Raw genomic sequence first — 72,089 nt, forward strand, 5'->3', positions numbered from 1 at the left:
GCAGAACAAAACCTGCCTGGTCTTTTTGTGCCATTCTCTCACCTTTTGGGGGCAATCCTCTGCTGCTGTTCATGGGGTTTTCATGGCCAATTGTTTTGGAAGTAGGTGGCCAGGTCCTTCTTGCTAGTCTGTCTTAGCCTGGAAGCTCTGCTAAATCCTGTCCACTGTGGTTGACCCTGCTGGTGTTTGAAATACCGGTGCCATAGCTTTCAGCTTCATAGCAACACACAGCTACTGACAACTGACAGACAGGTTGTGTGGTTCCCTGACCAAGAAATAAACCTGGGCCACAGTGGTAAGAGCACCAAATCTTAACACTAGACCACTAGGGCTGACTATACGTGTAATATGTTTGCCAATCACAGCACAAAGGAGGTGAAGGGGAGCAAAGCTGTACTGCACTTAAGGAGGTACTACAGATGATAAAGCGATAATTTGAACAATGCATTGCTGGTTTTGTAACAGTAATAGACATAATATGCATAACTATATCACAAAAAAGAGGAGATGGAATCTACATAGGAGTAATGTTTCTATACATAACTGCAGGTATGCCAGTGTAAATCTGAAGTTGATACTGATAAGTTGAGATGTATGTAATAAATTCTAGAGTGACCACTGGAAAAAGAATCTCCAAAAATATAGTGTAAAATATCATTTAGAGAAACTAAAATACTATATCAGAAAAGATTCGCTTAATGTAAAATAAAACAGTGAATAATGAATAGAAGAACAAAAAAGATATGAGACGGAACAAAAACTAAAATGGCAGATGTAAATCCAGCTATATTGATAATAGAAACAATGTGAATGGAGTAAATAGTCCAATCAAAAGTCAGAACTTGTCAGACTAGATTTTAAAAAATGACCCAACTATACGCCGTCTACAAGAGACACTCTTTATTTTTTATTTTCATTTGCCCTGAGCTAACATCTATTGCTAATCTTTTTTTTTCTCCCCAAAGCCCCAGTGCATGGTTGTATATCCTAGATGTAAGCCCTTCTGGTTCTTTTATATGAGCTGTGGGCACAGCATGGAAACTCACAGCCGGGTGGTGTGGTTCTGCCACTGAGAAACAGACCTGGGCCCTGAAGTGGTGAGAGCGCCTAAATTTAACCACTCGGCCATCAGAGCTGGCTCCAGGAGACACAGTTTAGATTCAAAGATTAAAATGGATTGAAAAAACTGAGAAAATATACACAAAGATCGAAGAACAGAGTCACCATGTAGGTAATGGGATTAAATATTACATATAAACAGTACTACCTTTTTACCTGCACAAGAGATATCACACTTTAGAAGCACTCAATATCACAGACAAATCAAAATTAGCAAACCTGTGGGTACTTCTGTCACAATACAACCCATCCACCTGGAGATGAACACAGTGCAGGCCCCAGGCAAAGGCTTCTCTGCGTTTCTTGCCTTATGTTCTCAAAACCAAGATGACCGCGCATAAAGACCATGAAGGTTTGTGGGTTGTGCCACTGCCGACGTCCAAGGCAGACCTGGCTTCAGAGCACAGCGGAAGCAATTTTCTCTCAGCAAGCGTGAGGACAGCAACTTCTCGGATAACAAAGCACTATTTCCCAGTGGTGCCAACCATCCATTTTCCTCCTTCTCTCTGTGTTTGAATTTATGTTTCCAGACGTATTCATGAATTTTGATAGTATTTGCAACATTCGCATTTTTTGCTGAAGAACATTTACAATATTAATCGATTCATATCACTTTTAAGTATATATGCATAAAATGTATATACGTGTATATATATGCATACATGTGGATATGTACCTATATATGTATGGACATAACACGTATGACTCTTTACACTTAGGAACTAGATGGACATTGAATGTATCTATTGCAGAAATTGAAAATAACACAAGTGGGTCCAACAAAGTATGCATACGTGATCTGCTTCTTTGCTTAATATGGTCATATGACCATTATCTCTTCCAACATAATATCTAGCTAATCCCCTATTTCTGGACATCTATGTTCTTTCCAATCTTTGCTTCTATAATCAGGGTAAAGACAAACAACAGTACTGTGGAAACTTTGCAAACATACACTGGATGATTTTTGAGAAATTATTGCTGAGTTAAAAGGAATGCAAAATTTTTAACATGGACTATGTTATTTTACAGTGATTAGTAATTATTTTAGTTTAATCAGTTTAATAAGCATTAGATTTATAGTGTCTTAATTATAAAGACTCTTGTGTATAACATTCTATTGTCTTTTTCAGTTTTTCCACATAAATAACCAAATTTAATTCATCACAGAAAAAACCATGAATGTCAGTCAAATTATATCTCAGAAAATGCCTACAGCTTTAGTTGCTCTAAAAATGGGCAAATTGTAGTAAACTTGAGACTTGTAGAAGAGATATCTCACACGCTTAGACAGACTGAGTGTCCATGGGTCACACGTGCATGTATGTGTATGTGCTATTTTATTTATATACTTTATTTATGAATGATTATTGCAATACAAGCGTTTTATAATGACATTTGAGTGGGCAGCAATACCACAGAAATGTGCTACCACTTGGAGCATTTCTCCCATTTGAAGCCTCTGTAGTTCAAAGAGAAATTTTACGCTTTGGGTAAATATTTATTTACAAAAGGAGACTAACAGCAACAAAATTTCTTACCATTTCTTTTTAAAGTCATATTTACTTTAAGTGAAAACACAATAAATATTTGGTAATAGGGAACAGAACCTAAGTTATTGAATAAAAGCTACTTAATACCAGATAACAAAACAGTCACGCAAAGGAAAACTCATCTTAAACTACTTATGGCACAACCATGTCCCATGCAGGCTTTCATGTGCTGTTTGGTTCTCTGGATCACTCCTGCTAACATGTGTATGATCCTTTTGTGTGATTTTGAAGGGAACTATTCAACCAAAGATATATATTGTCCAATTCATCTATTAAGCTTTAAAGTCTATTTACACAAAAATTTCTTGCCAAATACACCAAAATTTGAATTATACTCTATATTTTGCTACCATTTTTTTACAAGAAAACTTTAACATTTATCTTCATGTAACATCACACTAAATAAAACGAATGAGCGTTCACTCATTAATTAGTAGTTTCAAATTGAAGTATACACAAGACTGAACTGCATTGAGTAGAATTCTTGCAAAAACATGCTGATTCACAGGTCATGCAATTTGCATATTTACATACTAATTTAATATTCAGCAGTCTCACTTAAGCACTATAAATATGCAGAAATGATGCACAGCAGACAAAATGAAGAAGTCATTTTCCCTCAGGCCCCCACAGTCCCCTCTCTTACATCTTCTCTTTAATAGTGTCCTGACTGCTACAGTCTGCATGCTTGTGTCTCCCCAAAATTCCTAAATTGAAATCCTGATGCCTGATGTGATGGTATTAGGAGGTGCGGGCTTTGGGAGGTGCTTCAGCCATGAGGATGGAGCCCTCACGAATGTGATTTGTGCCTTGTAAAAGAGGATCTCCTTCCACCACGTGAGGACACAGCGAGAAGGCACCAGCTATGACCCAGGGAGAGGGCCCTCACCAGAACGTGGCAGGGCTGGTGTCTTGATCTTGGGCTTCCCAGACTTCAGAACTGTGAGAAATAAATTTCTGTTGTTTCTAAGCCACCCAGTCATTTCTTATAGCTGCCTCAATGGACTAACTGACCCCATGTCACTCACTGAGATCAAATGAGGCTCTCACAGGTCATTAAAGAGCACTTCCATTTGCCAGACCATGTTGTGACTTTTAGTCTCTTCTTGGACTGTTTTAAAAAATTGGTGGTGGTGAATCTGGTCTGAGTTAGGCATTGCCTGAGGCCAAGAATTGAGGAGAGTCACATATTATGTGACCCATGAGTTATGACTTCAGTCAGGGAACCCTACAACCCAAACCCAAGGACTAAGTTAATGCAGGCCTACTTGGGGTAAACATCGGAGTGCGAGTGAGGATGTGAGGGTGTGCTGGGGCAGGAGTCTTAATTTTAACTAGAAATGCTGTCTGTGAATATTCTGTTCTCAGGTCATTCAGGATTTTCTCTGAATCCTAAGACATTTCTCTGCAAAGGGACCTTAGTTTCCCAAAAGAACTCACGAAGATACACAGTTGCTCCCAATGGTTGTTCTGAAAATTAGGACCCCTTCTAGCCTGGCTCCACCGTGGCCAGAGCTTCCTACACTTGTCCTTGGCCTTCTTTGGGATTTTTTTTTTACCCCAAATTAATTTCAGGCTACACTAAAATCAGAAAAGTACACTAACTCTAGACGCCTCCCACCCCCATTAATGGTAGTTGGACAGAAATGTCACCACCTCAAAGAATTGGCTCTGCCAGAGCATCTAGCAAGGTTTCATGTATTGTTTTAATTAGGCAGAACTGTACAAAAAAGTCTTTTTTTTTTTTAAAGCAGGGCACTAATAGAAAAAGCAATTTGTCAGGAAGTATAATTACTTTTTGATTAACTGCATATTGTTGCATTTGAAGGAAAATGGTCCAATAATTACATCTCTAGACATTTCTAATCTATATTTTTATAAAGCACGCGGGGTTTTTTTCCTTCCAAAAGCAAAGAAATCAGACTGCAAAGAAGACAGACAAAAAAAAAAAAAACCCACAGTTGGACACACTCATGTTTTAACTTGTTACAAACTAAAAGCATTTGAAGCATCATAAACTCGTCTGTTAGAAAGCAAAGGTTTTTATGTCCCTCCTGACATGCTTTGAATTTCTCCTTAGATGTGTCCCTCCCGTAGCTAATAGAAGAAAGCGTGTTTAAAATTTAAATTGTTATTTATTTATCTTAACTAAGATGTGCTGTCCAGACTCTCAGCAAGAGCGACTGACTGGGAATAGGAGCTCGAATGGCGACTTGGTCTCATGGAGTGACTCAACCCACGTTCCTTCGCCTTTCTTTGGAGACTCTGTACAATGTGGAAATCATTACACTGACTGGTGTGAAAACACTGTGAGGTCACATTGTGTCTTTGGAAGCTCAGTGAAATAGGAATGGTAGTAAGAGCCCTGAACCGTCCTTCCTTCCATGTGACTGTAGGTAGATAAGCCACTTTACAGTGAACTGACCCTATTTCTTTCCCAGTAAAATGAAGTGAAACACAAGATTCATTCTCACTCCGCATTTATTCAACTGCTGGAAAAGTGTAGCAATTGTGAGGTGCTGGGACAAGTTCACTTTCTTGTAGTTGACCTTCAGTCCCTTCCAGCCCAATAATTATACGGTGTTTGTGGTAGCGAGACTCTGAGATGGTCCTCAATGACCTTTGCCTCTTGGAATTCATACCCTTGTGTAGTCAGCCTGCTTCCACCTCATCCCAGAGTTGTACTGTGTGGCTGATGCATATGGCAGAAATGATGGTATGTCATTTCTGAGATAAATAAGGTTATAAAGGATTCTCTCTCTCTCTCTCTCTTTCTCTCTTAGATCTCTTGCTCTGGGAGAAGTGAGCTGCCATTTTGTAAGGAGCCCTATGGAGAGACCTATGAAACGAGATGCTGAAGCCTCTGGCTAACAACCAGCAAATGAACGCAGCCTGCCAAAAGCATGTGCGTGAGCTTAGAAGTGGATTCTCCCACCCCAGTCAAGCCTTGAGATGATTGCAGCCCTGGTTGACAGCTCGAATGCAATCTCTTGAGAGACTCTGACTCAGAACTACCCAGCTAAACTACTCCCAGGTTTCTGATTCTCAGAAACTATGTAAGATAATAAATATTGTTTCAAGTTGCTCAGTTTTTGGGTAATTTGTTATGAAGCAATAGACAATTAATACAATGGTCTCACTAAGGGATTCCACAGTCCAATTGAAAAAGCAATAGTGAGGATATCTGAAGACCTGGGTTCTCCTTTCTGACATGATGCTGGACAGTAATTTAAATTTTTTTGAAAAATTTTCGTAATCTACAACATGAGGAATTATGTTTCTAATTGAATACTTTATGGAAAACTGGGTCATAACTGGTTACAAACAAAATGACATGATTGTAATTAATCCAAAACAAAGGAGAATTACTCTTAAAAATTTTGAGAGAATGGACTGAGGCAAAAGAGACTGGCTAAAAAGTAGCAAAACTAGAGGTGGGCACAGAAGAAGAGGTGGTGCAGTGACGTGCTGGAGCAAGACTGTCCCAGCTCGTGGAAGAAGGTCATTCCATCTCAGGAATTTCACGACCTGGTAGTTAAACACAGTTATCATTAAAAATTAGATTCTGTAAACTTATGAGTAAATAAAATAAATTAAAAACAAAGGTAATAAATACTCAAAACTCATCCTTCTCAATTATTTTATTAAATTGTACTATTATCTATGCTTTGGGGGTTATTTATAACCATTGTATCTTTATGGTGGAAAAATGATATAATGGTATGCCACTGTATATCTCTACCCAATTTTGGCTTTAGTCACATCACAATGGTAGCATGAAACTAGCAATAGTAAGAGTATTTACACCATGGCAAATGGCAAATACCAAAATCGAGGCTTCCTCATCCCTCCCCAGAGCCAGCTGTTAAAGGTTTGCCAGCATGGCAGTGGAATAAGTGGAGACTCCAGTGGAAAGTAAAGAGAATGCACAAGCTACTTGCCCCAGCAACGGTGCAGTGAGACTCACATACAGAATTGGTGTGAGAGTACAGAAAAGAAAATAAAGGCCCTAAAAGGCTCTGTAGCACAAGAGGCTATCCAGCTCACCAAAAAAGAAAAGAAAAGTCAAAAGCTGTCCTAGGAGGAGTCTACCGTTTCCTTTGAAACCTGAGGAGGAGACAAGGAAGACGATCTCCAAGAGGGCTCTGAAAGAAAGACCGCTTACTGATTAGAGAGTCCAAGAGTGGTTTATTGGCAGTAAAGAGCTAAAGACACATCAACAAATGCCTGGAAGGAGATTATGTTGAGGAAACTTTGAAGTCTCAACCCCTGGAGATGATTTGGAGAAGCAAGTCAAGAATGAGAAAACATGAACTAAGCTTTAGGGTTGAGGCATTAGATATTTTTTATCCTCACTTACTCACCTCCAATGGTGTGCTGATGAATTTTTAAAACTGGCTCCCTGGGGGTGAGAAAGGGATAGGGTAGAAGCCCCAATTTATAGTTTTTTGCTGATTTCCAGGCTAAAGAAAAAGACTATTTCCATATTTCGGCACAACCTCACTCAGCTCTGTCCACCTCTCCAGTCTGTTTTTGTGTGAGTGTTAGCTTATACAAGCAGATGTCTCTACCCCTCTGTAAGGACTGAGTATTTAAAACTCTGGCAAGTTGACAAAGTGTTATAGCATCAGTTTCCACAAGAGACAATGAGAAATATTATCACATAAAGAAAGTATATTGTGTAGGATTATTCCAATATCATCACTATTCAGGTGAATAGTCTTGAAAATACTCTGCATTATCTGGGTTTTCATTTATTAAGATCAAAACTTGTCCTGCACACGGGCCTGGCCTGGTGGCACAGCGGTTAAGTTCACACGTTCCACTTCGGTGGCCTGGGGTTACTGGTTTGGATCCCAGGTGCGGACATAGCACCACTTGGCAAGCCATGCTGTGGTAGGTGTCCCACGTATAAAGTAGAGAAAGATGGACACGGATGGTAGCCAGTCTTCCTCAGCAAAAAGAGGAGGATTGGTGGCAGATGTTAGTTCAGAGCTAATCTTCCTCAAAAAAAAAAAGGGAAGACTTGTCTTGCACAGTCAGTATATAAAGGAAATTTTTTCTTCATCCTGAAGAAGAATCCTATCATAATGGATTAAAATGGATATAGAGTCATCCAGATCTTGGTTCAAATCCTAGTTCTGTCATTTACTACCTGTGTGACCTTAGGCAAGTCACCAACTTCTCTGTGCCTTAGCTTTTTCACCTATAAAATGGAGATAATAATTGTACCCACCTCAAATGGATATTGTAAGGATCCAATAAGGTGATTCCTACATAATAATTAAGAAAAACACTTGACTCCTAATAGATGCTCAATGGATGTTGCCTGCAATTCCACCTTCCTTTTCTCTCCTGCTTTATCTTGGCCTCTCTCTCAAGTTCCATCTCCCTCCTTGCACTTGTTCTTCACACTCTAGCTCAAATCTCCTTCCCTTTGTCAATCTCTTCCCTACTATGTGACCCATTGTGATGAGTGACTCTTCATTGAAGGTCAAATAACTTCCAATATCTTCTTTCTCCCTTGGACCTTGTTCTTTAAGTTTCTTTCTCCCCAAAATTTGACCTCAAGTTTCCAAAGCAAGGGACAATGCCTGATGCTTTCTGGTGTTTGCAAGGGACAATTCCTCGTGTATATAATGCACCAGGCACATATGTATATATGTTACATGCACTACGTACGTAACAATTGCTCATAAAATAGTTTAACTTAGATGTGAGATGGCCACTGAAGTTGATACAAAAATAGAGTGAATGACATTAAAGCGTGACAAAAGTAATCAAATCAGATACTGAATAGATTAATGAATGGGCAGAAAATAATGCATGTATATCAGAACTTTAGCAAATGGACAAGGAAATATACATACATATATATATATATATATATCTTTATATATATATACACACACACCCCAATCAACAAGTAGTAGAAAAGCCAAAAAAATTCTATTAGTTGATATAAAAATAGGAGTAACAATTGATAATATGGAATTTAGAATTCTACACATAGTAACTTCAAAGACTGTTGAATGGTCCCGAGAGTCTGTAATTATGAACTATAATTTATCACTTGGTTTGGAAGTTGACACTCCATCTTAGCAACAAGTAAAAAGCTAAACACATTTAAAAATCAACAGCTCTTCTTGGATCTATGACAGAGGGGAAGACATAGGGCAAACCACTGCCCTAAGCGTGGAAAGACAAGCAGGAGTATACAGGGAGTCACAGCTTACAAGAGCAGAGACTCATGAGCAGAAACCACTGTGGGAACCAGTAACGGGAAAGGAAAACCTAGTCTGTAACTGAAGATTTGTTGGAGGCTCAGTGCAGAAAACACTGAGAGTTAAAACTCCAGGGACACAGTCATAGGGGAGGACCCAACATATTGTAAGATTTGCCTCCAGGAGCTTGACCAGAGAAAAATCCCCTGTTATTCTGGCAAAAAGAGGGGAACAAACCATTTTGTAGTATGCCAAAACTCCCTGTTCTTCTTAAAAACTCCCTGTTCTCCTGTCCTCAGGAGAAACTTGTTAACTAGATCTTAACCTGGGGTATTATCAGAGCCTAACTTACCGAGGGAAGGGAAATACTTAACTCCAGTCCACTCTAGTCATCCTGTCCCACCTAACAGAGAAGGAAAATCCCTGAAAAACACTTGTGAAATTCACAGTCCAGAGGCACAGGCTTACTAAAAACCTGAGACCTAATCATAGGACTATAAAATGTCTCCCCTCCCCCTACGCTTTACGACCACATTACCAAAGGCCTATTTACCACAGTTCCTTTTACCTGGTATACCATGTCTGGCCATCAAGAAAAAAATTACAAGGCAATCCAAAAGGCAAAAACACAATTTGAAGAGACAGAGCAAGTATTGGAACTAGACATGTGATGGATGTTGGAATTAGAAAGGAATTTAAAACAACTATGATTAATATGCTAAGGGCTCTAATAGATAGAGTAGACAGCATGCAAGAACAGATGGGAAATGTAGGCAGAGAGATGGAAAGCCTAAGAAAGAAGCAAAAATAAATGATAGAGATTAAAAAATGTAACAGCAAAAAGAATGCCTTTGATAGGCTTATCAGTAGACTGAACACAGTTGAGGAAAGAATCTCTGAGCTTCAGGATATATCAATACAAACTGTGAAGACTCAAAAGCAAAGAGAACAAAGACTGGAAAAAACAGAAAAGAATATCCAAGGACTGTGGGACAACTGCAAATGGTATAACATATCAGAAGGAGAAGAAAGAGAGAAAGAAACCGAAGAAATATTTGAAGCAATAATGACTGAGAATTTCCCACAAATTAGTGTCAGAAACCAAACCAGAGATTCAGAGAGCTCAGAGAACACCAAGTATGCCAACTCCCTCCCCAAAAGAAACCTCCTAGGCACATCATTTTCAAACTGCAGAAAACCAAAAGTAAAGAAAAAATTCTGAAAGAAGCCAGGGGAAAAAAACCTCTTCACTATAGAGGAACAAAGATAAGAATTACATTCAACTTTTCCTGAGAAACAAGGTAAGAAGAGACTGGAGTAAAATACTTAAAGTATTGAGAGAAAAAAAACACCAACTTCAAATTCTGTACCAGAAATTCTGGAGATGAAAAGTACAATAATAGAAATTAAAAAACCCACTAGCAGATTTTATTAGATGATTTGAGCTGGCAGAAGAAAGAATCTGTAAACTTGAAGATAGATCAGTTGAAATTATCCGGTCTGAGAGGAAAAAGAAAAAAGAATGAAGAAAAACGAACAGAGTCTAAGAGACTTGTGGGACACTGTCACGTATACAACACAGGCATGATGAAAATCATAGATAGAGATGAGAAAGGAGAAGAGAGAATATTTGAAGAAATAAGGGCCAGAAACTTTCCAAATTTGATAAAAGACATTAATCTACACATTCAAAAAGCTCAGTGAAACTCAAGAATTATAAATGCAAAGAGATCCACACCAGTCAGATTATAACCAATTTATCAAGAGCAAGGGACAAAGAAAAATATCTTGAAAGTAGCAAGATAAAAGTAACATCACATAAAAGAGATCCTCAATCAGATAATCAATAGATTTTTCATCAGAAATCATGGCAACCAGAAGGGAGCGTGATGATATATTTAAAGTACAGAAGGAAGCAAAACCTGTCAACCAAGAATTCTGTATCTGGAAAAACTATCCTTCAAAAGTGAAGGAGAAATTAAGACATTCCCAGGAAAACAAAGGCTGAGGGAGTTTTTGCTAGGAGATCTGACCTAAAAGCAATGGTGAAAGGAGTTCCTTGGCTGAAATAAAAGACACTTGGCAGTGACGTGAAGCAGTATGAAAAGATAAAGAACAATATTATTGTAGTTTTGGTGTTTAACTCTTCTTTTTATTTCCTACATGATTTAAAAGACCAATGTGTAAAAATAATTATAAATATGTTAATAGGCACACAATACATAGAGATATAATTTGTGACAATGGCAACAGAAAAGGTAGAGGATTGAGCTGTTTAGGAGCAGGATTTGTGTATGCTGTTAAAAGTAAGTTGGTATCAACTCAAATTCAATTATTATAACTTCAGATTGTTAATTGTAAACCCATTGTAGGCATTAAGAAAAGGAAATAAGAGAACCAAATGGTACACTGCAAAAAAAAAAAAAAAAATCAGTTAAACACAAAAGAAGGCAATAATGGTGAAAGTGAGTAACAAAAAAGACATAAGACATACAGAAAACAAATAGAAAAATGACAGAAGTAAGTTCTTCCTTATTAGTAATGACTTTACATGTAAATGGATTAAACGGTCCGAATAAAAGACAGAGCTTGGCAGAATGGATAAAAAAAACATGAACCAACAATATGTTGTCTTCAAGAGATTCACTTTAGATCCCAAGACACCAATAGTTTGAAAGTGAAAGGATAGAAAAAAGATACTTCATGCAAGTAGTTACCAAAAGACAGCCAGGGCCGCTATACTAACAGCAAACAAATTAGACTTTAAGTCAAAATTTGTTACAAGTGAAAAAGAAAGATATATAGTGATAAAAGGATCAATTCATCAAGGATGTAAGACAATTATAAACATACATGCATAAACAACAGGACTCAAAATAAACAAAGCAAACATTGACAGAATAGTAGGGAGATAGACTGCTCTGCAATAATGATTTAGCACATCAACACCCCACTTTGAGGAATGGATAGAACATCTAGACAGAAGATTAGTGAGCAAGCAAAGAACTTAAACAACCTTATAAACCAACTGGACCTACTATACATATAAAAACACTCCACCCAACAATAGAAGAACATGTTCTTCTCAAGTGTACACGAAATATTTTCCAGATCATATGTTATGCCACAGAATAAGACTCAATAAATTTAAAGGACTGAAATCCTATAGAGTATCTTTTCTACATATAATGTAATGAAGCTAGAAATCAACAACAGAAGGAAAACTGGAAAATTCACAAATATGTGGAGATTAAAAAACACAATATTAATCAATCAATGGGCCAAAGAATAAATCACAAGGACAATTAGAAAATACTTTAAGATAAATGAAAACAAAACACAACATACCAAAACTTATAGGATGCAGCTAAAGCAGTGCTAAGAGGGGCATGTATTGCAGTAAATGCCTACACTAAAAAGAAAAAAAGGTCTTGAATCAGTAACTAAATTTTCACTTTAAGAAACTAGAAAGAGAAGAGCAAACTAAACTCAGAGCTAGTAGAATGAAGGAAATAATACATATTAGTGGAGATAAATTAAACAGAAAATAGAGAAATAGCAGAGAGAATTGATGAAACCAAAGGTTGGTTCTTTGAAAAGATCAACAAAATTGACAAACCTTAAGCTAGATTGACAAAGAAGAAAAAGAGAAGAGCAAATAACTGAAATATAAAGTGAAAGATTGGGTATTACTACTGATCTTGTAGAAATAAAAGGGATTATAAGAGAATTCTGTGAACAATTGTACACTAACAAATTAGATAACCTAGATGAAATGGACAAATTACTAGAAATACACAGATGACCAAAACTGACTCAAAAAGCAATAGAAAATCTGAGTGAACAGACAAATAAAGAGATTGAATCAGTATTTAAAAAGAAAAAAAAAACTGCTAACAAAGAAAAGTCAAGGACCAGATGGCTTCACTGGTGAGTTTTATCAAACATTTAAAGAAGAATTAATACTAATCCTTCTCAAACTCCTCTAAAAACTAGAATTTAAAGAAGACCTAAATAAATAAACAAAAAACATCTTGTGTTTGTGAATTGAAAGACTTAATTTTAAGATGGCAATTCGCAAACTGATCTACAGATCCAATGTAATCCCTATCAAAATTTCACTGGCCTCTCTTGGAGAAATAGAAAAGCCAATCCTCAAATTCATGTGGAATTGAAAGATACCCCAAATAGCCAAAACAATTTTGGAAAAGGAGAACAAAGTTGGAGGATACACATTTCAATTTCTAAAGTTACTATAAAGCTACAGTAATCAAGACAATGTGGTACTGACATAAGGATAGACACAAAGATCAATGGAATAGAATCTAGAATCTGGAAATAAACCCATATATCTACGGCCAATTGATTTTTGACAAGAGTGCCAAGACCAATTGACAGGGAAAGAATAGTCTCTTCAACAAATGGTGCTGAGACAACAGGATAGCCATATGCGTAAAATAAAGTTGGACTTTGTCTCAGTCTGTTTGAGATGCTATAATAAAATATCACAGAATGGATGGCTTATAAACAACAGAAATTTATTTCTGACAGTTCTGAAGCCTGGAAGTCTGAGATTGAGGTGCCAGCCTGATGGGGAAGGGCCCTCTTCCAGGTCACAGACTTTTTCTTGTATTCTCACGTAGTGGAAGAGACAGGAAGCTCTCCCAGGCCTCTTTAAAATGGCATCAATCTGATTTATGAGGACTCTCCCCTCATGACCTAATCACCTCCTAAAGGCTCCATCTCCTATTACCATCAGCTTGTGCATTAGGTTTTCAACATATGAATTTTTGGGGGACACAAACATTCAGATAATATCAGACCTCTACTTCACATCATATATAAAAATGGACTCAAAATGGATCAACATTCTAAGCATATAAAAGAAAACATAGGGGTAAATCTTTATGACCTTGGATTTGGCAATGGATTCTTAGAAATAACACTGCAAGCACAGGTGACAAAAGAAAAAAATAGATAAATTGGACTACTTCAAAATTAAAAATTTTTGTGTATCAAAAGACATTATCAAGAAAGTGAAAAGACAACCTGCAGAATGGAAGAAATATTTGCAAATCATATATCTGATAAGGGTCTAGTATCTAGAATATACAAAGAACTCTTACAACTCAACAACCAAAAGACAAACAACCCAATTTAAAAATGGGTAAAGGACTTGTCTATTCAATAGACCTTTCTCCAAAGTAGATATATAAATGGACAATAAGCACATGAAAAGATACTCAACATTATTGGTCACTAGAGAAATGCAAATCAAAACCACAATAAAATACCACTCCACTCTCACTAGGATGGAAATAATAATAATAATCAGAAAATAACAAGGTTTTATTAGGATATGGAGAAAGTCGATCCCTCATACACTGCTGGTAGGAACGTAAAACAGTTCAGGCAAGAAAGCGTAACAATTCCTCAAAAAGTCAAATGTGGAATTACCATCAATTCCGCTTATAGGTACAAACCCAAAATAATTGAAAACAAGTAGTCAAGGAAATATTGTACATTTATGTTCACAGAAGCAGTATTCACAATAGCTAAAAGGTAGAAATAGCCCAAATGTCCATTAATGGATGAATGTACAAACACATTGTGGTATATACATACTATGGAGTATTATTCGGCTATAAAAAAGAATGAAGTACTGATACATGACACAACGTGGATGAACCTTGGAAACATTATGCTAAGTGAAAAATGACAGATATAAAAGATTACGTATTGTATGATCCCGTTTATATGAAATATCCGGAATAGGTAAATCCATAGAGACAGAAGGCAGATTGGTGGGGCTGGGGGTGGGAGAAATGGTGAACAATTGCTTCGTGGGCATGGATTTTTCTTTCAAAGTGATGAAATATTTTGGAACTGGATAGACTAGGTGGTTGTTGCACAGCATTGTGAATGTACGAATGCCACTGAAATGCTCATTTAAAAATGGAAATTGTTGCTTTTACGATATGTCAATTTCCTCACGATTTACAAAGAGTATCCAAAGGGAAGCTAGTACGTAGATGTCTGCAGACTGCAAAAATAAAGCTGGAACATTAGAACTAGGGACTAATTTTGGTTCTGTGCTTCCTGGTAACAAAAGCGAAAATAATTAGCTTATCCTCATTCTGCTGATTTGTCTGTGTACATGTTTGCATAGTTTCCTATATCATGAAATGATAACTGAATGAAAGCGTCACTTATCCTTTGCAAAAGTGCCATTATCTTCACCTGACCAATACATCAAAATCTCAACAGCAGTTTTTTGTAGAAATTTACAAACTGATTCTAAAATTCATTTGGAAATACAAAGGACCCAGAGTAGCCAAAATAACTTTGAAAGGAAGAAAATGGTTGGAGGACTAAAACTCGTTGATTTTATTAAAAAGCTACCATAACCAAGATACTGTAGTTAGTGAAAAGACAGACAAATAGATCAATGAAACAGAATAGACAATCCAGAGGTAGACACCCAAATATACAGACAACTGATTTTCCACAAAGGTGCAAAAGCAATTCAATGGAGAAAGAATAGTCTTTTCAACAAATGGTTCTGGAGCAACTGGATATCTATAAACAGAAAAAAAAAAAAAAAAAAAACAAAGAACTTCAATCCATACTTCAGATCACACGCAAAAATGAATTCAAAATGGATTGTAAATCTAAATGTAAAACCTAAAACTCTAAAACTTCTAGAAGAAAACAAAGGATAAAGCCTTTGTGGCTTTGAGTTAGGCAAAGATTTCTTAGCTATGACAGCAAAAGCATGTTTCTTGAGGAACAAATTGGTAAATTGTATTTCATCAAAATTAAAACTTTTGCTTTAGGACCTACACTGTTCCATTTATAAAAGAATGAAAAAGCAATCCACAGACTGGGAAAAATATTTGCAAAGTATTTATCTGATAAAGTAGTTGTACAGAATGCAGAACTCTCAAAACTCAATAACAAAAAAATTTAACAAGGGCAACAGACACTTCACTGAAGAAGATACATGAATGGTAAATAATCACACAAAAAGATTATCAACATCATTAGTCACCAGCGAAGTGCAAATTAAAACCACAGTGATATACTGCTACACATCTCTTAGAACAGCTAAAATTAAAAAGATTGACCATATCAAGTGTTGGCAAGAATGTGGGGCAAGTGTGACTCTCTCTCATGTATGGCTGGTGGGAATGTAAATGGTGTGACCACTTTGGAAAACAGTTTGGCAGTTTCTTAAAAAGTTAAATATACACCTCCATTTCATCCAGCAAAAATGAAACCATATGCATAAAAAGACTTGTACAGGGATGCTTATAGCCACTTTGTGTCTAATAGCCTAAAACTGAAACAAACCAAATGTCCACCAACACGTGAATGCATAAACGAATTGAATGCATAAAAAAATCCATACAATAGAATATTACTCAGAAATAAAAAGGAATAAAATATTGATACACGCAATAACATGGATGAATCTCAGAATAATTATGGTGAGTGAAAGAAATGAACAAAACAAGAGTATACCCCATGTGATTCTATTTATATAAAATCCTGGAAAATGCAAATTTATCCATAGATCTATCGTGCCAGAAAGAAAATAAGTGGTAGTCTCTGGCAGAGCAGTGGGGTGGCAGCTGCAGGAAGGGCAAGAGTTACAAAGGTGCACAAAGAAACTTCTGGGGGTGACAGATTTGTTCATTATCTTGATTGTGCTGATGGCTTCTTATGACAAAGTGTACCAAATTATACCCTCTAAATAAATATGCTTTATTATATGTCTACTACAGCTCAAAAAAGTTCTTAAAAATGTGTCAGAAAGCAGAATGCCTGCATTCATTACTCATCAAACATTTACTAAATTTCTCTTCATTTGTTTCTTGTCCAACTCTTCTCTCTGTTTTTTATTCATACCTTAAGTGAAGCAGATTTAACACTTTTAATTTTAATTCCTCATTTTGATAATTAGTTATACTCAGTTTTATTTATAAATTTAGGTTCAAATATAATATGCAGCAACAATTAGACATATCCAAGCCTCCAGAGATGGTTAGGGATCCAGTTCCAATTGTCATCAAGGCCAATACTCTTGATGCCTAGGACTGTGTGCTCAAAGCATTACTGAAACTGCTGGGCCTCAGCTTGACCTGCTAAATCAGAATCTCCAGGGGTAGGCTTCAAGGTGGGTGTTTTTAAATAAGCATCCTGGGAGAGTCTCAGGTACCTGAACTTGAGAGCAGCTGGACTTTCTTTGTCTTTTACTGTGAATAATTCTTAATCCAGATACCTTTCCATCCTCTACACTATAGGTTGGCAAACTTTCTCTGTAAAGGGCCAGATAATTATTTTAGGTTTTGTCCCAACTACCCAACTATACCCCAGTAGCAAGAAAGCAGTCATAGATAACAGGTAAACAAATATCGTGGCTGTGTCCAATAAAACATTTACCAAACAGGTGGGGCTGTGGGCCATTTGGCCACAAGTATAGTTTGTGGACTCCTACTCTAGACAGTAAATTATTCAAGATCTCACAGAGTTGAGTGGAGTTTGATGTTCCCTTCAGGCAAGAACGAGAACAGATCTTCTGAAGTTCAGATTTAGAACAGTTAAATCTGTTAAATCACCAATGAACAATTTTGAATAGACATTTCGGGGCCCTCCTCTCATTTACGGCATAGAAGCTCAAGTACCAGAGCTCCGGAGCTTCTTAGGCCCACCAGTGACCCAGATGCACACCCAGGGGTGGAGATTCTGGAAGAGCATACAGTGTGGCTTCACCTGGGTCCCATGAAGTCGTCTGCAGCTCCTTTCAGGGAAGTCCTAGTGCTGCTGCCAGAGGCAACCGCTGCTCCCCCATACTCGGGCTGCATCCGCAGTTGCTGCACGGGGGATTTCTTTACAAATGTTTGTTAAATGAAACCCGGGAGAATGGGAAAACACATCTAGAGCCGACCTGGACTCCAGCCCTTGGGGAAAATAGAGGCTGAAGGGGCCTCAAGAAACTCCAGTGGCCCTGGAAGCCAGACCCAGAGCTGCTGAATTCCCCGGGGCCTGCTCCCCAATTCCCACCCACAGCTCGTTCCCTTCCCATCTTCCCCAACCTCTGCCCCATCTCTTGAGGCCATGATTCTGGGGACCAAGAAGGGAAGTGAAAAAAGCATGTGCTTTGGAGTCAGACAAGCAAGAGTTCAAATCGCCGCTGAGTTCAAATCGCCGCTCTGCCACTTTTAAGCCAGGAGATTTCAATCAACAGGGAAGAGACTAAGCTTTCTGAACTTTGGGTTCACAGTTTTCAAAGCTGTGATGTGGGGATAATAATAAATATTTCGGGGGCCGGCCCCATGGCAGAGAGGTTAAGTTCGCGTGCTCCGCTTCAGCGGCCTGGGGTTTCACTGGTTCGGATCCTGGGCGCAGACGTGGCACCGCTCCTCAGGCCACGGTGAGGTGGCGTCCCACATAGCACAACCAGAGGCACTCACAACTAGAATGTACAACCATGTACTGGGGGGCTTTGGGGAGAAGAAGGAAAAAAAAAAAGCAGGTTTGCAACAGATATGAGCTCAAGTGCCAATTAAAAAAAATAAAAATAAAATAAAATAAATATTTCATAGAGTTGTTCTGAGAATTAATGAAACAATGGAAGCAAAAGCCTGACACAACACAGCCCTTGCCTGCTGTCAGCTCATGTAGTTCTATTTCAATGGTGGCTGATGGACGTGATGTCTAAGTATTACTTCTAATACATTTTTTATATCAGAATAGTTTTGGATTCATAGATAACTGGTAAAGATAGTATAGAAAGTTCACATATACCCAAACCCAGTTTCCTTATTGTCAAGATCTCACGTTAATGTGGCTAATTTGTCACAACTCATGAGGCAATACTGATACATTGTTACTAACCAAAGTCCACACTTCATTCAAGTTTCCTTAGTTTTCCTCTCATGTCCTTTTTCTGTCCCAGGATCCCATCCAGGCACCACATTGCGTTCAGTTGTCATGTCTTCTTCGCCTCCTCTAGACTATGACCATTTTGCAGGCTCTCCTCGTTTTTCGTGACCTGACAGTCTTGAAGAGCACTGGCCAGGAATTTGGTTGGCATGCCCTTCAGTTTGGATTTGTTGCATGTTTTTCTTATGGTTAGGTTGGGGTGATGGGTAGTACTTTATGCGTCTTCTCTCTGTAATTTCCATCCACTGTCATTCAGGTCTTCAGTGATGGGCCTTGCTGATTTGCGTGGCTGCCTTGAGTTTCTCAGGAAAACAGGACTAGGAGGGGCAAATGCCAATATTTATAGAACCAGAGAAGGGACAAGAAGACCTGAGGGGAACAGGGTAATACTGCTATACAGACCTTGGGTTTGAAAGCAAAAATGTGGCTCTTACTTGTTACATATGTGCTTGTAGTAAAGTTAATATGGGATTTTTGTCCCAGGAATGGGTACATGTAACAGTTCTTACTAATTCCTTATCTCTAGACAATCAATATTAATAAAAAGCTCTAACTCATTGCTCATCACCATTGTCTTGCATAATTTGCAAGCAGTTTACATCTCTGTGTCATAAAATTTAAACAACAAGCTACTCCTTCAAGGTCAGTGAGCACAAACTTGAAAGATCTGAGCCAGTGCATCAATAAAATGTGGCAAAATGAAATCCAGGTGGACAATCTGTCACATTCAAAAGTCTGAAATGAAATATGATCACCAAATGATACAGAAAATTTCAGCAGCTAAAATCCAGCTACATTACTTAGAAAAAGTTGCCTGCACGAGAATAACATCTGTTCTAAATGCCAGAGATGCAGTCGCTATTAAACTGTATAAAATGTCCTTTAAGTAAAAACATCGCGCTTCTTTTCCAACTAGAGTCAGGAGCCAAGATATTTGCATATTATTGCAAAATGCATGCTGTCCAGAGGGTGTATATGACAGACTTTGAAGAATCGAAAGCCAAGATCAAGGATAACTGAATAGGAGGGATCTGTTCTTGGCTGCCTTCACCCACACACATAACTCCCTACGTAGGAACAGCAACTATTCGTGCATATCAAAAGCTACACATTTGCTCAAGTTCTTAAGAGTGAAAAATACAGTTTCCTCATCTGTAAAGCGAGCAGGCAGCACTAAATGATCTCCAGGGTCCCTTCCAGGTTGAAAATCCTAATGTCCTGTAATTCTGTTATCCTGCCCTTTGATATGGAATACTCAATGAGAAATAAGCTCAAATCAGGCCTGACAGCCAAAATATAATTCGGGGAATCAGTCTTCCTATTTTTAATGCACTAACTGAGTTAATGTCTTAGTAGTAATACACGACTTGCCCTGACAAATTCCATTCTGTATCTGGCATCAGTACTGGGCCAGGGGAGGGGAGACCCCCTGGAAAGTACAGCAATGTGTGTCCATGATGATAACGCCTGCTGAGCACAGTTTAGAGGGTGCTAAGTTTAAAATCGGCCCAGATTTTTAAAGAAAAATACACACCAGGAGATTTTCTAGGAGATTAGTTGGCTTTTTCCACACTTGAACTTTGGGAACTTGGAAATCAGCCCAAGAGCTCATGACATGCCAACAAGAGGCAGCAGGGAGCTGGGGGCTGGGGGCGGGAGTGGAGGAGGTTTGGACTGACTTGACTTCCCTCTTTCTAACGCTTTCCCAATATCCAACATGGTTCCTCTTCCTTTAGCCAATCGTAACACCAAAAGCAACAAACTCTGGAAAACATACCAAGCAGTCTGTGACTGGCTCTGGCCTGCTGCAGTTACTACAACTTAACGATGGCATTAAGTGGGCCCTGACTCCTCCTGCTCTGCTGGGCTCTGAGATTTCAAATCTTACAAAGCTGTGCAGCTCCCTGGAGCCTACAGCCCTGGGAGTCTGACCTGGGCCTGAGAGATACATCACCCTTGACTCAGAAGATGCCTGAGGAGGGTCGCTTAGCTTCCTTGCCCCTCGCCACTGAAAATGTAGTCAGGCATCAGCAGTGTCAGCATCTCTTGGGAGCACACAAAAAATGCAGACTCTTGAGCTCCACCTCACACCGCTGACTCAGGATCTGCATATGAACAGGCTCCCCAGGTGCTTCCTAAACATAATGAGAAGCTGCCTACAAAAGGAGACTGGAACTTTTCTCTGGATTCTTCTCCATGCGGACAGGTTGACTTGAGGTAGCCCTTTATCATTCGTTTCTCAGCCATACACAAGCAGATGTAGAGACATCATTTGGGGGATGTAAAGACAAGGGACTCCCCCTTCCTCCGGGAGAGCAGGGCTTCCCGCCTGTGCCCCATGTACCGTGAGGTCCTGGGAATGATTCTGGGTCGTCAGGCTGGGTCAGGGCAGCAGAGCATCACGCTCTCTCCACTGCCAGCATCCAACCTACCGCAGTCCTGACCCTGCACATCGGGGAGAGTCCAGTAGATCTCAAGGGCCTGAGGCAGAGACAGGTTCAACGTCAGAGGCAGCCCCAGGAGAGGGTCCTGGCCTGCTTGTTCCTGGGGGAGCTGGTCCCATGTCCCGGCTACCTTACCTAGGCATCACAGCATCTGATCACCAACTTTTCAGTTTCTTGAACAGATGGACCCTTGCTTTTACACTGCCCCTTCTAACATCTTCCTACCATATTCTAAACTCTTGCTACTCTGTGTGTGGTCTGAGGATGCAGGCATAGGCATGGCTGGGGACTTGTTGGCCACCAAGAAGCTCAGGTCCACCTGGACCCACGGAATCTGAGTGAATTTCCAGTGTTTTCAGATGATTCATGGGCACAGTAGAGTGTGAGAAGCATTAGTATAAACAGTTGCTACATACCTTGAAAAACCTGTTGGAAATGTGCTCAGAGAAGCCCTCCTCATCCTTTCTCGAGCTGCTCCACAACTCAGAGTTGGTCAAGGAAAGACATCAGTACATGGGTGTGTCTGTGTGATGACTTGTTTCTCAAATTTCCATTTCTCAGAAATTATTTAGAGGAGTATTTTTGGTTTGGGCCTCTTTTTAATCAGAGGGCCACAAGTTATGTAGATGTACGTATTATAGCCCATACTCAGCTTAGTTTTGGAACATTTTTACAATATATCAGTGCTAATAACATATATAACATTGTATATAACTTGATAGCCTCTAGTAATATATCAAATTTGGTCCAAATCAGGTTGTTCCTTCGAAAGTTCTGGAGCTGAAAGCAAAAGGCTAAAGAATATTAAAACAGAAACCTCACTTCTCTGGTTAGTCATACCCAGAAAGTGACACACTCAATGCCTGCTGAATTCTGAAATCTGAAAATGCAGAATGGATGTGCCTGAACCGTAGGCACAGGCCTTAGCCAAGGCCACAATGACTTACCAAGGCTACCTTTTATTATTAGGAATCTTTGTATGTGGATTTCAGCCTTCCAACAATATGACTTGTCTCTTGAGGGCAGAAATCATGATTGAAAGTGATTTGCCTCCCCAGGGCCAAGGAGTGCCCAGTAATAAGCAGAATGATGGTTATGTTGGAAATAATGGTGGCCATGATCACCACAATGGAGGTTTTGTTGTTTCCAAGACTGGTTAAACTCTTCCAGGATGTAGATTTGTAGATTTTTTCTAGCAGTTATTCTGTTTTCCAGGAAGAATTAAGTTTAGAGACAACTATGAGGATAGAGAGTGTACCAAAAAAGGCTTCTAGGTCCTTCAGGAATGGTTACTCTACTGCAAAAAGATTCATCCCCCTTATTGAGGAGGGAAACTGAGGACCTAAAACTTGACCTAATATAATTCCATCAACCATCATTTAGAAGAGGATCCAGGTACTCCAAAAATAGAAAAAACAATTCTTCAGCCTGTAGCAAACTCCTGATTTCTCCCTTCCCCTTCTCCTTTAAAAATTGTGATTCTCTAGAGACATTAGTCATATTTATTTTATCTACTTGAAAAATGAATTTATACCTAGAAGAAAGAGGCTATACCTTTACTTTGAAGTGTTGGTTTTGAAGTAAAGCCAGAAGAGAAGGGATTAGGGATGGAGGTCATGAAGTGTCCATGCCTAGGAAGTGAGGCAAAGCTTCATAAAAGAATGTAAGCAAGATAGAGGAGAGAAATAAGTCAACAGGAAAGAGAGAGGACTTTGAACCTACCCAGTTACAAAAAGACATAAGTTAATTCCATGATCCACCATCCCGTGTCACCAATAAAAATCAAACCTTTTGGGCACTGGAACCAGTTCTGAGCGAGTGTGTCAAAAGAAACTCAACAGGTACCTCTGCTGTCACTTCCAGCTTCAATCCTAGCCACCAGTCATGCTAAACTATTGAAGTTTCATGAACTCATCTCTTCGAGCCTGTGTCTGCTGCTAAGTCTGAATAGAATATCTTTTTCCTGTCTGATCCAACATCCACTCATACTTGAGTCTATTACTCTCCATCAAGAGTCTTTGCTGATACTCCCACCCTGCAAGACAGCCTCACTCATGGTACCCCATCTCATTCCTATTGGAACTCACCAAAGTGCCAGTTTACTTGTCATCTTCCCATCTAGACTGGAAGACTCTTAAACATAGAGACAATCTTGTTATGGTTTGATTTCCTGGTGACTCATGCTGCTGGATATATTAGCCACCCAACACATATCTATTGAATTAATTAATAAATATTCTATCTTACTCATTGTTCAGCATCCTCAAATACCATTACATTGACATAAACTGGCTCTTAGGTGAAAATAAATTTTTCCTAAATAATCTCTTATATTTTTCTTTACTCCATCACTTATTCTTCCTCAAAAATAAAGAGGCGGAAAAGAAACCTTGTTATAGCTACAGTTTCCTGTTCACACTCTTAAAATGGCCATCCTATGTTGTTGGTGGGTTGCAGGTGGTTTGTGCAAGCAATTTGAGTGAGAGAGAAAAGCTAGACTTGATGGGTTTTCTCTCCTTTCCACTTCAGAAGATCCCTTCAGATATTTCATTTTCTCTCTTTCTTTTCAAGTTTAGGAGGGATCTCCTAGATGCTGCCACAATCCATCTCTTGTCTAACGACTCTGGTTGGGCTCTGGACATGAGCTTTCAAACCTTCTCTTGGCTGCACACCCTAAGGATCTGCTGGGGAAGTGCAGGACTTAACAGGAGGAGGTCTGGAAAAGCACTCTTCTTGTGCTAACTGATTCTTTTTTGTTCCCCCAAAACTCTTACTGTCCCCTCTACTGTGTTTCCCTAGCACCATCTCCCCTTCTCTGGGATTGAGAAAGTACTCAGCTGGTGTTGCCGCAATTTTAGGAAGAGTGCCTGATTAATGAACAAATCATCATAAAACTGTACAACCTTCAGATGAAAAATATTGCTTAATTGCAGAGTAATTTGTCATAGCCTTAGAATTCATAGCATCTAATATTTACCTTATTCTATTGCTGCTCTATGACCATCTCCACCATTTCTGCAGAAATTAGATTTTGTCTTTTTACGTAATAGCTATCTTAAAGGGGGACAGAAAAGAAGCCCAGTAATAAGAGTATAGTCTTCCAAATATAATTTCAATATCTATTGGTGGACTTAGAGCATCTTAAAGGAAATTTAAAGATCAGCTAGATCAAATCTCCCTTTTTATTGGTGGGTAAAGTGAGGCCCACAGAGGCTTGGTGAGTTGCCTAAGGGGTCAAGATTTGATTAGATTTTAGTCTAATCAGATATTCATTACAGCAGTGGTTCTCAAAGCGTGGTCCACAGATCAAGAGCCTCACTATAAACTAGGAACTTACTAGAAATGCAGACTCCTCACCCCAATCAGATCTATTGGATCAGAATTTCTGGCAATTGGGCCCAGTGATCTGTGTTTTCACAAGCTCTCCAGGGGGTTCAAATGCACCCTAAGTTTGAGAACCACTCAGATGTACTCCACACCATCCAAAGGTTGCTCAAACTAATGGGCAAGTCTTGTGGCTCCAAGATTGTGTTGATCAGGAAGAAGGGTAGAAAGGAACGTTCTGGTAGCCAAGGAACCCCTGTCAGGATGCCTGTTAAACCACAGCCAGCCCCCTACTCAGACCCTGGATATAAAGTTGAAAGACTTTTCTCATTCAGAAAATAAAACTGGAGAAGGCAGAGGAAGTTACAGGACCACTGTCCCTCCTCAATCCATTTCTTCCTCAACTTGAGACAGTTTGGCTCTTAAGGGATGTTGCCAAGAAATCAGATGTAGGAACTGGAGTAAATTCTGCTCTTCTAGAGCTACCCTAACAGTTTCCAAAGCCGTTAACTAGACTTCCTGTCAATGCTGTTCCTCCCCATGTGTGCACCTCAGTCTCGCCTTCCTTCATGAGGTGGACAGCATGGCATCCTTCTTGTGATGGAAAATCTCCTGGCTTATATCTTCATGGCTCATCTCCTAGGAAATGAGAAAAGCTTGTCTCACGAGTTTTGCCTATCAAAGCTTGTGGAAGAATGCTTGGTCCAGCTTGGTCACACAGACACAACGACAGCAACAATATCTTCTGTTGACAGACAAAAGAGATATCATGATTGGCCAGGCCTAATTCACTGTAAGTAAATTTGGGAGGCCCATCAGTGTCACATGATTAAAATAAGTATAACAATGGTGCCCCCAAAGGAAATAATGGGGAGATGACTACCTTGCTCCTGCTCACAAAAATGGTGCCATGGGGTTTCACAGTCAATATATCCTGATCAACTATGAATGGATGATGAATTAACTTTTGTCATTAAATATTTTTCCCTCGTAGGATCCATCTTTGTGACTAGCAGATTACAGAAGGTATGACATTGGGGGATGGGGGCGCGGTAGATCCAGTGCTTCATTAAATTAAAACAGCAAATTATGGTGACACAACGTCCAAAGACAGACATAGTTCATGCTGATTCAGAATAGAGATTTCAGAAACGGAAGGGCCACTGTATCCAGTAATGCTTGTATTTTATTCTACGTTAGAAACTTTAAGATGATGACAGAAAGACTATTATCATTCCCCTTTTTGCAGAGAAAGCTAACACTCAGAGAACTTTACCAACACTATTAATGGTAACAGAGCTGGAACTTGACCCCAGGGCCCCCAGACCCTAGTTCAATGCCCTAGTTTCAACTATATCATGTTGCTTTTATGAAAGAAAAGAGAAACATAATCAAGCTATCAGGGAAAGGCCATCCTGAAGGCAAATGTGTTCTGATCACCATAGAAAAAAGAAAGGAAGATGGTCACAAGTAGCAACATTATCCTTCATACAATGGAAGACCAGAGGTAGATGTATGTCACACACTCAGCTTTCTTCCTCCAAGTGAATTTCCTAAGAGTTCAAGCATGGTTCGATTGGGGGTGGAGGGGCTCAAGTAGGGAACTTTTATGGATTTGTTGCTGTGTCTTATTTTATATCAAATTCTTGACTATTCTCACAATTTTGGATCTGATTTATGATGACTTCGGAAATTGCATATAGATCTATCACTGCTAAAATATGAGAGCATGTGAAAACCAAGGTGGGGAAAGAGCCTGAATTCACTCAAGGAGGTCATTTAAAATTTGAGGGGGTAAAATAGATAAAACATGGAGGAGACCAGCAGCAAAATGAAACCCAGCAATGAGGGTCCTGAGCGGGAAAGGAGGGGCAGAGAAGCAGCAGCTGTGCACAGTTGAAAAATTCAGTGAGTGCGCATTTCGGTGGCCAGTTTTTGAACATGTCAGTTTAATTATGATGCATCACAGTTGACAGCGATACATATGGAACCAATTACGGCGCATGTTAAAATCAATTATTGCATATTTCAGCTATCCTAAACACTGTAGCGAGCGATCTGTGTGTTGCTGCAGATTTCAACTCCACTAATCATTTTTACTATCATGGTTCAACAAGAAACGAAATATGTGTATTATATACGTATGTGTGTATCCACATAAACATTCATAACCAACATCTAATGCGAAGCCCAGAAGCAGTAGCAGCAGATAACAAAGCCTCAAATGTTTGCTCAAAGTCTAACCTTATATCATACCTTTTTTGAAGAGAAATAACAAAAAGTAAAATTCCTTGCTATCTCCAAACCTTGTTTTGGTCAATTTAATCCACTTTAGCCTCCTTACCGTCAGTGAGGTCCATGTTCCAGCTGCAGTATACTGGTTATTTTGGTCTAAAATATTTGCCTTAACTATTTACCCTGTTTTTGTGGCCTTTTTCCCCCCTCAGATTTCTAGCTTAAAAAATACTCCTTCGAATTCCTCAGCTTATTCATTTCCCGTTTACTTTTTTATGCATCAGAAAATAACTGCTTTATTGGAAAAAAAAAAGAAAGAAAGAGATGAAGGAGAAAAAGAAGGCAAGAAAGTGAATGTGGCAGCCTTGGCTCTCCTCGGAGATTTGCACGTTTTCTGGCTATATTAAATCCACAGTGACCTGTGTGCCTTGGTTAACTCTAAAAGAAGTTTACTATGAAGAAGGGTTATTTTCTGCAAACTTGGGCTTCTCCTTCCTGTCAACTGTGAACAGCATAAAGCAGCTGCAGAAAACCCACAGTCTTTGGCCCGACTGAGGGCTTAGGGACTCACACTGGTCCCTCGTGGTGGGAATTTGTCTACGCAAATCCTCCTACCCTGGGATGCGGGGCCAGAGCTCCGAGGTGACTGAGCATTCCAAGAAAAGCCACACGCCTTACAAAACTTGGCCCCGGGGAGCAGGTGGGTGTGGATCCAGGGAAAGTGATCAGTGGCGTCTGAGTCAAGAAGAGCCTAGTGGTCCAAGGCAGAGCAGAGGAAAACAGCCCATGCGGTTCAGTTAAGAGAGCATTGGGCTGGATGTCGGGAAACCTGACTTCTCTGCTCAGCAGCTTGCCCAGCTTGGGTGAAGGCGCTCAATGCCTCATTGTCCTGCAAACACGGCACAGAGGGAAGCAGACCAAAGAGAGGAGCAGGCCTCTGAATCTGCTGCAGTATACCACTGGGACCATGGGAAGAAGAGTTGTTCCATTTTAAAGCTTTGAGGATCCGGATGGGGACCCATTATCTTTGTTGGTTCTGTGGCTGCAAGATGGACCCCAACTCTTGTCAGCCGTCTTTCATTCATTCACGCACCCATGCATTCATTCAAGAAGCATTTACTTTGAACTAGTCCTAAAGATACCCATCCTCCCCTAGCGGAGCTAATAGACTTCCAGGAAAGACAAGCACATCAACAATCACACAAACATTAATGGAAGAAAAATAACCCAATGACCCCTGGGTTGTGTTCTGGATAATATGCATTGTACTGTAACGTGTACCTGCAACCTACTACTAAGAGAGTGTGGTAGGAAAGGGGAGTAGAAGGAATCCACACCATACCTTTCTAAAAATTTGGTGGGCTTTTGAGTGTACATTGTAATTCCCATGCTTTTAAGGATGTCTTGTATTTCTATAAGTGGGGACCTCGGCTATGTGGGGGCGGGGGGGGGGGGGACCTGCTTGTCACCATCTGTGAGTTGGAAGACAAGGCCCAGACATACTTTGGGAGGATGTAGTTGCAGGGGTCAGGGTCCCAGCAAGAGACAGACTTCACCTTTATGGTTCAAACATACAGGTTTTGATGAAGAAGCAGCAGGCAGCACTGTGGGCAGAGTGATTCAACAAGGGCAGGGAAGGGCCCCAGAAACCAAGCACGGCTTTTACTGTCCCTCGGAGACCTGGAGCCAAGGAAGAGGGCTTCCAGGTGAAGCTTTAGCTCCGGAGGAAAGGATGAGCTGCCGCCACAACTGTGGTCCCAAGTCAGGGAGGGAGTGGAGGAAGAGACACCCCCATCTCTTGCCCTTGCTCTCTGATCTCCTTGAAGGGAGCCTGGGTGTGGAAATCTATATAAATCAGTTCCTTGGGTACAGAGAAGCTCGGAGAAAGGCAAAGAAAAAAAGTAATATTTATACGGCACTTTGAAATAAACAGGTAGGGCTGGAAATGACCAGACAATGGGCTCCGGCAGCCCCGGGCCATGCCCAGTTGCTCTGATCATTCAGGGACCATTATCTCAACATATCTGCAAACAGATGTGACACTCAAATTGGGAATCTCTGGAGGGAATTTGCCTGAGTTAAAGGTGTGCAAATGGGACAAGGGGAGGAAGCCCATTCCAGAGCGAAGAAACGTTAGAAGCAAAAGTATGGAGTATTAGAGGCCCCTGGCACGCTTCGGGTAGTCCTATGTGGTTGGGAAAGGAGGCTGTGGAGGATGCTTAGAAAGCCATGCTGAAGAGTTTGGACTTGAATCTAAAACAATGGGAAGAAGTGAGAGGCTCTTGAGAAGGGCACCCTCGCCTCACCTCTCTGTCCAGAAGCACACACGTGCTTTTGATTTGAGAGGGTTCAGTAACAAGCTTGCAGCGGCTTCTGCCAATCGCATCTCATTAGCAAAACAATCAGTACTTTTGTGTAGTAGTTTAGAGGATAGTCTGATGTTTGAATACCTGGGTTCTAGGCCTGGCTAGCTACCACGCAAGTAGCTTTATGACCTTGGACAAGTTACTGACTGTGCCTCAGTTTCCTCATCTGTAAAATGGGGATAGAAATGGCACTGACTTCATTAGATTGATTTGAGTTAATGAGTTAATATTCGAAAAGATCTTCGAATAATTATTAGTATTCATCTTCAGAACAGCCACATGTAATGAATACTAGTTACACATTCAAAAGGGATATTATCATAACACTTAGCAACTTCCTTCAAAGAACATTGAAAAGACACCCCTGGAGAGCACTTATAAAGAGCTTTGAGCTACAAAAAATCATCGTGGGTAAATATATTCTCCAAATTTTTGGAAAAGAAATACAATACAAGGAAGCATTGCTGAGCTTGGGCTGCAGGCTCATCAAAATTATCCTGTCCTGGGGCCCGCCCCATGGCATAGTGGCTAAGTTCAGCACGCTCCACTTCAGCAGCCCAGGTTTGGTTCCCAGGCATGGACCTACACCACTTGTTGGCAACCATGCTGTAGCAGTGACCCACATACAAAATAGAGGAAGATTGGCACAGATGTTAGCTCAGGGTAAAACTCCCTCAACAGGAAAAAAAAAATTATCCAGCCCTGACAACAGAGCAGAACAAAGACATCTGAGGGGTTTGCCCAGATCTCCAATCTGAAAAAGAGAATGGCTGTGTGCTCTCTACTGGTGAACACACACATACTGTGACTGTTCCCACACCTACCAAGCTTCCTGGTGGCATGTCACAGCATTCTAGAAGCAAACTCTCAATGTCATGACACAGCTATTGCCCCGAGGACAGCTCAGACCAGGAGGAGTAGACAGCTGAGACCAGCTCTGGGTTGCGTGTAACCCCCGCTGTCATGAGTCACCAACAGCTTCTTTCATAGTGTCGCTGACATACATTCATTCCAATAAATTATGCTTTCCCTCCAATCTGACTCACTTGGCAAAAACAGCAAGTGTAAACACTGTGTGGTCTGATACCTTGAAAAAAGTACATAAAGTATGTCATAGTGTTTTCATGACCCTCTGCCAAAAATGCAAACTCTTCCCTTTTTTCCATTTTCCTAGTGACATCCACACCCCTAGAGTTGACATTTGTCTTCTCGAATGTCTTACCTGAAGGCGTGGGGGGCAGGAGACAGCAGAGGCTGTGGAGGATTAGGAGAGGCATTTGCAGTTTCTCAAACTCAACACTTCTTCAGTTCGAGGCGAGGCAGCCATTTTCCTCTGGTAATCTTGACAATGCAAGCCCCACCACTCACCACTCACCACAGGTGTTAATGGCAAAGGAATTTTGAGGTTTCTGGATGGAGTAAACATTTCAAGTCTGTAGAACAAACATTGAGCCGGGATCCGACGTCGATGTTTCCTAAGGATTGTTATTTAATGGCTCAACTGCCTGGACTGGCCCGGGTGCTCTGAGAAGAGGGGCATCACTTCCGAGGCCCCGTGCCAACTGTGTCTAAGGCACCTGCAACCGTCCTCTCTCTGCTCTACACTCTGGTGATAACATCTTCCCTCCACAAGCTGTCCGAAAATCAACATAGCAGAAGAGGAGCCACAAGATGCCGGGACGTACCGGAGAGGTCCCCATAGCACAACAAAAGCATGAAGGCTTTATTAGGGCAAGAGCGCTCTAGAAGAGTTGTTCTCAAAGTGTGATCCCGCAGTCCACTCAAGAACTTGTTAGAAATGCACTTTCTCAGGTGCCATCCTAGACCTGCAGAAACCCTGGGGGAGGCGCCCTGTGCATTAACAGCTCCATCCATTCAAAACATAACCACTGGAGTCAGCAAACGAAAGTGGCACACATCAAAATGTGGCTTTGAGTAAGCAAGGGTAATAAATTATCCACACTGAGGAACCCCATAAAACGTAAGTCACATAGGTTGCTCACACTAGAGGAGAAGGGGCTGCGAGTCGAAATGGCAGTAGAAATTTCCTGGCAGGCCGGTGAGGAGCTGCCCCCACCAACATAAGGAGACAGAGAGAAGAGGACTGACTCCGCTCCCTTGTCTGGCAAAAGCAAAAGAGCGTTTCAAAGGTATCACCGGCCTATGATTTAAGTGGAGCAATTTAAGAATCAGAAAGAAGTTTCTCTCACGGGGAAGAAGGAAGGAGGAAGAATAAAGAGGCACACTCTTATGGAGGAGAGAAGAGAGCCATTTTGGCAGGTTGGTGTGAGGCCAGATACGGTATGGTTGGGGAGACTCTGGACGGCAGCTCTGGGCCCCCTGGCTTTGGAATGGTGGGGCACCCCCTCAGCAGCCTGGCAGACCACAAGGACAGGGATGATGATGATAGATGATACCGGATCGATTACTTGGGTTCCACCACTTGAATGGGAGGATTTAGATATGAGCTGGAACTCCAGCCACCATCTTGTGCAGGAGAAGCCATGGAAAACCACTCCATTACGATTTTCGCTTCCTGGCTGGGGAGGTGTCTGACTCACCCGGTTTGACAGTATGTAAACAAAACTTAGCCTATGTATCATCTTGAGGATTTTATACAACCCTAGAATTTTAAAAAGGGGACCCACATGAGAACAAGAGGTTTGGAATCTATCAAACAGATCAACATTCTGTGTGGAAGAAATAAAGTCCTCTGTCTGTGGTAGCCCACCGCTTGCCCTCACACCTCCAGGGCCTCTGCCTTCCACTCCTCGCAGCAGCTCTCAGATCTGCCAGGCCAACTGCCCACCGCCATGGTCCTCTGTGTTTCAGGTTGCTCCTCTCTGTGCCTTTGCCTGTGACCCTCCCAGTGGAGGCCTGTCCTCCCCACCTCTCGGGTGCTTGCTCCCCAGGACTCTCTGACTCTTCGATGTCTTCAAGGGCCAGCCTCCTTGTCTCTGACTCTTCCCTTGTGTTGGCGCGGTGTTCCTAGTGCTCTAATCTGTGCTGTTCACTTGAATTTGCACACAGAGTAAGCTTCGCGGGGTCCACGCAGACCACCGGATGCTCAGATCTGACCCCAAAGGAGATCAATTTTTACACAACCAGTTATTTACATTTCAACTCCCAAATCTTATCAAAGTAAATTGCTGGAATAAAGCAAACATCTCTACAGTGCCTTTAAAAGACTTTTCTTCAACTAGCCGCTGGGTTAGGAACTTACATCTATGTTTCAGGAATACTGAGAAACTACAGCGATGCCAAGAGCCCAGCAGTGCTCTGTGCTAACCCGGATTGAGAAGTGAGCTGGGCTGTTCCTGTACAGGGGCAGAGGATGGGAGAAGGAAAGAAAAGGCAGCAGAATGGGGTCTACCCACTATATAATATTATTATTGATGATAAAGTTATGCTAATATACTGTACTATTATTAATTAGGACACTGATTCAGTTGCTATAACAACAAAAAAATCCCACAAATGGCCACCTAAACAAGATAAAAGATGGTTTCTCTCTTGCTTAAATGCTCATGCATAGGCAATTCAGGGCTAACATGGAAATTCAGCAGCATGAAGGAGCCAACCTCCCTATTCTTGATGCATGGATTGCATCTCATGGTCTAAGACGCTGCTTCAGCTCCCACTACCACACACAGAACCCAAGGGACAGAAGGAAGACAAGGGTATGACTCAGGTGGTGCTCACCACGCCGTTCACCTACCTGACCAGAATTTCCTCCTATGGCCGTGTCTCACCTCAAGGGTGGCTGGAAGCCTAGTCCTGCAGATGAGAGGACACTTTACATAAACACAGAGAAACTATTACTCAAGGAAAAGGGAGAGGAGGGGTAGGGGGTTACTAACGTCTCTGCTTCTGTGACCGCTCTAATTTCACAACTTGAGAATCTCTAAATGAGAAAAGATATTTGAACATACGTGCAAAATTCCTTCCCAAAAAAGGTGCTAAGTGTATGTTGGTTATTTGCCCTTTTGTGTCATCTGTGTCATTCTAGCCTTCCACTGTCTTGGTTGCCTTGATGTGCCCTCCCCTAACAATCAATTTTGGGGTGTAAATTAAATTTGTACAATGTTAGACTTTTGTTTATGTTTTTAATCTTGCCTTATAAGGTGTGTTTTACTGCAAATGTAACACAATAATTTAAAAATCCAGTTAAGCAGACAGAAGGAGAGGGAGAGGCAGAAGGAAGAAGGGAAAGAAAGAAAAACATTCTCTAAGTCCATCCCACAGAGACAATGACTGTGAATTATTTGGGGTATATCATTTTATTCATGGATTCATTTCTTATCTTTTTGCCAGAATAAATATGACTTTGTAACTTAGCCATATCTATCCTTGTTTAGTAGTATAGTATAGATTTGGTTCCATTTGAATATAACATTTCTACGGGAATATTGCTAATATCTATTATAATAAACCATTATAAGGATCTTTTTTTTTGTTTTTTACTTAACCTCCTTTCATTGAACATGACAGTTTTACCATTGAAAACAATAAGCTTTGTTTACATCCATAACTGTTTCTTAAGCATAAAGTTTTGGAGGCGGAACAGCGACCTAGAGCTAAAGAAACAGAAAAACTATAAAACTATATTATCAACACATGCTTAGATTTACGCTTTGAAATTTTAGATTCTTTTGGTATTCAGTGAACAAAAGTAGGAAGAGAGGACTGGAATAAATCTTTTATCAACATGCTCATGTTCACAAAACTGGTTTTAAAGGAACTGGAAAATAGCTGTATATGGGGTTCATTCCATTCCAGAGGAAGGATTCTCGAATACATTCCACTACTGATATTTGGCCTTATGTGAAGATGATCAGAAATACGTGAATTAAAAAAAGAAGGAGAGAGAGAAGATTGCATGGTGTCCCAACCAGGGCAGACAGCTCTATTGTAGCTGATGTTTTCCCTTCTCCTATAATCGAGCTTCAAAGGCCCTAACAGACAATGGCTAAGTTGTCCCAGATGGCGGCACACACATGGGGAAGGAACGACCGGCTTGAGACTGCGCTGATGTGAAGAGGAAGCCTTTTCTAAATGTCCATCCAGGAGGCAGGGCAGGCCTGGCCAGACTGGGGCTGCAGACACGTAGAAGGTACTGGAAACCTGACAATGAACCAACTAAGCAAGCTAGTTCGGGCACCAGTCGTGCAACCGGCATGTGCAGGTTGCCTCTTGTCTGCAGCTGCATCTCATATTCATTAGCCACTGGAGCCCGGTGCTGCAAGGGCACAATGTGAAATAAATTAAACCTATGGGGCCCTGCTTTTCAAGAATTTATGTTGTTGTTTTTTTTTTCCTTCATGGTCATGTCGGGCCCCTAAAGGGTTTGCATTGGAGTTTCCCCCTAGGCTGCATCATGGCCAGGTAAACTAACATTTACGAAATACCTCACTGCCCGTGTCTAGCTGGAGAGAGAGATCATTGAGAGCATTCGAGGTATGTTTTTCTTCAAAGCAAATCCTGATATATACGATGTAAGCTGGGTGAGCACTCATTCTACAAAATATTCTGAACTTTACAGAAGAATTTCTCGGAGAATGTTGTTTAATAGCGAGCTTTCTGAGGAAGCAGTTTGTAAAACTGTTCTTGCTGAACTTTTTTTCTGAGAATTCATCTATTGAGTACAATTAAGTAGAACCACGGTGTTAGAGTCAATCTAATTATATCAGCTAGTTAATGTAAGGAAACTGCCGTTATGTTGCGCCTTGTGGTTGACAAAGAATTTCCTCCAGTGAGGCAGCAGTTGCCGAGCTCTCCAACACACTAATGAAGAAAACTGAAGCTCAGATCAGAGAGGTTGAGTCACTTGTTGAGGATCCCACAGCTGGCAGATGATAGAAATGGGGCTAGAACCCACGTGTTCTGACTTCACTGTACTGTCTTCTCCTTTCAACTCTTACCATATAGAACCAGACTGACCATGTGTGTCCCAGTTTTGCCTCGGATTATCCCTGTTTAAGCCTTCTTCCCCAGAATAAATTTATTATGGATGTCCTCTGTTTTCTAAAGTGACCCAGTCCGGCTGATAAATTGTAGTGCAGTGTTTTCCACTCTGCGTTTGACAGGGCAGAGGAGCAGGAGAGGCTGGCCCGAGAATGCCTGACTGCACTTCAACTGCAGAACCTCTAGCCATATCTGGTTTTGTATTTTTGTTGTTTTTAAACAAAAGGAAAAATAGATAGTACTCTTTAAAAAAAGTTTGTGAAACCTTTTTCTATAAAAATAGTCGAATGAGCCCCTATGGTGGACACATTATTATACACTCTATAACCGCTCACCGTGGACAGTAATGGACTCTCATACTATCCCTGAGAGACTCACGCTGCCAAGGAAAGCTAGTGAAGCCGAGGCCATGACAGCACTTAAGACTCTGGTGATTTCTAACTGCAAGTGCAATTCAAAGTGGGGAAAGAAAGAGAGAGAGATCGAAGGAAGGAAGGGAGGGAGGGAGGAAGGAAGAAAGAAAGAAAAAGAGAAAAGAGAAACAAGGAAGTGCTGTATTGACTCCTGGAGCTGAGCAGTGGGGGAATAGATCCAGACGCTCTAAGTGGGCGTGAGGAGGTGGTGTCTCTGTCTTTCTTCTCTGCCTACGCTGTGTGGGACTCATTCCAGGGATCTGGGCTGCCACTCGGCAGTGCAGGGCTCAGATCCTGCCAACCGCCCCCAAAGACATTTCTTAGAGTCTCCCTGACTCTGACCTGCCTTCCCCACTCGGCTCAAAGGGGTCACCACAGCCAGGTGAAAGTAACGCTCCGAGTGGCCCAACCTGGGTTGCAGCCCATGTTCTGCACCTGGAGGTGGGATCCACCCAAAGCCTGTGTCAGGAGAGCCGAGGAAGACTGGTTACCCACAGGGACTCTGGAATATGGGTGCAAAAGAAGAGGTTGGAATCTCCGCATCCAGGACCTCAGCTCGCCCTGTTCTACCTAAGTTGTCTGATTTATGTGCCTAGAGTTATTCATAGTATCCATGTATTTTCCTTTCAATGTCTGTGTGGTCTGTAATGACATCCCCTCTTTAATTCCCAACGTTACTGATTTGTTTTTTCTCTTTTTCAATTTGTCCCTCTTGCTAGAAGTTTATCAATTTATCAGTATTTTTAAAGAACCAGCTTTTGTTTTCATTGATTTTTCTCTATTGCATTCTCTCTTCAATTTCCTTGAGTTCCAGCCTTAGTTTATTTTCTCTGCTTATTGATTTGAGACTTTTTTCTAATTTAAACATTTAATAATATAAATTTTACTCTAACACTGATTTATCTGCATCCTACAAATTTTGTTGTTTCATATTCATTTTTTGTTCAGTTCAAAAGAGCTTTTACATTATCCTGAAACTTTCTTTTTAACACGTGGATTAGAGTGTGCTGTTTAATTCCAAGGTTTGGGATATTTTCCTCTTCTCTTTATATTGTTGATTTTTTTTTTTTTTTTTGAGGAAGATGAGCCCTGAGCTAACATCTGCTGCCAATCCTCTTTTTTGCTGAGGAAGACTGGCCCTGAGCTAACATTTGTGCCTATCTTCCTCTACTTTATCTGTGGGATGGATGCCTGCCACAGCATGGCTTGACAAGTGGTGTATAGGTCTGCACCCAGGATCCGAACTGGCGAGCCCCAGGCTGCCAAAGTGGAAGGTGCGAACTTAACCGCTGCGCCACCTGTCCAGCCTCTATATTGCTGATTTTTCATTTAATTTCATTGTGGCCACAGAACATACTTTGTATGACTTAAATCCTTTTGAATTTGTTGAGACTTGTTTTCTGGCCCAGAATGTCATCTAGCTTGGTAAATGTTCCACGCTGTGTCCATTTAATAAGAACATTTATTCTGCTGTTGTTGGCAGAGTGTTCTATAAATATCAATCAGATTAATAACTGGTTAATAGTGTCGTTCAAGCCAGCTGTATCCTTGCTGCTTTGTGTCTACTTGTTCTGTCAATTATTGAGAGGGGAGTGTTGAAATCTCAGACCATAGCTGTGGGTTTGTCTATTTATCCTTTCAATTCTATCAATAGTGCTTCACACATTTTGCAGCTGTTGTTCTCAGGTGCACACGCAGCTAACATTTTTACATCTTCTTGTGAATCAAGTTTTATTTTACTTTTATTTTTATCATTATGTAATGTCTCTCTTAATCCTTGGTAATTTTCTTTGCTCTGAAGTGTACTTTTCCAGACATTAATATGGTCTTTTCAGTTTTCTTTTGATTGGTATCATGTTTTTTATTGATTAGGTCACATTTTTATTGATTAGGTTTGTTGATTCGGTCACATTTTTTATCTGTTCTAACGATAGCTCATTTATTGGTGTGTTTTAAACCATTTAGATTTAATGTAATTACTGATATATTTTATTTATTTTCTGTTCATCCCATTTTTCATTCTTCTGGTTCTCCTTTCTTGCCTATTTTTGGGTTGTTTGAATTTTTTGTGTTTCATTTTAATTTTTCTATTTTCTTTTACTATATCTCTTTGCGTAAATTTTATCGGTTGCTCTAGAAATTGCAATATGCATACATAAGTTTTCACAGTCAACTTAGAACCAAACTTTTAACACTTCGTGTGAAACATAGAAAGCTTATCAGTATATCACTTTCTTTACATGACAGCTGTCTTATATAGCACACACACACTCACTGAAAACCCAATTAGGCAATATTTATAGTTTTGCTTTATGCCATGATATTTGAAGAATTCAAGAGGAGAAGAATAGCCTCGTATATTTAACTAGCTATTTACCATTTCTGTCACTCCTCTTTTATTCCTGAAGTGACGAATTCTGTTTCTTATTTCCCTTCTGTATGAAGAATATTTTTAGCAATTCTTTTAGTGCAGATATGATAGCAATGAATTCTCCAATGATAATTTTCCTTCATCCAAGTATATCTTATTTACTTTCATTCCTGAAAGATATTTTCACTGGATATAAAATGCTGATTTCGTAGTATTTTTCTCTTAACATTTGAATAATGTTGTATCACTTTCTTCTGGCCTTCATGGTTTCTCCAGTATGCCAATACTCAATGCATCATTTTTCTCTGGCTATTTTGAGATTTTCCTTCACCTTTAGTATTTAGGAGTTTAAACGAAGTTTCTGGACATAGGTTTTTTTCAGGTTTATCATGTCTTGGGTTTGCTCAGCTTCTTTAAGTTTTTTCTTTCACCAAATGTGGAAAGTTTTCAGCCATTATTTCTTCAAATATGTTTCTCTACTACACTATTTCTCCTCTCTTTCTGGACTCTGATGACATGAATGTTAGACCTTTTGTTATTGTCCCACAGTCCGTGAGGCTCTTTTTTTTCTTTTTTATCTTAAACTTTCTCTCTCTTGTTCAGATTGGGTAATTTCTTTTGACCTATCTTCAATTTTACTGACTCTTTTCTCTTCCATCTCCTCAGTGTTACTAACTCTGTCTATTGAGGTGGCGTCTTCTTTATAACTTCTATGTGTCTGCTGAGACTTCTGTTTCTGCATTCATTTGATGAGTGTTCACAATTACTGTTTGAAGCAATTTTATATTCGCTGCTTTAAAATCTTTGTCAGACAATCCCAGCATCTGTGTAATGTCATCTCTGGATTGTCTTTACTCATTCAACCAGAGGTTTTTCAGGTTCTTCATATACTGAGTAATTTTGAAGTGTATCATCTTAGACATTTTATTTATTTTGCTGCAAAACTCCAGATCTTGCTTTAAACCCAGAGAGAATGCTGATGTTTTCATTTTAGCAGCATTTGACCTGGTTAGATTCGTCCATATAGTCTAATTCACCTCTTGTGGGCTGAGATTCTAATGTTAGTTCAATTTTCAAAGCTTTTGTTGGGTAGTTCAATGGAGAATAGTTTTTCAGCAAACGGTGCTGGTACAACTGGAAACCCACATGCAAAAAAGAAAAAAGAAGAATCTAGACACAAAACTTATGGCTTTCTCAAAATTAACTCAAGATGGATCATAGACCTAAATGTAAGATGCAAAACTATGAAATTTCTAGAAGATAACATAGTATAAAATGTAGGTGACCTTGAATTTGTCAATGAGCTTTTAGATATAATACCAAAAGTACAATGAAAGAAAGAAATTGATGAATTGGATTTTATTAAAATTAAAAACTTTTGCTCTGAAAAAAAACTATTAAGAAAATAGAAAGACAAGCCACAGACTGGGAGAAAATTTTTGTAAAACACATATCTGATAAAAGTCTTATATCCAAAATGCACAGAGAACTCTGAAAATTCAACAATACGAAAACAATCAACCAATTAAAAAATGGGTAAAATATCTGAACAGACATCTCACCAAAGAAGATATACAGATGGCAAATAAACATATGAAAAGATGCTGGACATCATAAGTCATTAAGGAATTGCAAATTAAAAAAGCAAGGAAATACCATTAGAATGACTAAAATTTTTAAAAAATACCATCAACTCAGACACGGATGTAAAGCAACAGGAACGCTCATTCACTGCTGGTGGGAATGCAAAATGGTGCAGCCACTTTGGAAGACAGTTTAGCAGTTTCTTACAAAACTAAACATAGTGTCACCACACTGTCCAGCAGTCACGCTCCGTGGTATTTACCCAAATGAACTGAAAATTTATATTCACACAAAAACCTGCACATAAATGTTTATAGCAGCTTTATTTATTATTGCTAAAATCTTGAAGCAACCGAGATGTCCTTCAAAAGATGAATGGATAACTAAACTGTGGTACATCCACATAATAGAATATTGTTCAGCCATAAAAAGAAATGAGCTATAAAGCCAAGAAAAGACTGGAAAAATTTTAAATGAATATTGCTAAGTGAAACGAGCCAATCTGAAAGGCTATATACTGTAAGATTCCAACCATATGACATTCTGGAAAAGGCAAAACTATGGAAACAGTGAAAAGATCAGTTGCCGAGGGGATGAAGAGGTAGAGAGTAGAGGATTTTTAGGGTAGTGAAACTATTCTGTGTGATACTGTAATAGTGGATATCTATCATGTCACATTTGTCAAAACCCATAGAATGCACAAAACCAAGAATAAATCCTAATGTAAACTATAGAATTTAGTGAAAAATAATGTATTAATATTGGCTTATCACGTGTAACAAATGTACTACACTAATGCAAGATGTGAATCATAGCGGAAATTATGGGGTGGCAGCAAAGAAGGGGCATATGGCAACTCTCTGTACCATCGGCTCAAATTTCTATAAACCTAAAACCAAAGTCTATTAATTAAAAAATAAACTCAAAAAACAACCAAAAGCCTTGGCAGCGCTGTTGGCTCCATCACACATGTGCCGCCTGGTGGTTAGTCCAGGACCTGAGCAACGGTCCGTCTCCTAGTTGGGTTCTCAGCGTCTGAGTGCGCTTATTACAGGAGACCCACGTCAGCTGTAAGAGTCGCTTCCCTCAGCTCCTCCCTTTCCACCATCTCCAGCATTTTCCGGTTCCCTGGAGCTCCCCATTTTGGCCTCCTGAACACAGAGCTGAGACTTCAGTGACTGCTCTGACGTGCTCTTCTGCCACTGCTCCTGCAGCCTGGGCCAAGGGAAGAAGGAGCGGAGATGGAAAGTGGTGGTAAGCTCACCTCCGGTCAGTGGTGCTTTCCACTCTGGTCTCTACCGTTTACTTCCCAGAGTCCTCGGACGGCTGCCCTGTGCGTTGGTGCAGGTTTACAGCCACATTCAGTGGGAGAGTCAGTGCAGTGGGCTCGCTCCATCTTGCTGGGACCAGAACCGCTCGCTGTTTAGATACTCAAATGATCAAAGCCAAATGGATAAACATTCTATAAAATGAACTGGCCTGTACTCCTCAAAAACGCCAAGGTCAAGACTCACTAAAAAAAGATGAGGAGCTGTCCAAACTTAAAGAAGGCTAAAGAGACAGAGCAGAGCTATAAAGGGCATTCCTTTGTGGGGGGGATTGACGAGATTTAGACATGGTCTGTGGATTGAGTAATAGTATTGTATCGATGTTAAATTTGCAGATTTTGGTAACTGTGTTATGGTTGTGTAAAGCACTATCCTTTTTCTTAGGAAATATACACAGAAGTATTTAGCAAGCAAAAGCACACGCTCTCTCCAACTCACTTTCAAATGGCTCAAATATGCACATAAACACACACACTCTCGCACACACTCTCTCTCCTACAGACACGCTCCCTCTCTCACACACTCGCACACTGTCTTAGCTCAGGTGTGACAGAAGATAAGAAAACCATGGGCCAGGTTGCCTAAACGGCAGATGTTTATTCCAGTCCCGGAGGCTGGGAAGCCCAGGATCAAGGTGCCGGCACATTCCGTCCCTGGCGAGGGCTCTCCTCCTGGACGAAGACAGCAGCCTCCTCTCCGGGGCCTCACATGGCAGAGAGAGAGCTCTGGTGTCTTTCTCTTCCCATAAGGGCACTGATCCCATCAAGGGGGCTCCACCCTCACGACTCATCCAAACCCAGTGACCTCCCAAAGGCCCCTCCAGACACCATCATGTTGAAGGTGAGGGCTTCATGTCAGTCCCGGGGGACACAAACTGTCAACTCATAATGGTCTCACGCACACTCTCTCTCTCACACAGACACACTTCATCTCACACGTCCACACACTCAAACATATACTCTTTCATGCTCTCACACATACACTCCTGCACACTCTCTCCCACACACACTTGTGCACACACGCCTGCACATGCACGCAGGCTGAAGGGTGTAGAGGAGTGAGTACTGACGGGAGGATCAGGGGACCCGAGTTCTGGTCCAGGCTCCTCTGTTAACCCGCACCAGGGCCAGGCATTTGACTCTGTGGTGCCTCATTTTCCTCTTGAAAATGTGCGAGTGGGGAAGCGGCTTCTACGGCCGCCTCTGCCTCCGACGCCCTGAACAGCGTCCGTGGCGTGTGACGGAGCCTCTCTGCCATGGTGCTCGACACGCACTGAGGACTGTGACGGGGAAACAGCAGTTCCTTTGGGAAGAGGCTCTGTTAACACCGGGCGTGCAGAAAAGGTGGAGGCGACGACCTCACCAGACTGTGGCCTTCGGCCTCGGTTTCTCCATCTCTCCCTCATCCGCCTGTGGGGAAGGCTGTGAAGGGCTGGGCGGATGTGGTTTGAGTAGTGCGGTCGTCTCTGCTGCTGCTGTTTTCATGTTAAAGGCAGAAGTAAAGCTGAGCCATCTGAAGTTCCAGAACCTAAGCGTTAAAGAAATTAGATATTCTTGAAATCCGTTCATCATCATTAACTTCAAAGACTAAGAAATGGAAAGTTAACACTGGGAATAGCGTAGAAATATGCTTAGACTCTGGGCAGTCTCTCCGACCTCATGGGAAAATAGGAGCGGACGCTCCTCAGTGGGGCTCACAAGCCAGCGCCTTGGTAGACAGTCCACAGAACTCACTCGCTCGTTCCTCAGAGCTGCAGTTACTATTAGGCCTTTTTTAAGATGAGGCAACTCAAAATTAGAAAGGCTAAACAATGTTCTAGAACACAGCAGAGCTGGGATTTGAACCCAACTTGGTCGTACCCCAAACCTCAGGTCTTAAGGGCAAAGGTGAAAGTGAAATGAAAGAGACGGACATCCAGGCCTAGAACCAGAGTGGGCAGGTGTCTTGATCCATCTCCGTCCTTCAAAGGGATCCTTCCTCCAACAGAAGTGGGAAAAGGAAGGACTTGGGTTTGACAAACTTCATTCAAATATGGCTTTGAGTCCGGACAACCGACTGAACCTATCTGACCCTCAGTTTCCCTTTCCGTAAAACGGGTCATCATAGAACCTATCTTGTCGGGCTGACTGCTGAGAGGATGCAATGCTATGTGGAGCCTAAAACATGCGGCGCGATGCCCAGCTGTGTTTGTCAGGTTTCCCCAGTGAAACAACCAACAGGATACATATAAATAGATAGACGGAGCTATACACGTGAGGGGATTTATCATAGGAATTGCTCACGTGGTTGCGGAGGCTGAGAAGTCCCACAGTCTGCTGTCCGCCAGCTGCAGAGCCAGAGAACCAGCGGTGTAACTCGATCTGAATCCAAAGGCCTGAGAACCAGGGCAGCTGCTGGTGCAAGTCCCGGAGGCCGCAGGCCCAAGAAGCAGGAGCTCAGAGGTCCGAGGGCGGGAGAAGGTGGACAGCTCAGCTCCAGAAGAGAGAGAATTGCCCTTCCTTCACCGTTTTGTTCCATTTGGGCCCCCATACGACTGGATGATGCCGCCCACACTGGGGAGGGCGTTTCTCTACTCAGTGTACTGAACCAAATGCTAATCTCTTCCAGAAAAAGCCTCACAGACACGCCCAGAAATAATGTCTTACTAGGTGTCTGGGCATCCCTAGGCCAGTCAGGTTGACACACGAAATTAGCCATCACACTGGCCCTTTGTAAATGCTTAGTCTGTGGTAATGACCTTGAGACCGTGAATGTCACACTTCACAGCAGATGCGCGGGTTTACCAGCACACCAGTTCTCATTTAACACACAAACAAAAAGCAAACAGACGCAGTCCATGGAGGAAACTTCCTGCTTCAATTCAGAGCAGACTTTTAACTAAAGATGCTCTGTGGCGGGGCCAAGGCCGGTCCTCAGGCTCTGCTGGGGCCTCACAGCCGGGCAGCCTCACGCGAGTCCTGGAACAGCGCCGTCTCACAGGGATACAACGCGAGCCACAAAGGCCGTGTCAGATTTTCCAGTAGCCATATTTTAAAAAAGGAAAAAGGTAACCTTAATGGATAATATATGATATGTAATCCAATACACCCCAAATATTATCATTTGAACATGTAATCAACCCCTCAAATTATTTTCTATTCTTACATTCTTGTTTTCCTACTGTCTCAGAAATTTGGTAAGTCTTTTACACTTACAGTATATTTCAATTAGCATGATAAAGTTTCGTCAGAAATATTTTGTCTTTATTGAGATTTCTTAAAATGTACAGTTGAAAAGGTAGATTCATATACCCAAGTTATTCTAAAAGTACTTAAAAGTTTTCCAATAACTGAACTGAGTATCCATTTTTAAACTTAAATTTAAAAATAATTAAAATTAAGTCAAATTTAGTTCCTGAGTCACACTGCCACATTTCAACTGTCTAAGCCACATGTGACCAGTGGGTAGTGTGTTAGGCAGTGCAATCTTTGACATGCAGACCTCAGGGCCGTCAAAACCTTCTGTGTGGATTCCATTGATCTTCCTCTGAAGTACCTTTAAGGGTCCATGTATGATAAACAAAAAGTCAAATGTCTCTTTCATTTCTGAATGATGGACAGCAAACCACAGTGGAAATGTATCTCCCCTAAGACAAAATCGTCAAGCCTTCGTTTATTCAATCATCAACTACTCACTAACTTATTATACATTAAAATGATGACTAAGAGCCACTCTGTTCCCAGCACTTCACTTCAGAGAGGACGCCTGAGGTTTGTCTTTCAAAGTGAGAAAGAAGCTGTCAACCCAACAATGGGAGGGGAGCAGGAGTTGAAATGGTGCATCCTTGAGGTTGTCTGTGATAAGTGTCTAGGTCACCAATCTGGGTGCCATCATTTCATATGGGAACCCTCACCCATGAATTTCTACCTCCTAAAGGTATTGCCATTCCTCACCCTGACCCCTGTCCTAGGCCGATAGCCAACAACACCCAACCAGCATTCAACCTTTAAATGGAGTATGGAAGCACTCTGGTGGCCCCAGTGACTCAGGCTATGTACATACGACTGGCTGGACCTGCCTGAAGGAAAGTCATCTATTTGGTGAACTTCCTCATGGAAAAGGAGGGCAGGCTCACAAGCATGGTCCATGTACCACACACAGATGCAAACACGCACACACGCACATACTTATACACCCACAAACACACACACACACACACTCCTCACTCTAGGAGTCATTGTGAGGGAGAAGCGCATCTTTGAAATCTGTAAAACAGGGCAGAGAACAATAGAGAAGCTTCATGGTGGACTCAGCATCGTGTGTCTGTGGCATTCATTCATTTGTTCATTCATTCATTCAACAAGTGTTTACTGTGCCAATAATTGCAAGGAAGCCTGACAATATTCCCAGGAAAAAGACGCAAGCTCTGCTCTCCTGAAAATCACAATCAATTAGGGGAGAATGGTTAGCAGGGCATAACAGACACCACCTGGGACTCTCAGGCAGAAATAGAGGAAACTTTGCAGAGGACTGGAAAGGGTTGCACAGAGGAGGAAGCCAGAGAACTTCTGCTGAATACTGTCAGGCTGCCGTAGGCTTGTCTCTCGGATGGAGTGGTTTGGGCTAACACAGGCTGCCCTGAGCAGGAGGCAGGAGTTTGGTTGTAGCTCAATGTAAAAATCAGGGGAACTGAGAGGGGAAGAGAGGCTATCAGATCTTCAAGGACTCCTTACACCTGCTAAGGAGTTTGGACTTTTAATTAGGAAATCTGGTGTGTTTAAGACAATAGAGAGCGGTGACTCTCAACTCTGGCTGCACAATAGAATCTTCTGGGAAGTGATGAACAGCCCCCATGTCCAGCTGCGCCCTCAGATTCATAGATAGGAACCCTGAGGGTAAGAGCCAAGCAACGGTCTTTTTTGAAGATATGATGGCCTTCACTGCATGGGTCATGGGCCACTCTTACATGTGCTGATAAGGCGCCATGGCCATAAGTGATATGCAGTGTCATACATGTATAAGCCAACATGCATCTCCTTTTAGTAATACCTCAGAGGAGACAGGACCTGTAAATCTCGGTCTGGTATTAAGGAGAGAGGACATCAGTGGAAGTTTCTATTTGGGCACCATTAGCAGGCAGGAAAGGAGAGTTCCCAGCAAACTTCAGAGAGAAGAGAGCCTGTGGGTGGGTAAGTCATCTGAAGAAGGAAAAGGAAAATGGTAGAGGAAAGAGGACCCGAGGGAAATAGGAAGAAGCTGAATGATCTCCCAGAGCAATCTTCTGAGAGCAGAACAAAGACCCCCAGCCAGTTTAACTGCTTCCCCTTCATCAAGGATTACTTTCTCGGTGACTTTAAGGCGCTTCACATTGTCACATTCATTCAGCTGCAGATTCCCAGACTGGGCGCTATGACAGAATGGAACTGCTGCTGCTGCATTAAGCATCCTTTACTCAGGGCATCCAAGAATTTTAGTGGGAACTATATGCTTGGGGAAGCCACATGAGCAGCAGGACCTGACTTAGGATCAAATCCACATTTTATTTCTTTTATAACCATCAGTGAAGCGCAATTGTGTAGCTTTATGGAGAGAATAAAAATCACATTCTCAATTTTAATAAGGTAATCAAATGTAAATAAAACAAGGATCTACAAGGGCATTTTATTACTTCCAATCAATTCTTCAGAAGCAGATGCACAAAAAAAGTTCAGAAATTATTCTGATTGTAATGGCCACCAGAGCATGTTCCAAAAATATAAACCTATGATCATATACTCATTCCTTTATAATGTTAAATAAGAAGGAGGGCATATGTTTATGATTAAATTTGAATTTGGAATTAAGGTATTTGGAGACTGAATTGAGTACCAAATCATTAACACAGAATTACCTTTCAAAACCATCACATAATAACATGAAACATAATACCAGCCATACCACATGGCTCAAAACTCTGTATATTCATGTAGGTAAGACGGAACTAACATTTCCTGAGTGTCTACTGGGATCCAGGCAAATTGCCCTGGTCCTTATAGAAACTACCATGGATAGCTTTCATGTTTCATTGTATCCGAACGAAGATATTGGTATGACCATTTAAAATTATAATTATCATCTATATAAGAAAACTGTGTTCACGTGTAAAGAGAGGCAGTGGGATTAAAATCCACATCATGGTCTTCTATACTTTAGAAAAAGTGGGACTAAGGAAAGATATTTCTGTGGGTAAACTGACATTAAGATTTTAAGGTCAGTTTTTCCTCATTTATTTTCTCTGAAATTGCCAGAGATGGTCACTGAATGACTTTGAAATTCATAAATTGTCCTCATATGCCAATAATTAATTGTCATCTCCAAGAATGAACCAGGGCTCATTAAATCCTACTATCATGTGATATTTGGAAAACTTTCCCATAATTCTACTCAGAAGAGCATTAGAAATGAAAAGAGAGAGGCCCATGATTGTCTTCTTCAAGTTTTCAAAATTTTCCTAGATTGGGCCCGTATTTCTCCAAGCAGCCTTGAGGCAAAGGGACATGTTGGTGTGGGTTCTTCGATTTCTAGTTCTCTGCCCAACTCATGCTTCCATCAACCTAGATTTATACTAGATTTTTAGAGATAATACGGCCTTCCGCATAGGCTTGGCAAGTTTCTCTGGTACCTAACACAGGGAGCCAACAATATCAAAACAAGTTGCTTTGACTAAACCCATTAAAGAGTTCCCATCACCACCAGGAAAAAAATGCAATTAAGCTAGTATTTACTATGAAGACTGAAGGAGAGTTCACAGACGGTGTTCATTTTAGAGATCTCAACTGTCATCTTGTGGCCTCTGATGGGACCCTGGCTGCCAGCTACTGCTACCTGCCTTAAAAGTAAACTGTAGTGCCATAGGTCCTTGTTAAAGAGCTCCCTAAGACCCCCTACCCTGTCCTGTTGCATATGAAGTACAAACAAAACTTGCCTGCGATTCTCTCTCCTGCTAGTTGACTCTTGGAACCCCTCAAGGGAGCTCTTCTCAAAGAGCTTGTCCCACCAATATTTGAAATGTATCTCTAGCAAGAGGGGGCCGGCCTAGGGGGTGGGTCTGCAGTAATTACTCATGGGAATTAGGTTGGCTGCTATTGTTCAGCAGTCTCCACCCTCACAAAGAAGCTGCCCAAAAAGGGAAGCTCAGCACATTCTGTTTCTCCTGCTAGTTATAAATCAAAAACTCAAGCAAAGCAAAGCTTTACATCTTTGCTTTCAGAAACTGAAGAAACTTCTCTCACCACACACTGACCTCATCAGGAGTTGTGAACACATTTTGACTTGGAGCCTTATAATAATTATCATATATTAGAAACACAAACATTGAAAACTAATCCCCTTTTCTTCCATATTTCAGATTAAAATTTTATCATTTCCAATCTTTAATCTAATTAAAGTACTTTTCTTTCTCATCCCAGAAATTGAGTGTGAAATTATAACTAATCCCATCCACTGTGTTTCTTTACAAATTAAATTAATTATGTGAAATTGCCAGCTTTCCCTCATCCCTTCTTTCCCAGGGTTTCTCTTGCTTAGCAAGGTCTCTAGACTCTTCTTATGGAACAATGCAAATCATGCAAACCATAATGTCTATCAGCTTTCTATCAATACCTTCATTTACACGCTTGAGATATATATGCATATATATCCATCCCCTAAGGAAAACTAAAGCTAAGGGTCAACTCATTCTATGTCAAGTATAACAGGTCACTGAGGAACCCATTATTAAAATGGTAGAGTAGAGGGAGGAATCACTAGCCACGTGGTACCCTTGATCAGCAGTGCTTAGCACAATAACATGCACAGCCCCCTGAAAGATGGGGGGCCTAATCTTAGGAAGGAACTACTTTCCCCTACCTCTGTTTATAAGTCCTGTTTAGGGCTGGCCAAACAGGACTACTTAGCTAAGAGACATTTTTTTCAAGCCTTCAAGAATCTTCTTAAAGGGACTTATAATATTTTCTGGATATGACAATGAAATAATTCTGTCAAAATAACATTTTGATGAGTTGAGTGTAAATGAATTAGAAACGCACGGATTAAATTTCCCTTGAAAAACTCATGGGTTTCAAAATTAAGGGGAATTAACTTCTCCAAATGTGTTTTCAATTTTGCCTGACCTTAAAAGTCGGATGCATGGTTGAGATGGTTGGCCTAATGCCAGTTTTGCCTACTCTCACCAAGGATTTTACCTGAGAAATATTTTATTTCCAGCTCCCCATGGCCTTCTGATGGTTAATAGTATCACTAATCTTATCTGTAGGATCTAGCCCATTGTAATAAATGTCATCATGGTGAAACATGGCATTTTTGAAATGATCTCCAAGCCTAGCCCAAAGCCCTCTGATTTTTATCCAGCATTGGGTGTACACAATTTCAGGGGGACCAAGCACTAGCCTAGGAAACCTCTGAACATGTTTTGGCATTTCTAATCTTTGATAACTATTGATTCATATTCTTTTGAGAATGATACTAGAAATGCTAAAAATTTAAGAAGGTCTTTATTGGAGTTAGAATTAGAAACTGGAAATCGGAATTGGAAATTGAATTGGAATGCAATTGGAAATTTTGAAAATTTCTAATCAGTTTTCACTCAATATCTTTAAAAGTCTTGTACTGTGATTATTAGACAGATGTTAACTGATTTTTTCTCTACCTGACAGGAAACTTTAAGTGTACGTAATGTACCGGAAGGTCATTAGCATGAGTATTATAATGACCACCTTCCTTTGTCCTTAAAGGGATTTTCTTCTTGTGCTATAGTTCTTGTAGTATAGAACACCAACGGCAAACACTCTTGGGCCCAATAAGTTTCTTAAGCATTGACTTCAAAGAACAGCTTGCTGTTGGAACAACTCTGAGTTCCAGAAAGATAATCTGGTCTTAGTTCATGGCATTGTTGCCTCTGCTATCAAGACAGAAAATGATAGTAATCAAGTAGCCAGCAACAACAAAGTTGTTTGGGCCCTCTTGTTTCTGATTCTAAGCTCAGCCTCGCTGGGAACAGAGAGCAGAAAGAAAGGGGTACAGAACATTGATGACGGTGTAAGAAAGGGAAACAGAAAAGATAAGACAGCCAGCAAGCAATGAGAACGTAATCTCATGGGGAAACTCTGGGCAGAGTTTTTGCTCAGTGTTGATTCTCTCCCCAAGGTGAGGGAGCTGAGGTATGTACACGCCAGCTCCTGCCAGTCATCGGAGTGAAGGGCAGAGCTGGTATTTCCTTGCTCTCCCAGCTCACCACACCTGGCTCCGTCAGTGAGAGAGAGCACTCGGGCCAAGACAAGGTGGTGCTGGAAGTTTCACATTGTAACTGAGTGGACTGACATGGTCACTGCTCTTGAAATAAATTTCTAAGCCCAAGATGGAGCCACTCTTGCCCTGGGTACCACATCAGCAGATCAAAACTTAGATAACTTTTGTGTCTCTATGAATGGTCTGCTTGACCAGAAGCTCAGTATATCTAGTCAGCCAATCCCCAAACGCCACACCAACTCTGGGCTCTATACTTACTTCTTTGTTCCTTATTCTTTATTCTATAACAACTTCCTGGCTTCTACACCATTTTGCTGTTCTCTGGACCCTTGGGAACAGACTGCCCGCTTCATGAAGTGTTAAATAAAGTTTGTTTGTATCATCTAAATTGTCCTGTTTTATCATTTTTAAAACTGCTGGTGAGTTATGAGTAGAACTCTGACAGTGTTTGCTATAGAAGTCCTTTCGGAATTCACCACTCATGTCCAAGCTTTTCCTAGCAGAGCCCGTTGGCCACTCTGAACTTGTGAAAAGCAGTCAGGAGAAACCATGTGACTCTTCTACTCCTACCGATCTTAGCTCTCTTGTATCATTGAAGAGATGTCACTCTCGTCCTTTCAAGTTTTTCTGTATTAGTAGGCTTTTTTTTTTTTTTGGACCCATTTTGAATTGATTATTCAAAAGATAGTTTGACTTTGCCAGGAGTTTTAAGACCTTATGCTACACTAGTTCCTAAGTTATCTTGTAAATTCTCTCAGCCACACCCCTCATCCCAATTTGCTAAATTAATACAGATGCTCCAGAGGTGGGAGGTTACAGTGCATAGTTTTTGGGTTGACCTTTGTGAAGTGTGACCCATCACTCCGCAGCATGTCATGCCTTAGCTTAGAGTCCTAGACTAGAAACCAGACTCAGTGGAAAACCCCAACTGTTTCAGAGATAGAAACACCTCATTTGTTTTCCCAGCTCAACTCTTCTAGAAGGTACAGGGCAAACCAAAAAAATACTCATGAGACCAGGCTTCAAGAGCAGAAGTATTTTATTTGGGGTAGACCAGGAAAGAAACAGAGCATCTTTACTCTTTTCCCATCTCTGAATCGCAGGTCACTCTCATGTCTCTGTATCCCTTAAGATGGATGTGGATTGTGCTGATACACATCCGTTGCCTCTCCTGGACCACACCTCAGTTTGGCTGTGCAGGATCACATATGGCAAGAAGGTCTTGTAAATTAGAACCAGAAGTTAAATGACTACAGAGAGAGACTGAGGGAAGCTGCACTCCCCTGGTCCCACCCTCATCTGTGGGCTTCCAGAGGCCTTACAACTAGAGAAGACAACCAACAAGTGAAGCCCAGACAAGTGCAGGAGAAAAACCAATGACAAATTTTTAAAAAGAGAGAGAGACAAATACTTTGCCCAGTACCAACACTAGGTACCAGTTTGCTAATTTTTAGGACAGTGGGCCTCAAAGGGTCATCCTGAATCAGCAGCATCTGCTCCATCTGGGATTTTGTTCAAAATGCACATTCTTGGGCCCCACCCCAGACCTACTGATCAGAATCTCTAGGGATGGAGTCTGGGAATCCGTGTCTTAACAAGTCTTCCCAGGGAATTCTGATGCTTGCTCAGGCTTGAGAATCACTGCTTAAAGGAGAAAAGACACATGATAAAATAAAATCAAGGCTAGATGTTGTATTTAGTGATATAAGTACTTAAATTAACAAGTACAGAAAGTTCATCTACAGTATCACAATGGTTCTTCTAAATTAATTCCTCTGTTTCCAGAGATATGAGTTATATTCAGATAATACAAACCACATGTGGCTCAACTCAGATGGCCCCATCAATCACTCGGAAGCTTGGGCAAGGGTTATACTGGGGGAGTCTACCCAGCCACCAGTTACCCATTATCACGCCACTGGAGGCTGGATAACAACTTCTCCCATTTCAGGATTTGCACAAATTACTTTCCTGTATTTTCAAATGGGGACTCAGTGCCAGTCTTTGGAACTGCCCAAAAGAGATCTTGCCCCTAGTAACTAAATGGGAATTGACCAAGAAAAGAAAAAATTAGCCTGAATGAGGATTCCATATTGATGGTCGATACCTGTTTCAGTGAAAACTTCTGAAAATATAGGTACTATCTGCTTTTCGAAGATTGCTTCCTCATCTTGTTGCAAGTTAATCAACTATTTATACAATTATGATTCGTGTGGAAAACTACAAAGAAAAATGAGTCCCCACTCTCTGGGATTATATATCCCAGCTAACATAGAGCTCCTCAAAATGCAGTGTGCACAGGAATCCCCTGGACATCCTGTAAAACACAGATTCTGATTCAGTAGGACTGGGGTGGGGCCCAAGTTTCGGCACTTCTAACCAGCTCCCAAGAATGCTGATGCTCCTGGTCCAGAGCCCATACTATGGGTACTGAGGATCTAACAGAACCATCTAGATGGTGCAAGCGCAAACTCCTTCACTCCTCATACTTGAATAAAATAGGATGTTGTGACTCTTAGCAGGTTGGAAGTGAAGCGGTTAGAAATACATCCAGGGGTCGGCCCCTCGGCTGAGTGGTCAAGTTCCATGTGCTCTACTTTGGTCAGCCCGGGTTTGCAGGTTCAGATTCGGGCACGGACCTACTCCATTCATCAGCCATGCTGTGGAGGCATCCCACATGCAAAATAGAGGAAATTGGCAAAGATGTTAGCTCAGAGAAAATCTTCCTCACCATAAAAACAAACAAACAAAAAAGGGGGTAAGTGGAGCTTACTAAGGAAAACCTGGAAACTTTAACTTTATTGAGACAGATCAAGAGGCAACAAAGGGTAATTTTTCAGTAGTGTAATGATGCAAAGCTGAATAAATGATCACTAGAACTGAGATTAAAAGTCCAGGGCCCATCCCTGAGAGTCCCCACTGCCTCTTGCCACCTATCTTCATCATTATGACAGGAAAATCTCAACACAGGTCCTAAGGATATTCTTTTCTCAAATTCTTGTGCCAAAGCTCTTTATTTGTTTATATGTTTCTGCCAAAGCTCTTTGTTTATGAAGCTTTGCCATTCTTTAAGAATCTCAAAAGTTTAATTTTTACTTTTCATAACATAATCAGTCACAATCTTCTTTTTAAGCTTTCCAAAGTTCTTTGCTTTCCTAAGCGATTCCCCGTCATAACTTCTTTTGCCCACCTTTCAGTCTGTCTCCACGTCTCCACGCCTCCCCGCCTCCCCACAGAATCCGCCCTTTGGAAATTGCACTCGAGTTACTTTGGCCTGGAGCTCTGGTCAACTCTTTCTTTTTCATGGCTGGAGGATCTTGGGCAAATTTGCTGACCTCTCTAACCCTCCACCTGATCATCTATAAGATGAGGCTAATGATAGTACCTCTCTCAAAGTGATCTTGGTTGGCACCAACACACACATGTGTAAAGCACTAACACAAGGCAGGTACCTGGTAAGTACCCAATAAATTTAATATTATTCCTATCGTCATTGCATCAACCATCTCTCTATGCACAAGGAAGTGACAGCTACTCTTTAGACATGGAGGAGATTGTTTCCAACTTTATCTGGACAAGAGACATTTGTCACAAGCGCAAACTGGTTTATGAGAGTGGAAGTGGTGACTGATGACAAAGATGCTTCCCCAATATAAACTGTTCATCCTTCTTTCTAACCTTCCAAAGCTGCCAACAAATTCATTAGATTAGCTCAGCAACTAGAGCTCTCTTAACCACTAACCTATTGGTGCCACGGTTGGATGCTTGGAAATAGATGTGAGCACATGTGTAAGGTAGGGTTGAGTTGATAAAACAGGTCATGTTGTAACGTTAACATTTGCAGTCAAGACTATAGCATCCTTCACTTATGCTTGATTACAAGAACAGTTAAAATATTTATTTCTCTTATCTGTGGCTATTTCTCAAGGTTATTTATATCAAATGTTGTAGTCCTCAACCAGAAAGATGGGCCTGCCCTGCACACACGCAGTTTTGGCATTCACATCTCGACTGATAACCTTTAGAATGTGAATAGTTGGTGGTCCTTATCTTCCTGTGTCTTTGATAGTTTAGTTGAAAATAAGCAAGGACATAATAAATAGCTCTACTTTTCCAATTAAACGCACTAGTGTTTTTACTCACCATATACTGTATGCTGGAACTGGAATAAGATATAAAATCAGTTGACTACATCTTAACATATAAGATTAACTTCATGCCTCAAGGAGTCTATTATTAGAATCAGGCTTAGCAATATTGATGCCAACACAGGGCTACACCTGCTTCTTTGAAATAATTATCTCTGTTGGTTTTCACTTCTTTGTAAAATGTGGACATTTCATCAGAGTTCAACTGAGAGAAATTTGCTCTGTATTGTCCGTGAATTACCAGTTTGCCAAACTATGGGAGTAAAATTTATCCAAAACATTTTGAAAAACTGTTTGTCAATATTAAAGCAAAACATACACATACCCTCTGACTTGGCAATTCCATTCCTAGATACTTATCCAGCAAAAATATGTACATGTTTCAACAAAAGACATGTATAAGAGGATTTATTTCAGCATTATTTGAGGTAGCCTCAAACTATAAAATACCCAAAAGTGATCAACAGTAAATGAATAAATACATTGTGGTACAGTAATATAATTGATACTACAAAGCCATGACCAAGAATGAGCTCCAACTATGTACTTCAAAGTGGTACAAACAGCACAAAACAAATCCATGTTGTTATAATTCAGGAGAGTAGTTACCATTTGGAGGGCTCTGCCTGGAAGATGGAAGGGGCAAGGCTGCTCCTGGGGGCTGGTAATGTCTGTTTCTTAATCTGGGACTGGTTACACAATAGTATTCATTTTTTAAAAAATCCATTGAGCTTTAAGCTTGTGATTTATACACTTTTCCCAAAAAATTCCTTTTGAAAATTTCACCAATGGTATCTACCAGTATCGTAGCCTCAGGGTTGGTCTGCTTTTCTTTGTTGGCAGCACTAGTCAATTAACCCAGTCATGTAGCATTACTCACCAGTCTTCCCAGTGATCAACACTGTCACCCTGACTTTTGACCATCTTCCATGCCAGCCTAATCGGCCACCAAAGCATCAAAGCAGCTACCTCAGCAGGAAATAGTCATGTAGTCTATTTGATATTAGAAAAATCTAGAGGCGCAAAATTTTTGAAAGCTGTATAAACCATTTAATGGCTCTGCAATAAATAATTTTTTCTTGTTTGCTCTTTGCAGTTCTCACTGTTATTTTTCTATTGGTATCTTGGAGACAGCATAGAATTTATGCAGGTGTCAGTCAAATGCCAGTTGGCAACTTAATGGGGTGTTACAAATGGTAAAAAGCAATGCCCTTGCTGGGGCTGGCCCCGTGGCCGAGTGGTTGAGTTCGCGTGCTCTGCTGCAGGCGGCCCAGTGTTTCGTTGGTTCGAATCCTGGGCGCGGACATGGCACTGCTCATCAAGCCACGCTGAGGCGGCGTCCCACATACCACAACTAGAAGAATCCACAACGAAGAATATACAACTATGTACCAGGGGGCTTTGGGGAGAAAAAGGAAATAATAAAATCTTTAAAAAAAAAAAAAAAAGCAATGCCCTTGCAAAGCTCTACACATGCTTTTCTAATTTTGTTATTGTTGTTGTTTTTTCTGTTGCTGCCGCTGCTCAAACACCTCTTGAAACAGAAACACAAGATTTTGTTCATCTTTTAGCAAGATTGTCTGACACGCACAGCTATCATGAGCAGCAACAAAGTCACCAGTATCCAAATGCTCTTTTTCTTGATATTTTGCTTTCTGAATGTTCTGTAGCATCGTATGGAGAGATTATGGGACACTCTTATCTTGGCTGAGTCAACAAAGCCTTGCTCCACCATCTCTCATGGGTTTCTGATCTTTTTCTTTTCTTTTCTTCTTGTCATTGTTTCATTTCCCTTAGTCTTATAAGAGTCTCTTGCTACCCTTCATCATTGCAACCATGAATGGCAGCCAAAATCCATGGAGCCAGTTGGATGTGGTAATAGAAAGGAAGAAAGTTGAGAGAATTTAAATCTGAATCCATGTACATGCAGATCATAAACAACAGCCATTGACCATAGTAGACAATTTCACCTATATTATTCACAATCCAATAGAAGACACTGATTTGGGCCTACAGGTGCAAGATTTATACATGAAAAACTCTACGCTTATTTTCCTTTGTTACTGGTTTTATGACAATTTTTTCTACACTGTCAGATGCTTAATATATTCGAATGTCAATTGCAGAATACTCCTACAAAACAATCTAGAAGTGGAATTAATATTATTATTATCATCTATTCAACAAATATTTGTTAAGTGCCTAGTACGTATCAGGCAGTGTTTCCTATAAATACAAGAAAAAAAGAAAGAATGAAAAAGCATTATCCCCTGGTTCCAATACATGTCTCTCAAGAAGAGCATGAAGCCTTCTTTCTGATAGTGTCACCATCTTGGACTCAATTTGCAAATCAATGGGGAAACTCATGGGTCATTAGTCTGGCCGGCTGGCCCAGGCAAAACAATTCTGACAATCAGATTGGAGCTGATAGTACGATCAGATGACCGCACATCTTGTGCCCTAAGTACTCGAAACAAAGGGTGGCGGTGCCCAAATGCCAGGGAGGTTTCTGGATCATGTGGCTGCAAAGCCAGAAACACACACTGCTCAGGAGAGAAGAGAATCTGAGTAGCAGAAACACCTGGCTGGAGAAAAATTATCAGTCAATTAATCTGTGGAACCCTTCCTCAGAGAGAATGAGCGCGATGGTGCAAGCATCTGTTTCCTTGCTTCTCTTTGCCTTCCAACCACTGGTTCCAGAGATGCATGGGAGTTAAGCAGTCATCTTAAAAGTTGCATGTGGCAGCTGAGGAATGTTTTGCAATGTTGAAAACAATGATATGACACTTAAAGTTGTACGTACAAAGATAGTATTAGGTGAGCATTGTGTTGGATGCTAGAATTGTGAGTAGGTATATTTTATAAAAATATTTTCAAAGGATTTGGCTAAATTCTTATAAAATTAAATTTTAAATGTCAGCTTTATTCAAACAATTTAAAAGATTGCACAGGGCAAATCTGTGATAATAGTACTGACGTGGTTGGTAAAGAAAAAGATGTAAGGCCATAAATTTGGCTGAAAACCAGAAATGTTCCTTATGCCATGCATGGCACGTGTTTTGAATTTGTTACTATGAGACATGGTCTCCCCTGGGCCAACAGCAATGACATTCTTTGGAATGATTCAAAATTGTATATGACATTTTCTGGACTTGCCCCAAAATAGAACATCTTGATGAAACACTATCAATTTTGACTTTATGACTTCTTTTGGTCACAAAAGGGGTATGCTGACTGAATGCTGATGAAGTAATGAGATTTGCTTTAGACAAGATACAAAACGTTTCAGAAAAGTTAAGTGAAAAGCAGAAGATGCCCAAATAAAGAGTGAATTACCGTCTTTGGAAGAAAATGAAATTAATCTTGAATTTGCACTATCCAGAGTTATTTGGTATGAATTGTGGTTACTATTAATGTTCGTAATAGCTTGCAAAAACAGATCCAAGTTTGACTATTTTACTTTATGAAGGATTTTTTAAGTTTTAGATAAAATAATAGTTCATGTGAACTATGTAGACAAGTAACCTTCCAGAAAAAAAATAGAAAAATTAGAATAAGGAAACAAAAACATATGCAATTATGAAGGGGAAGAGTCAAGTACAAATAATCCCATAATCCCAAAATAAATTTCTACAGAGAGCATTTTATGGACATTAAGTGTTTTTGAAGAAAGATTTCAATAAATTGAAGAACAGATGGCTTTTTTGGTTTTCTTTGTAATATCCCAGCACTGAAAAATTTCAAAGAAGAACCTGAAAACCATATATCTTCACTGGATGGATCTAGATGTGGCTCTAAAAGCAGTGAAAATTTTTATATAAGTGATGGTAATCTATATGATAACATTAAAATATTTTAATGACGATAATAGCATATCTTATGTGATAGCATTACAATATTTGAACATGACATGCAACTTCACTCTTCATTTTCCATCTCAATAACCCTTGAAGAACTATACTGAAAATTCGTCTGCTCGGCCTCAGCAGAGGAAAGCCTCTCAAAGTTGAAATTATTTTTAGGAACCTTTTGAAGAACCTGGATGACAGGAGAAAGTTTGCAAGTTAGCATCATTTTCTATACAACAAATCTTATATAAACATCGTGACTTCAAAAAATAGAATTAGCGATTTTGCAGAAATGAAGGTGAGGAAATTTTAAGAAAGAATACCTTGTAATTTATGAATTGCATATCCTTTGTTTTATTACACATGTGAATATCACTGGCATGTGCACAGTGATAATCAAATTCAGCCATCTTTGATATTTTGCTGACTTTCTGTCACATAAAAGCTATAATTTCCACATATTGTTCTATTTTATCATTATGACGATTTATTTGTCAACGTGGAAGAATAGAAACTGTTTTATTTAACTGTTTGCCAGCTTCATTTACAGCATTAAATATTGTGTGCATGGGATGTGGGCCTCCATCTGAACTCCCCCCTGCCCCACATTTGTTAGGAGTGGGCCTAGCAAACATCCTAGCAAAAGAAATGCAGTTCATATAATCGGGGACTTTAATTGTTCGTGTTAGAAATGTAAGAAATGGCAAAGCAAATATCTAGCCGGATCCACAAACACATGGTCAACTAGACGAAAGACCAACTAGTAAGCCCATTTAAAAATATTATTAGAGATAGGGTACCAAAATTCTTGAGTTAAGCCAAATTCGTCTTAGGGACATCCTCCCTGTCTGGCCCCCAGCGAGTCTCTGAATTCTAGGATTTTGCTGTCCTTGCACTGTCCCCAGCAGCCCAGTCTCCCATTGGCGGTGCCCCTCCCACCACAGCCTTTCCACGCTCCTCCATGCCCCAGGTCCTTCCCTCCTCCCTCTGCTGCCAAATGAACTCATCTTTGTCCAATTCTCCCAGACCCCCAGACCCTCAGACCCTCAGACTCCCAGACCCTCAGACTCTCAGACTCTCAGACTCTCAGACCCTTACACTCTTAGACCATCAGACCCTCAGGCCCTCAGACCCTCAGACCCTCAGATGCCCATATCTCCAGACCCTCATGCCCTCAGGCCCTCAGAGTGTCCTGATGTGGTGTTTGCTCCTCTGTGGTGAGACAGGTTTGCTCTATGCACTTTCCTACCCAGATAAGCCCTCCTCCCCATATCTAATTGTGGTATCTTTATTCTTTCAGAGCCCTGAACACAGGGGGGAATTAGCAAAGACAATGTCAGGATTTCCGAGGAGTGGCTTTTGAGAGCTCCTGAAGCTCCTATGAGCAGCACTTTAAGGGCAGTTAACCTAAGCCCTCTCCCCATGACCTTGGATCCGGTAAGGGAAAATCAGAAGGTAGAAATAAGATGAGCAAAAGCCCTAAATCAGAAGTAACCTTGCACACTGGAATTGTACATCCAGTGCACACTTAGTGAGTGTGGAGAAACAGGAGAGCAGACAAGCGAGAGATGGGCGTCTCAAAGTCAACTCTGGTGTTTATCTGATCTTCTGTTGGTCCTCTTCCCAGAAACCTACTGTCCTCTCATCAAGAGTTTTTGAAACACTCAGATCCAAAACTGGCACCATGCAAGGTTTAAGATTGGTTCAAAACTTCAAAACCCATGAAACTGGACTGAGTTCTGAACCCCACAAAACTCATATTCCTTCAGAAAGTCCATTTGACTTAGTCGCCAACTATGCTGAAGTGTACCACAGAGTTCCTGGTGATTGTTTCACGTCAGAGATCATGTACCTTTTGCTCTTTTGGAATTATGCAGTCCCAATTCATTTCATGCATTCATATTTTAGTACTTATTCACCCCATTCTATAGATGAGAAGATTTCTTTTTTCCTTCATTATCCTAGGCTAGCTTTCGGCACACACTTTCAGAAGTTATTCCAAACATGAAAAGACGCGGTTATGCAATCCTTACTAATCCTGGCCTTGTGCTTCCAACACACGAACATGTTTCTTATTATCAACCCCAAATCATTGGCGAGCACCAGTGTCACTTGAATAAAAATAGCTTGGACTAAAAATGACTATTAAGAAAAGCAAAACTCTTTGTTAGCAAGGCTGTAGCCAACAAGATCATGATTTCCCTTTGTTTCTGGATCAAGCAGCCCAGATATGAGCATCAGAACATTTTTTGAAATACTTTGCAGTAGTATAATTTCCTGTAGCTGCTTTACATGATAATGATAATGAATTTAGAACAAATTGCTCTAATGTGACCTCTGTATAGTGTTCTCCTGAGTTGGTAAATTATCTGAATCTGAAAATGTTCCCATTCAAAGAAATACCATATCGTGAGTGTCCATACTGATAAATAAATGAAAAGCAAGAATATCTACCGGAGTGTATGTGGAAGCCATTTTGTGTAAAACTTCTTCAGCCTGACCTTGATTTTCCAAAAGGGCCTGATGTGACCCGTGGAGCACGCATTGAATATCTGCTTTAAATATTTACAATGTCTCAAAGACAAGAATGATGCCCTTAAAGATAGGGATGTGGCTTCCTCTCATATCGGCATTTCTTTAATGGTAAAAATCTCTTCCTTGGAACTAAGGATTAATTATCGACCTACTGTGCTCACCTTGTGACCGCTGACCTGCTGACCACTGACCTGCTGTGCCAGCTGAGCATCTCGTGAGAGGAGTAAAAGAGATATTCCTGTCATATGTGATGTATGTTCTTTGTTCCAAGATGGTATATAACCACTCTGTACACCCCACTGATTTGGTGCCCTTCCTTCCTTGGGGAAAGAAGGACCCGGACTATAGTCCTGAGACCTGGCTCATTATAAACTCATCACAATTTTGGTTTATTGTTTGGTTATAGATTATTTGCATAGACAGGCAAAATGACAAGGGTGTAACCCAGGAGCTGTATCCTGGGGAAGGTTAAAGCCTTCGGAGTTCGATGTTGAGCTGCATTTCACTTTATTTGGATTTTGATTCAAAGCAGCAGTTCTTAGGGAACATCGTGTTGTTCAATAAAAAGGAAATGCTTCCAAATCCTGCACCTCCGGGTGAGGAGTGAACATTTGCTTTCCATTGTCCAGAAAGCATTGTCATTCTCTGGGCAGACTAATGGTGAGGCTGGGGTTAGCTTTGAAATACTCACCACCCCACAGAGAAGTTCTTTCCTCACACAAAAGCTGAGAAAAACTCATTTCCAGGGAATTTTAAATCAGCTCTTTAAGTATTGTGTGTTCTAGCACAGCATTTTGCCCAAGGTCAGTTGTAGCGGAGGGAATGAGAAGGATCCCTCCAAGCTTAGCAGCCAGAACAGCCCCCAGAAATGAAGCTAGAGATGAAGAAGAGAGGCAAGTGGGAGAAAAGGAAAAGAACCAGAATTTGAAATTCCAAAGTTGAGGAGCCTGGGAGGGAAGTTCATGAAGGGCAAATTTCAAGAGTTAGCAGATAAATATGACCCTGTTTGGAAACTGACACCTGGAAAGGAAAGCTCTTATCTCCTGTGGGAACGCTGGGGCATGTGATGACACTGCAGCCATTGTGTTTTGTTTCCTTAAAATGAATCTTTAAAATTTGATGGCAAAAATGTGCACATATCTTCACTGGAAAGCACAGACATGAAAGAGACTGTTCCATGATTATAGGGCCAGAATCCCTCCCCATCTGGGTTTGTGCAATCCTTACACTTAAATGCTGCCCAATTGCCTCCAAACTATGATGCACCCAGACTCCTATGGCTGGACCACTCTTTGAGTGAAAGAAAAAAATCATGATCAGGACCCCCGCTTCCCCCTTTTGGCCTTCCATTCCCGGATGCCAGTTCAACAAAAGCCCCAGTGTTAGAAGGTGTTCTGTTTCACACAGCTCTGGATCAATTCCCTAAGCTTCTCCCCTTCCAAATGAGAGCAGCTCTTTCTCATTCCTTCTCTCAGATCCAAAATCTGCTCCCTATTTTCTGGGCAAATTGCTTGCTGAGGGTATGTCTGCAAATGTGGTGTTCTCTCTGATATTAAACGGGGAGATTGCAGTGACATCAATGGGTCCTTGTTGCCAGGAGACCTTTGTGACTTGTAGCCAAACAAATCATATTTGCAATTTCTCTCCTCATCAGCTAGTGATTTAGCTGGGCTGCAAGCAGTTTGCAGCATGGTGCAATGGTTGGGTGGGCAGCCTCTCAAGACAGAGGCATGAGTTCAGATCTAGACTCTGGCATGTGCTAGCTATGTGTAACATGGGCAATGTACCTAACCTCCAGGTGCCTGAGTTTCCTCATCTGCAAAGTAAAGGTAATGATAGGCCTGACTTCAGAAGTTGTCTGTGAATGAAAATGAGTTATACATGAAATGCTTAGAGCAATGCCTGGCATGTGTAAATTCTCAAAAAATGTTATCATCTGCCTTTGCTACAGGCAAGTGTGATCAAGGGACATGACGTGTGGCTTCCCAGGAGAAGGGCAGGCAGCCACTATGATAATTGAAGGAGTTAATGTAGGGGCCTGGTATAGAGCATGCCCTCCCTCAGTTGTGACTCTGGTAACCATTAGTAAAGCCCTTCCCTCATCACGTTACATTGTGTCAGAGCCCAGCTGGGGAAACGACTTTGACTTCTAATCTCCAGTTGAGACCTTTAGTGTCATCTTTATACCTACGTCCACATTGCTCTTTAAACAGTGATAACAGTGATCAATTATACAAGAGGCAGACTAAGAACGTACTGGGGCCCCAGAAAATCAGGGGCACCAGATAAAAAAACAAAGGAGGAGGAGATGTGGTGGTGGTGGTAGAAGAAAGTTTAGTTTCAATGAACATATCCAGAAATTTGCAACTAGGATATATAGAGAAGCTATCTGAATTTCTGCTAATGTTGTTTACATTTCAATATGCCGTAGGGGCATATTGATAGCTTGAGGAACTTTGAAGGTCTGGTAGCTGATGCTACTGGCAGCCCGCATTGTCTCCTTGCCCTTACCATTCAAAGCACCTCCTCTGACTTCCAGCCTTCTGCCCGGGATAACCCTGAGGCACAGGTTCTACGATGGCCCCAAGTGTTTCCCGAAGGCTTTGAGCTCCAGCTGCTCACCGTCCTAACTGGCTTCATGATGCACCTTTGATGGGTTCCTTTTCTTTCCTAGGTCCCTTCCCCAGTTCCCTACTGTATTTCTTTCACAGCCCAGGTAAACCACGAGAACTCAAATCCTTGTCACAGGGTTTGCTTCTGGGGGATCCCAAACTAAGTCAGATCATTGAACCCACTCATATTTTTGGATACTCTTTGCTCCGTCTGCAGCCTTTGGGGTTTAGTGCCTGGTATAGGCTTCCACTGGCCTGTGGGAGCCAGCTTCCATGCAGATTCATTTACTCTTGGCTGATGTTATCTACCAGCTGCTACCACTGGCATTCACCACTCACGGACACTTAGTTCTCATTGCCCAGATTGCACCGGGCACCTCCAGTATTTACTTTCTTTTCTATTTCAGATGCAACAAAATCTTTTCTCTGTACTCAGGAGGCCAGGATGGACTGGTGGCATGCCTACAAGAGGTGCATTAGAAAGGATGTAAAAGTGTGTATTTACAGTATCCACAGCCATTAGTCCAGTGCCTGTCTGTCGCAGACTTATCAGCTCTCAATTAGTCACTGGCAGCCACAGAGGATGGGTGATGCCAACCTTTAGTTAAGGTCCTAGAGAGAAATATAAACACATCTGTTAAGACTTCTTTACAAATTTTCAGCATAGCAAAGTTGCTTAGAAAGCCAGGTACCACTGTCTCTCAGAACAGTGCACTTCGTGTGAACAGATGTTCCTAGCAAAATTGCATCAAAATATACCTGAAATAACAATTAATTAAATAACTATTTATTTCTCGGGGGGGGGGGCGATTCCTCAAACTGTGTACTTTTGCTTTGATTAAGGTAAAATCATCTTTTGATTAACATAAAATATCTCAGACAATCAATTTATTTAAAGCCATGTAGGTGTTTTAACTAAAAAACTTCATTTCACTAAATGGACTCAACACCTTGAGGATATTCTCAAGAAACTAACACAGTGCTTCTTGGAATGTTCCTCCAAGGAACCCCTGCAGGAAAAGGAGAAGAATTACCCAAGTTCCCTGGGGCCCAGAATGAAGTTACTCGCCCTCAACTATAACCTCAACACTTATTTCAAGAATACTCAGAAATTTCACTATTTACTTCATTATACATTTCCCTATTCACGTTAATATAAAATTATGTTTTGAATTTCCTTCAAATAAATTGACATTCCAACATTCCATGGAACTTACTAGAATATGTTTCATCACTAGAAACATCAAGAGAGTTTTCAAGAGTCACACACAACCTGCTTTTTCATGTGGGGTGTTTTTGGCTGGTTCAGGATTTTTAAATGACTTAAATGAGTAGATAGCTTTCATGTACGAGTTAGAATTTCTGGTTTTTTTTTTTTAATCAAGAGATTTATCTAGGATAAGTATTATCTCCTTTAAATGGGCATTGTTCTCCAGTTCATCACAGTCTCCATCATATCCTGTTACTTCATACCTGTTTGTGATTCTTGAGAAACCTCTAGAAGCCATTGGACCTAGAACCCTCAACTTACATAGACATTCCTGGCACTCTCCTGTCTACACACAAAACACACTGAATGGGTGGTGCACAGAAGATGGTAGGCCCCTGTCCACCACTTCCCACCTTTTATGACAGACTCTGTTCTTTTAGCTCTTTACAAACTCTCACCTGGGTTACTGCAGGTTGGAGAACTCCCTGCCTCCCTCAAGCTCAATCATTACTCAGTACTGAACACCAAATGAATAAACCTTCATAAAACACTACTTTGAATATGGCATTCGTTGCCCAGTAACATTTTAGAATCCCCGGTACTTTTCCCCAGCACTCCCAGGACATCAAGCAGGTGGTAAATTATACACTGCTACTGCTACCCATGCCGGGATGTTAACGGCCTGTTACTGCTTTGCAGCCAAGTAAGCAATTGAAAGTAAGATGTACTTAGAAATTTTTATCGCAATTTGACATTATTGTAACTCCTAGCTTGTTATCAGTGGACTGTCTATTGAAATGAATACAGACTAGTTTGGATACTGCCAAACTCATGGAGAATAGTATGTGGTACAAGCAGGACACTAGTCACATGCAGTGGAACCACACATCAATCCACTATAGACTAGAAATTTTCAAAAACTAGTCCTTCAGCACTTTGAGAAGCACCACATTAGTAGAGTCTCAACAATAAGTGGTGAGTGATAGAAAATTAAATCAATATATATGCACCATAATGGCATAAATACAGTAAACAGAGCATTAGACACAACCATGATATAATTATGACACAACTTTGATAAAGACTATCATTGAAAAAAATTTCATTCCATTTTTTAAGCCACTAGAATCCCCAACAATCTTCCAGATAGAACTCTTCACAGGGACACATTTCTTCTGCAGTCAATGTGCTGCTAAAACTCTCAGCCCCATTTGCCACGGTACATGAAGAGCTTGCCTGGAGAAATATGAAGTTCATCTTGTCTTTGAATTAAGTAATGAATTCCTCTAGGAATTTTCTAACTAGGATTAAGACAATTAGTGTGATCCGACATGGCCCTTCATTGCCAGAAAACAGGTGAATGGTTTTCTATTTCCATTACTAATGATTTACCCATTCTGACACCCCTTCCCGTCCTCATGCCTGCAGAGTGCCTCAGAGCAAGGCCTTCTGAGTAACAGAGATGAAGCCCGGGTTGCCACATGGACAGGAAGGCATCCCCTGTATTGTCCCCCTGTGGAGAAATCCCAGATGGTGGCCACAGCAGAGTCATGGCTACAGCTTGCCAAAGTGACAGAACTGTGTTTGGGCTCCTAATGTCTCATCTTTCTATTCACTCAAACAAATAAGAAACAAATGCTTTTGACGATCCATTCAGGAAACAAATGCATTGTGAATGTGTCATTTGCTGAAACTGCAGCAAACACTCCAGACTCCCAGCAACAGAAATGGCCAATCACATTGGTCCCCCAGAAGCAGTGCTGAGTTTGTGACAACCCACCCCCTCAGGTTTTCCCAACTGTTGTAACAAGGACACACTGCCCAGGCAGGGGCAGGGAAGTTGAAGGTGCCTGTGACAAGGGCTTGTACTTTGTGCACTCCATGAGTTCGGTGGGGAGTGAACCTGTGACCTTCACCTCATTCACAGAATGGCCAGATCAGTTGGGCCAACCCACCAAGCCTGAGTCCCCAGGTCAGAGAACATGCTGGCGTTTAAACACCAGCTACCTCTGCAGGTAGAGGAGAGAAACGTGGGCAGCGCCCCTCTTATGGACAGACCGTGGAGCCAGAGCTTCAGTACTTTGGAAGCATCAGTCGCAAATTTGAATTCACCATAAATGCAACAACATCACAGCCCTGTCAACATCTTGATATGAGCCAAACATAGATTAATTATAAATATTACATGTTTTAGAAATAATGGTCTCTTTCAGCCAAGGGACCACTTACCCTTGTAGTTATCTTGACAGACACACTAAAAAATGTGGTGAAAACCACAGCTCTGTGTGATTACATGTGATGGCTGTAACAGCTGGCTAAAGAGGTTCATGACTTTTGTCCGTTGCATGTTGATACTCTGACATATTTGGAAAGTTTCAGTGAATAAGCTACTTTCATTTCCAAGAAATACACCCTTCAAAATGTGTATTCTAAAGAAAAAGCATTAAGAGAGTTTCAAGACCTGCATCAATGAGATCAAATCAGGGGATTTCTGTCCCCATGTAGTAAACTTGTAAACTTGTTTACATTGAAACCATGACATAACGTCCTGTTAAGGGACATTTGCTTGACAGTTGTATTTTTTTTTAATTGCAGTAACATTGGATTACAACATTATATAGCTTTCACATATACATCGTAACATATTTCGAATTTTGTGTAGATTACATCATGTTCACCACCCAAAGACTTATACTCCATCCCCTGACATGTGAGCCTAATCATTCCTTTTGCCCTCTCCCCCTTCCCTATGGTAACCACCAATCCATTCTCCGTTGCTACGTGTTTGTTTGTCGTTGTTTTTATCTTCTACTTATGAGTGAGATCATATGGTATTTGACTTTCTCCCTCTGACTTATTTCACTCAGCATAATACCCTCAAGGTCCATCCATGTTGTCACAAATGGCCGGATTTCATCATTTCTTATGGCTGAGTAGTATTCCAGGGTGTATAAATACATCTTCTTTATCCATTCGTCCTTGATGGCCACCTAGGTTGCTTCCAAGTCTTGGCTATTCTGAATAATGCTGCAAAGAACATAGGGGTGCAGGTATCCCTATGCCTTTGCATTTTCAAGTTATTTGAATAAATACCCAGCAGTGGGATAGCTGGATCATATGGTAGATCTATTCTTAATTTTCTGAGAACACTCCATACTGCTTTCCATAGTGGCTGCACCAGTTGGAACTCCAACCAGCAGTGAACAAGGGTTCCCTTCTCTCCACACCCTCTCCAACATTTGTTGTTTCCTGTCTTGTTAATTATAGCCATTCTGACCTGAGTGAGGTGATATCTCATTGTAGTTTTGATTTGCATTTCCCTGATAGCTAATGATGTTGAGCAACTTTTCATATGCCTGTTGGCCATTTGTCTATCTTCTTTGGAGAAATCTCTGTTTAGATCTTTTGCCCATTTTTTAATTGGCTTGTTGGTTTTTTTGTTGTTGAGACATATGAGTTCTTTGTATATTTTGGATATTAATCCCTTATCTGATATATGGTTTGCAAATATCTTCTCCCAGTTGTTAGGTTGTCTTTTCGTTTTGTTGATGGTTTCCTTTGCTGTGCAGAAGCTTTTTAGTTTCATGTAGTCCCATTGTTCATTTTTCCTTTTGTTTCCCTTGCCCAGTCAGACATGATACTTGAAAATATGCTGCTAAGACTGATGTCAAAGAGCGTACTGCCTATGTTTTCTTCTAGAAGTTTCATGGTTTGGGGTCTTACATTCAAGTCTTTAATCCATTTTGAGTTGATTTTTGTGCATGGTGTAAGGGAATGGTCTACTTTCATTCTTTTGCATGTGGCTGTCCCGTTTTCCCAACACCATTTATTGAAGAGACTCTCCTTTCTCCATCGTATGCTCTTGGCTCCCTTGTCAAATATTAGCTGTCCATAAATGTGTGGGTTTATTTCTGGGCTCTCGATTCTGTTCCATTGATCTGTGTGTCTGTTTTTGTGCCAGTACCATGTTGTTTTGGTTACTACGGCTTTGTAGTATATTTTGAAATCAAGCAGTGTGATACCTCCAGCTTGCTTCTTTTTTCTCAGGAATCCTTTGGCTATTCGGGGTCTTTTGTTGTTCCACATAAATTTTAGGATTCTTTGTTCTATTTCTGTGAAAAATCTTGTTGGAACTTTGATAGGGATTGCGTGAATCTATAGATTGCTTTAGGAAGTATGGACATTTTAATGATGTTAATTCTTCCAATCCAAGAGCACAGAATATCTTTCCATTTCTTTGTGTCTTCTTCGATTTCTTTCAACAATGTTTTATAGTTTTTGGTGTACTGATCTTTCACGTCTTTGGTTAAGTTTATTCCTAGGTATTTTATTCTTTTTGTTGCCATTGTAAATGGGATTGTATTCTTAATTTCTCTTTCTGCTACTTCGTTGTTAGTGTATAGACATGCAGCTGATTGTTGTATGTTGATTTTGTATCCTGCGACTTGACTGTATTCATTTATTGTTTCTAAAAGATTTTTAGTGGATTCTTTAGGGTTTTCTAGATATAAAATCACGTCATCTGCAAACAGTGACAGTTTCACTTCTTCTTTTCCAATGTAGGCCCCTTTTATTTCTTTTTCTTCCCTGATTGCTCTGGCTAGGACTTCCAACACTATGTTAAATAAGAGTGGTGGCAGTGGGCATCCTTGTCTGGATCCTGTTCTTAGAGGGATAGCTTTCAGTTTTTCTCCATTGAGAATGATATTTGTTGTGGGTTGTCATATATGGCCTTTATTATGTTGAGGTATTTTCCTTCTATACCCATTTTATTTAGAGTTTTTATCATAAATGGATGCTATATCTTGTCAAATGCTTTCTCTGCATCTATTGAGATGATCATGTGATTTTTATTCTTCGTTTTGTTAATGTGGTGTATCATGTTGATAGATTCGCGGATGTTGAACCATCCCTGCTTCCCTAGAATGAAACCCACTTGATCATGATGTATGATCTTTTTAATGTGTTGTTGTATTCGATTTGCTAGAATTTTGTTGAGGATTTTTCCATCAATGTTCATCAGTGATATTGGCCTGTAATTTTCTTTTTTTGTGCTGCCCTTGTACAGTTTTGGTATCAGGATAATATTGGCTTCATAGAATGAGTTAGGAAGCCTCCCCTCCTCTTCAACTTTTTGGAAGAGTTTGAGAAGGATAGTTATTAAGTCTTCTTTAAATGTTTGGTAGAATTCACCAGGGAAGCCATCTGGTCCTGGACTTTTATTTTTGGGAGGTTTTTGATTGCTGTTTTGATCTCCTTACTGGTGATTGGTCTATTCAAATTCTCTACTTCTTCTTTGTCCAGTTTTGAAAGGTTGTATGTTTCTAAGAATTTATCCATTTCCTCTAGATTATCCAATTTGTTGGATATATAGCTTTTCATGGTATTCTCTTATTATCTTTTGTATCTTTTGTATTTCTGAGGTGTCCATTGTAATCTCTCCTCGTTCATTTCTGATTTTATTTATTTGAGCCTTCTCTCTTTTTTTCTTGGTGAGTCTAGCTAAGGGTTTGTCAATTTTGATTACCTTTTCAAAGAACCAGCTCTTGGTTTCATTAATTTTTTCAGTGTTTTTTTTAGTCTCTATTTCCTTTGTTTCTGCTCTGATTTTTATTATTTCCTTCCTTCTGCTGATTTTTGGCTTTGTTTCTTCTTCTTTTTCCAGTATCTTTAGATGCGCTTTTAATATGGGATCTTTCTTCTTTGTTAAGGTAGGCCTGAATTGCTATAAATTTCCCTCTTAAAACCACTTTTGCTGTATCCCACAGATTTTGGCATGTCGTATTTTCATTTTCATTTGTCTCCAGGAATTTTTTGATTTCTCCTTTGATTCCTTCATTGACCCTATCGTTGTTCAGTAGCATTTTGTTCAATCTCCACATTTTGTGGTTTTTCTGGTTTTCTTCCTGTAGTGGTTTTCTGGTTTCATACCTTTGTGGTCAGAATAAATGCATGGTATTATTTTGATCTTCTTAAATTTATTGAGACTTGTTTTGTGGCCTAATATGTGATCCATCCTGGAGAATGTTCCATGTGCATTTGAAAAGAATGCGTATTCTGTAGTTTTTGGATGGAATGTTCTACATAAATCTACTAAGTCCATCTGGTCTAATGTGTCCTTTAAGGCCAGTGTTTCATATTGATCTTCGGTTTGCATGATCTATCCATTGGTGTAAGTGGAGTGTTAAAGTCCCCTACTATTATTGTGTTACTGTCTATTTCTCCTTTTATGTCTGTTAATAGTTGCTTTATATATTTAGGTGCTCCTATGTTGGTTGCATAGATATTTACAAGTGTTATATTTTCTTATTGGATTGTTCCCTTTATCATTATGTAGTGCCCATCTTTGTCTCTTGCTACAGTTTTTGTTTTAAAGTCTATTTTGTCTGAAATAAGTATTACTACCCCCGCTTTCTTTTCTTTGCCATTTGCATGGAATATCTTTTTCCATCCTTTCACTTTCAGTTTATGAGTGTCTTTAGGTCTGAATTGTGTCTCTTGTATGCAGCAGACACATGGGTCTTGTTTTTTTTTATCCAGTTGGCCAGCCTATGGCATTTGATTGGAGCATTTAGTCCATGGACGTTTAAAGAAGCTATTGATAAATATGTATTTATTGCCATTTTGTCACATTTTTTTCTGGGTGTTTTAGTAGTTCTTTTCTGTTCCTTTCTTTTTCCCTTGCTCTCTTCCCTTGTGGTTTGATGGCTATCTTTAGTAATATGTTTGATTTCTTTTGTCTTACTTTTTTGCTTACTTATTATAGGTTTCTGATTTGTGATTACCATGAGGATCCTATTTAATATTCTATGTATATAACAGTCTATATCAAGTTGATAGACCCTTTAGCTTGAGCTCTTTCTAAAAGCTCTACTTTTCACTCCTCTCCTCCCACATTTTATGCTTTTGAAATCAAATATAGTCTCTTGTTTAGTGTGTGTCTATCCATTACCCTCTTATCATTGAAATAGGTGATTTTAGTACATTTGTCTTTTAACCTGTATATTATCTTCACAGGTAGTTGATCTGCTGCCTTTACTATATTTTTACCTCTACAAGTGATTTTATTGCTTGTTTTTTTTGTTTGTTTCTTTGTTTGTTTGATAATTTTTTTTTATCTCTATTTGTGGTCATCACTTTCCCACTTTAATAAGTCCCTTCAGCATTTCTTGCAGAACTGGTTTCTTGTGATAAACTCCTTTAATTTTTGCTTGTCTGGAAAGCTCTTTATCTCTCCTTCCATTCTGAATGACAACCTTGATGGATAAAGTATTCTTGGCTGTAGGTTTTTTCCTTTTAGCACTTTAAATATGTCATATAATTCTCTTCTGACCTGTAGGGTCTTGGCTGAGAAGTCCGCTGATAGCCTTACAGGCTTTCCTTTGTATGTCACTTTTTGCCTTTCTCTTGCTGCTTTTAGGATTCTCTCTTTATCTTTAATTTTGGACATTTAAATTATAATATGTCTTGGTGTGGGCCTCTTTGGGCTTATCTTGTTTGGAGCTCTCTGTGCTTCCCATACTTGGATGTCTGTTTCCTTCCTTGGGTTAGAAAAATTTTCATCTATTATTTCTTCAAATAAATTTTCTGCCCCTTTGT

The sequence above is a fragment of the Equus caballus genome, chromosome 22 (genome assembly GCF_041296265.1).
Source record: "Equus caballus isolate H_3958 breed thoroughbred chromosome 22, TB-T2T, whole genome shotgun sequence".
Lineage (NCBI taxonomy): Eukaryota > Metazoa > Chordata > Mammalia > Perissodactyla > Equidae > Equus > Equus caballus.